Below are 72,089 nucleotides of genomic sequence, written 5' to 3' on the forward strand. Positions count from 1 at the left end.
AGCCATCCCCGTGGGGTGGCTTGGTAGATTGCCTGTTAAATTGCAGTATGATGTAATGCTATAGCATTACGTCATACTGCAGGAGCGATCAAAGCATCGCATGTTAAAGTCCCCCAGGGGGAATTCAAAGTAAAGTTTAAAAAAAATCGTAAAGTTTTTTTAATTGTGAAAAAAAAAGTCATAAAAGTTTAAATCACCCCCCTTTTGCCATATCTATAATTTAAAAATCTAAATTATAAAATAAAAATATGTATGTGATATCGCCGCGTCCGTAAAAGTCCGATCTATCAAACTAATGCATTATTTTTGCTGCACGGTGAAAAATAAAGATTTCTGCGTATCCTGGTGGCTCTGGTGATTTGGTCATCAATTGAGGTGGGATGGTAGCCCTGATTTAAACATGTCCTTTTAAGATGGTATAGATGTTCCTCTCTGTCTGTTGGGTTGGAGCAGATACAGTTGTATCTGATGGCCTGGCTGTAGACAATGGACTTTTTGATGTGTTTGAGATGGAAACTGTCCCATCTGAGGTATGTGGGTCAATCAATCGGTTTTTGGTATTAGAATGTCTATATTGAGTTGTTTGAAACTTTTATGGTGGTGTCCAAAAGGTTGATTTCGGTATATGAGTAGCTTAATGTGAGGTTTATGATGGGGTGGGATGCATTGAATCTCTTATGGAATTTTATTAGTTCTTGATCAATGTTTTTCCAGATGATTATGATGTCATCAATTTAGCCGCAGTAGGCCAATGGTTTGCTGGGGCAGGAGACCAGAAAGTCACTCTACAGTTTTGCCATGAAAAGGCTGGCATATCGCAGTGCCATTTTACTGCCCATGGTGGTTCCGGTGAGTTACAGGAATATATCTTTTCCAGATGAGAAATAATTGTGTGTGAGGATGAATCTCGGAAGTTGTAACACTGATTCAAAGGCCCCTGAGTTGTAAAGAAAAGGACAATGTTCTCATCATGTGCCCCTAGACTTCTTTTGATGCACCGCAGGATCCTATTTGCCTTGAAAGCAGCTGCCTGACACTGGTTGCTCCAGTTAAGCCTCATGATGATGGTAATGATTTATCCGTTCAGTTGTTGCTAACTTTCAGTCACCCTGGTGGATCAGCATACACCATGCTTTCCTGTCTTTGGCCACTTCCTTCAGATTTTTCACAGCTATGTTCATGTCAACCTTAAGTGTGTCTAGCCAGCGTGTTCTTGGCGTCCTCTTCTTCTGGACCGATTGACTGGGCTGAGCATTAATGCTGTTTCTAAAGAATTGGCTCATATGACATGACTAAAGTATGAAAGCCATTGTTTGGTGATGTTGCTTTCTAGTGATACTTTTGGTCTGGCATGAACTAGGATCGCCTTATTTATGACTATCTCTGACCATGGTATGCGCAATTAAGCTTACAGTTTACTAAAACCCCCAAGTCCTTTTCCATGTCAGTGTTACCCAGTGGTTTCCCATTTAGTGTGTAATGGTGACATGTATTTCCTCTGCCCTTGTGCATAATGTTACATTTATCAGTGTTAAATCTCATTTACCAATTTTCTACCCAAGCCTCCAACTTATCCAGGTCCTCTTGCAACCACTTTGTGTCCTCTCTTCTGTTAATTTTTTACATACTTTTTGTATCATCTGCAAATATTGCTATTTTACTGTGCAATCCTTCTACCTGACCCTTAAAGGGGTTGTCTCGCGCCGAAACGTTTTTTTTTTTTCCATAGGCCCCCCGTTCGGCGCAGGACAACCCCAAGGGATGTGTTAAAAAAAAACAAACATATTACTTACCCGAATCCCCGCTCTGCGATGTCTTCCTTTTTCCTTCTTCTTCCTTCACCAAGATGACCGCCGGGATCTTCACCCACGATGCACCACGGGTCCTTTCCCATGGTGCACCGTGGGCTCTGTGCGGTCCATTGCCGATTCCAGCTTCCTGATTGGCTGGAATCGGCACACGTGACGGGGCGGATCTACGATGACCAGCTCTCCGGCACGAGCGGCCCCATTCACAAGGAGGAAGACTGCACAGCGCAAGCGTGTCTAAAAAAGCAAGAAGGCATCAGAATTAGACGGATCCATGGCGACGGGGACGCTAGCAACGGAGCAGGTAAGTGAATAACTTATGTATGGCTCATATTTAATGCACGATGTACATTACAAAGTCTGCCACGAGACAACCCCTTTAATACCGGTAAATATATTAAAAACAATGGGACTCAATACTGCCCCCTGTGGTACCAATCAAAATATGTACAAATAACCCCTTAAAGGGGTTGTCCCGCGCCGAAACGGGTTTTTTTTTTTTCAACCCCCCCCCCCCCCCCCCCCCGGTCGGCGCGAGACAACCCCGATGCAGGGAGGTAAAGGAAGCTTACCGGAGCGCTTACCTTAATCCCCGCGCTCCGGTGACTTCAATACTTACCGCTGAAGATGGCCGCCGGGATCCTCTGTCTCCGTGGACCGCAGCTCTTCTGTGCGGTCCATTGCCGATTCCAGCCTCCTGATTGGCTGGAATCGGCACGTGACGGGGCGGAGCTACACGGAGCCTGCATTCTGCACGAGCGGCTCCATAGAAGATTGCAGAAGACCCGGACTGCGCAAGCGCGGCTAATTTGGCCATCGGAGGGCGAAAATTAGTCGGCACCATGGAGACGAGGACGCCAGCAACGGAGCAGGTAAGTAAAAAACTTTTTATAACTTCTGTATGGCTCATAATTAATGCACAATGTATATTACAAAGTGCATTATTATGGCCATACAGAAGTGTATAGACCCACTTGCTGCCGCGGGACAACCCCTTTAAGGACCAGGCACTTTTTAGAGATTTTACCCATGTGGTGGTTTTACTACCCTATTCTTTTTCTTCAGCTGTGAAAATTATTTTTGCTCCTTTTTTTCCCCCTGTGACATGTAGGGCTATATTTTTACAATTTTTTTTCACTGACTTTTTTTCACTTTTTAGTTTCATTAGGGGTAAAAATAAAAAAATAATGTTCTTTTAACATTAATAGTTGCTTTTTTTTAATTAATAAATTATGCTAAACTAGAGAATGGTTTTGGGTTTCTCATTTTGTTTTGAACATTTTGATATATAATATGCATAGTTTGGGATTACAAAGTGCATATGGCGATGGTTTTGGTTGGCATCAATTTTGGGTCATTTTCTTTTTTCGGTATATATTTTTTTTATTCTGTATTTGTTTAACTTATTTTTGTAACTATTTTTTTACCATCTATGACCCCCATGATGTTATATAAGACCTCTGGGGGTCATTCACGTGGACTTTTTTTTTTCTAATTTCATATTTTTCCACTGTAGCTGGGGCATCCGTGCAAGCGGCACCCATAGGAACCCCAGTTACAGTGGAAAACATCCCCCTGTAGTGACAGTAGTCACTAACACAGCTGATCAGGGTCTGCTAGCTCTCAAACATTTTACCCACAGTGGAAGTAAGACTTACTGGCCTGTAGTTTCCAGGTTCACTTTTTTGATTGACATTATCTAACAGCAAACAGAGAAACAGATGCCAGCAGCACAACCCTGTAAACTGTCTCCAGCAGGGTAATAACAATGCAAAGTCACACTAGAACCTGAATCCTAGGTCCGGAGTATAGGCAAAAATAGAGAAATGTGACAGCATCGATGGTGCATGACGAACAGACAGCAACGTTTCGACTGAAGAAGTCTTTATCAAGCGTAAAAGCATGTGTATCATGCAAACAATTATAGTCAAATGTACAAAATAAACACTAATCCCAGCAGGGTGGCAAACAGGGTACACCCATTTAAAACCCCTCCCACCCAACAGGTGATCTTACTTCATAGCAACAAACATATCCAGCATGGTTCCTCACATAAGTCTGTGATGTCCAGGCACTCATTTAAATTAGAATAGACGTCCCCTATATCAGGGGCATATATCCAGAGACTCCCCAGCATCAATATTGCCGGCACCAGCGTCCAAGGGCAAAATTGTGCGCACACATCCCCATGCACGACATCGCGAGAACATAGAGCTAAAACGTGCGGTATCAGCATTTAAGAACAGCCTTGAGTATATAATCTTGCGTAAACATAAAGTGACCAGACGTCCCGATTTAGGTGGGACAGTCCTGCTTTGAGACTATTATGGCTTGGACTTCTGTGCGGGGGTCACTATTACTGCAGGGGATACTGTGAGGTATCACTAATATTGTTGGGGATACTGTGGGGGGTCACTCTTATTGCTGGGGATACTATGGGGTATCACTATTTTTACTGGGGATACTGTGGAGGGGGGGCACTCTTATTGCTGGGGCTTCTGTGGGGGGGTCACTATTATTGCTGGGACTGGTGTAGGGGAGTGCTAATACTACTGGGTGACTCTGGGGGTCACTTATTGCTGGGGCTAATATAGGGGAGCGCTAATACTACTGGGTCCACTATGGGGGTCACTACTATTGCTGGGGCTGGTATAAGGGGGAACTAATTCTATTGGGGGTATTGTGGGGGTCATTATTATTGCTGGGGCTTCTGTGGGGGGGTCACTATTACTGCTGGGGATACTGTGGGGTATCCCTATTTTTTCTGCAGATACTGTGCGGTCTTTATTATTGCTAGAGATACTGTGGGGTGTCACTATTTTTGCTGGGAATACTATGCGGTGCCACTATTATTGCTGGGGCTTCTGTAAGGGGGTCACTATTATTGCTGGGGCTTCTGTAAGGGGGTCACTATTATTGCTGAGGATACCATGGGGTGTCACTTTTATTGCTGGGGATACTGTGAGGGGTCACTATTATTGCTGGGGGTGGTATAGGGGAGCGCTAATACTACTGGGGCCACTGTGGGGGTCACTATTATTGCTGGGGCTGGTATAGGGGGCACTAATTCTACTGGGACTACTGTGGGAGTCACTATTATTGCTGGGGCTTGTATCGGGCACACTATTACTACTGAGGCCGCTCTGCACATGGCAGTGTATCTCAAGCTGACTAGGGTGTGTTTACACATGGCGGAAATGCTGCGGAATGACTGCAGTGTAAATTTCCACAGCTAAAAAAACAGTCAAAATCTGTGCCATTGGTAAAAATCAGCTGCAGATACACAGCGGTGCTCCACCTCACCTCCTTCGAGGGCTTCTCACAGTCAGTGCTCCCCAGCTACTGATTCCCAGCAGCCTATTCAGCTGCAACACCACTTGTCAGGTGATGCGGCTACAGGCCGCTGGGAAAAGGAATTTGGGGAGCACTGACAGCAGGAAACCCTCGAGGGAGGTGAGGGGGAGCGCCACATAGTATGCAATCAGCTGCGGATATGCAGCTGATTTCCAGTCAAAATCCGCAGCAATAGTACATATTTTAGCTGTTTTTTGGAAGCAGAAATGCTGCAGGATTTGCTCCCTGTTTTTTTCTTTTAAACGGCCCTGTACTTTTTGTAACAACGAGGGTCATAGACCTATATCCTGCCACGTGAATCAATCGGTTTGGTTGGCATGTCGAGTGAGATGTCAGAGCGCCGACTGCACCATGACTTCTGGGTGCCTGGTACACGTCTGGGGTGACGTCACTACGTCAGCCCCAGACTATGTGATGCGCTGAGTGGCCCATGTGCAGTGTCATTCTGTTCTGGACACTGAGGCAATAGCATCTCCATCTAGTTCTAGCACTGATAGGCTGGTTGTATTATCTTTCAGCTCAGTCAGCCTATCGGTTGCCATGTAAGGGTATTTAAACCAGCCCCTTGGTGCAAGGGTTGCTGGTTATACATTCAGTGTACTGACCGTCACGTTGTGCTATTGTGTTCTGTGACTTAGTGCTCAGTGGTTCGGCATTCAGCACTCTAGTTAACTTTGCACTTTGTTTCCAAATGTCTCCATGGTTTAGTGTTAGTTGTCACCTGTGTGCTTCAGACTAGTACTCAGCTTCTCTCACACAGTGGAGTCACTTTTAATGGGGTGGGTAATGCACTTGAAGGACCAGTCCAGTTTGGGCGGTTCTGGTAAACTTGATACCATTTTCACAGCTCCTCCTTGCATTTCACTAACACATTTAAGTTATTCCGGATAGTTGCAAATTACCTGTCCACTAGTTTGTGTTGCAGCAGGTTGCTAGCACTATTTTGGAATTTACTCTCAGCTTTCTCTAGCACTGGTGGGAGTGTTTATGGAAATGCTCTGCTACCTGTTGCACATGCTTAACAATTAGGGAGGGCTTTTATTCCTGTCTGGGGTGAAGACCTGTGCTGATTATTCTCAGTCTTCATCTGATGGTTGTTGGAGTCAAAGCTGGATCTTGGTCTCCTGTGTTTCCCTGCTCATCTCAAGCTAAGTACTATGGTTATTGGTGGAAGTTGTATTCCTATTTAGTAACATAGTATGTTAGGCTGAATGAAAACAATGTCCATCTAGTTCAGCCTGTTTTAACCTCTCCCTGGTTGGTCCAGAGGAAGGCAAAAGAAAAAAAACAGCGAGCCAATTAGATCCTATGAAGAAGAAACATTTCTTCCTAACTCCATAATAGCAGCCAGAGTAATCCCTGGATTAACATTTGAGATCAACAACCCCACTGGTCACCTAATGTTCATATCCTGTAATATTGTAGCACTCTAGAAAGACATCTAGTCTCCTCTTAAACTCCTCTATGGATTTTGCCATCACCATGTCCTCAGGCAGAGAGTTTCACAGTCTCACTGCTCTTACAATAAAGAACCCCCTTCTATGTTGGTGATGGAACTGTCGCAGTCCTGGGTATAAATAGGTCATGGGAGAGATCCTTGTATTGTCCCCTAATGTATTTAGACATAGTTATTTGATCGCCCCTTTCCAGGGTAAATAATCCCAATTTTGATAGCCTCTCTGGGTATTCCAGTCCTCCTATTCCGTTTATTAATTAGGTACCCTTCTTTGAACCCCCTCGAGCACTGCAACATCTTTCCTGAGCGCCGGTGTCCAGAACTGTAGACAGTATTCCACGTGAGGCCTGACAAGTGCCTTATATAGTGGAAGAATAATGCTCTCGGCCCTCGCCCCTATATCTCTTTTAATGCACCCTAATACTTTATTTGCTTTTGCAGCAGCTGATTGGCACTGATTGCTCCGGTTAAGTTTACAGTCAACTAGAACCCCCAGGTCTTTTTCCATATCACTTTTCCTTAGCAGTACCCCATTTAGTGTATATTGGTGACATCCGTTTCTCCTGCCCATGTGCATAACGTTACATTTATCAATATTGAACTTCATTTGCCATTTTTCTACCCAAGCCCCCAGTTTATCTAGATCCTTTTGTAGCTGTACATTGTCTTCCATTGTATTAATTATATTGTATAATTTTGAATCATCTGCAAAACTTGATATTTTACTGTGCAGTCCCTCTATTAGGTCGTTGATAAATATATTGAACTATTTATTACAACCCTCTGCTTTCTATCTCTGAGCCAGTTCTTTACCCAGATACACACGTTTTCACCCAATCCGAGCTGTTTCATTTTATATATCAGCCTATTATGCAGCACGGAGTCAAATGCTTTAGAGAAATCCAGATATACGAGATCAATCGACTCTCCCAGGTCCAGCCTAGAACTTACTTCATTGTAGAAGCTGATCAAATTGGTCCGACATGATCGACCCCTCATGAACACATGCTAATGAGGAGTTATTCCGTTGTTTTCCTTGAGGTATTCTAGGATGGCATCTATCAGAAAAATCTTGAATATTTTTCCAATTATTGAAGTGAGACTTATGGCCTATATTTTACTTTTGTCTCTGATAGGGACAGTGAGTGGCCGAGGATCGTGAGTCGGGTGCGTTCTTCTCAGGACGGGACATCTTCAAAAGGCAGGTATGGTCTCTCAGTCTGAGTCATATAGGGAAAGTTCCTCTCTCCACATTTCCTGTGGTGGTTTATGTTCCTTGTTCCACTGTGTACAGGAACCATAAAGGGGACCTGTTTCAGTACATCCAGATCAGACGTGACAGTTTCGACTTTGTGTTCGGACCCACAACTTGTCACCTAACTAGTCGTATCAGATGTCATATAGGAAATATGGAAACAGGTTTCAAGACAACCCTTTTAATGAGCACTGCCACTGGATAAGGTCAGCAGAGCCGGCTACGCGCCTCTATCACCATTTTTTTTCATACTCATCTCACTTCACCAGACAGACACTTCTTAGTTCCAACTTCTGGTGTGTCAAGTGGGCGGTTCCCAACACTCACTGTCAATGGTGACATCAGAATTGATTGACATTCTGACTACATACATTGACAGTGACCGGTCAGGAATGCCCACTCGACATGTTAGCAGCACTAAGAGTTAGCCCTGTTGACTTTATCCCATAACAGGTTCTCTTTAACTAGAAATGTGACTGTTTTATTTTTGTGACATTTCTATATTGTAAAGCCGACCCTTTCCATTATCTTCTTTTTTCCACAATACCACTAGATAATTTCATATCATTTTAGATACTCATATCATTTACCAGTAGGTGCATCTTATCCTTGATATTACCTGATTTTCACTTTTTAGCATTGGCATGTTATTTAATCTTTTTAATTGGTACTGTAATTTTAAAATCACATATGCAAACAGTTTTATAATTAGCTCGTGACATTTTAATAGCAAGATCTGCCTCGCATTCTTGGCTGAAAAGTCAAAAAGTTATTATGCCCTTTTCAAAAATGCCAATTAATGCAACGCAAAATCCCACCGGCAGGATATTCTTCGTGATTAGTGAAGTATAAAGGAGAAAGTAATACAAATAAAATGTCAGTTTATATTTATATTTGGGTTGTGCCGAGTCACTTCACCAGATCTGGATATCCGCTGACAGATTGTATTCAGGACAATTACGGTTTGATCTTACATCTTCAGAGGTGACAGGCAAGAAACAAAATTACCAGTGATCTGACATGAAAGATTTCTTCATTGAATCATTTTTATTTTCGTTTCAGAATTTTCATACTTTGTTCTTCTTGTTCTTTCTTACTTTTAGCAAGACGTCAGTCAGGGATGACACGACAAAACTTGGTGATCTTAAAGGAGATGTCTCAAGACAGGAGTGGATTTTTTTTTGCCCAGTCCCCCTAATTAAGCACACATTACTAAGCCCCCCTGTAAATGACGTTTCTAGCTGGTCTGTACTTACCGTTCCAGCGTTTCAGCAACTTATAAAAATTTTCCCAAGATGGCCACCAGCTCTTTTCCCTTCGCTTGCTGCAGCCCGACGTGCGCGCTCCCGAGACTCTACCAGCTGTGTCTCCATGACAACCAGACGCCCTGCAGCCGCCGACCGGACCCCTGGAGTGAACACGGCCGACCAGTCACCCACCGCCAGGCAGCAGGTAACCGGCGCAGCCCCCCCCCCCCCCCCCCGGCACAGCGGCAGCCCCCCCATCCCCCCATCGCAGCGGCAGCCCCCCCCCCCCCCGGCGCAGCAGCAGGCCCCCCCCGGCGCAGCCCGCCCCCGGCGCAGCGGCAGCCCCCCCGGCCCATCACTTACCAGGACGGCGGGACTGCTGGACGGCGGGACAGCTGGGCGGCGGGACAGCTGGGTGGCTTCTCCGGACAGCTCGGCAGCTCTGCACCTTCCTCTAACAGAGGATGGTACAGAATGGCCGCTCCAGCGCGCTCCCGAGCAGTGACAGCTCGTCTGCGCATGCGCAGAAGAGCTGTAGCGGGGAGCACACTGAAGCGGCTCGTGCTGAAAGGAGAAGACCGGACTGCGCAAGCGCGTCTAAAAAAGCAAGCTGCCAGCGAATTTAGACAGAACCATGGAGACGAGGACGCTAGCAACGGAGCAGGTAAGTGAATAACTTCTGTATGGCTCATATTTAATGCACGATGTATATTACAAAGTGCATTAATATGGCCATACAGAAGTGTATAACCCCACTTGCTTTCGCGAGACAACCCCTTTAATACATGAACTCTGGGCCCTGGCACTGGTAAGACGTACGGAGAACGGCCTTTTCACACTAGCGTGTAGCTTCCCATTGGCTGATTCATCATGGGAACAGCAAAACACAGACATTTTTTTTGTTTTCAAGCCCATAGAAATAGATTCCAATGTGGCTAAGTAATTAGTAGAGACGAGTGAGCATACTCACTAAGGGCAATTACTCGAGCGAGCATTGTCCTTAGCGAGTACCTGCCTGCTAGGAAAAAAAGGTTCAGGTGCTGGCGCGGGTGAGCGGTGAGTTGCGGGAGTGAGCGGGGGGGGGGGGGAAAGATCTCTCCTTCGTTCCCCCCTGATCTCCCCCGCAACTCCCCGCCCCCCACCGGCACCCGAACATTTTCTTCCGAGCGGGCAGGTACTCGCTAAGAAGAATGCTCGCTCGAGCAATTGTCCTTAGCGAGTATGCTGGCTCATCTCTAGTGGTTAGCACTGTTGCCTTGTAATGCTGGGGTCAAAGACTGAAATGTTATCAAGGGTAACATCAGATTTGAAAAATTTCATACGGACATCATCCTTGGTCAAATCTTTCCCTACAATTCCAGCACTGCAAGGCAGGATTGCTAACAACTGAGCCACCCACACCTTCTAACACTGGGGTCCTAGGTTCACATTTGACTATGGACAACATCTTCAAAAAAAAAAAAGAAGACCGTACAGCCTGTAGCGGAATCTAACTCTGTGCCCAGCCTGCGACCCTGCATACGTGTCATTTTTCTTCATTATCTGTACCGCAGATAGCTGTGGTGAGCTGCGGTCAGACATGCGCAGGGTTTTTTCAAATGTGTGTTTTTTGCGGGTCAGACAGCTTCCATTGACTTCAATGGGAGCCGTCCGCATGGAATCTAGACAAAAATAGAACATGCTGTGATTTTTTTTCATGTGAGTGGACATGCGAATGTGCTTTTCTTGTTAATGGACGCGGAATGCCGTGGATCGTCCACGTGGGTGATGATCAAGAATTCCGCAATCCAAATCCAGTCATGTGCCACCGGCCTAAATAATTTATCTTGTTAGATAGATAGATAGATAGATAGATAGATAGATAGATAGATAGATAGATAGATAGATAGATAGATAGACTGATTTAAAATGTTAGGTGATGCCATAACAGAGATTGCCTGTTGATATTTATCCTTAGGGTGACTACCCACTACTTTTAGGGGTATTCTGGACAATGATCAAAATTTTCAAAACTTCCCCATTGTTTTCATTTATTGTCATCATTCTAAACGTCCATCTAAATCGTCAAATTGAACTCTAGTATTTCTGTTTTCTGACATGCACCACCCTTATTTTCCAGCCAGCTTCCGATTTTCACATTGTTATTTAAAATGGCCGCCAGAAAGTGTAAAAACTACATCTCCCACAATGCCTCATTGTCAGTTACTGATGAATGCTCATTCACAACTGTACAAACTGTGTCATCATTACAAAATTTGAAGGCACTGAGCATGCCAGACCAGTAAAACAGCGGAGCCTACAAGTCATAACCATTGGATACCAATGGAGAACTTAACGCAGGGAAAAACAGGTCTCTGCCCCCAAGCAGAGCCTTCAACACAGATATTTAATAAGGCCTTACTTCAATATACAGCATAGTGACTTCCATATCAGTGTGTCCATGCCTGGTTCCTTTGAATTGGCTAAGATACAGTCCCAGATATATATCTACACTTCTTTATTTATTGCTGAAGTTGGAGCCACCCAAGGGGTAAGAGCAAGTTGTAAGACTAAGCCGTGGAGTACCTGCTAAAGGAGCAGCCAAGCATCTGCTGCCTTAGCAATCCGAGGACTCAGCTGATGTGCCAGAAAAGCTCTCCGATCACATCCATACGAAGAAGACATTGGATGCCACATGATACTTCTTACCTTTATCAACGTGAACAGTCTTAATGGTCACTGGTACAGACATTGATATGTCTCGCCGCTTTCCAGATCTGTGCATTGGGCAAGAAGGAAACCTCGCAAGAGGGCAGTGACAAAGTTCATGCAAGCTTCTCCTCTGTTAAATATCCAGCTTTGAGCCTTCATGGTTCACAAGATCCCGTAGGGACTTCACGAAGCCTAAACTGTATCCCCATTCCCAGCACTCCTCCTACCGCCATCAACGTCCTACTCTACATTGCACAAATGTATGCATGCGCCAATGCACGTATAAAGCATGTTCCTCTCGCAAGATCTCATCTCTGCAGTGCCTGAGCTTACACAAAGTGACATATATTTCAAAATAACCCATCAGTAACATGTAAGCCCTTCACATTGCAGTGCTAGGTACTGCAGTGTAGGAGCTATGGTGATCCAGCGAACCCAGCCACCCTTTTCTCTACTGATCAGTTACACAAATTGATGGTCTATCCTAAGGAAAATCCCAAAGTGTCCTTTATTAATAATCACAATGATATCACTCAGTTAGAAGTTTCCTCTTACTTACCAGTTGTCCACAGTTGATAATTAAGTCTTTCTTCTAGTCAGGACATAAAGAAGATGATAAGGTATTCAGCGTGTGCACAATGTTTAAAGGCCGGATTGACCATAAAGCCTTAATAATCTCCCCTAGATCCTGCTTTGCTCCACATTCATGTTCCAGAGCAGTGTGATCACTTAATCATGCCCTATAGGGGCTAAACATTAGGCATATTACCATTTCTGCAAGCATATTATCTCAGCAGCTCCAGCAATAATGATGCATCTCACCTATCAGTGTGAGCCGTAATTGAAGCCTTGACACTTCACAGTCAGGATTTATTCCTCCAGCTTAAGGAAAGGATCGATCAGTAGGAAACATTCTTTGATTTACGAATCTTTGATCTAAATTGTTTAACTGAGGTTTATCAAATGGTCAAAGTGTTACGGTACCGGAGGGAGAAGTAGAACTAAGAATTAAGAACTTCTAACACTTTTCACTTACTTTTTTATTTTGAGCTGTTGCATTCTTAGAAGGTACGGATCTAACAAACATTAACTTGACACGAAGCACCAGTCATGTTAACCGCTGCTACTGTTTGTATGTGCAGATGCAAGAAGAGGTCAATCGCATCAGGAGTATGATCAACTTTTTTATATAGGTTGTTGTAATCTTTGCAAAAGATGTCTAATTACATGCAGTGAACTTCACTCCTTGACACTTATGGGAGTACATGTATGCCTTCCGGCTTCGGGGTTTGTAAGGAGCAAATCCCACTCCCTACACAGTGGGTACCAGATGGGTCTTTGATCCATCCAAAGGGAATTATCAGGTAGAACAGAATCACTAATAAATATGATACTGGCTAACGAATATATATTGTGGGGATGGTTACATAATGAATAGGGAAAAAAAGTTCACTGCAGTGGCCCTTTAATTTCTACTCAATGCTAGGAAATGTGAAACCCTATTGGTAATTTGCTTATGAGTATGGAACATGTTAGGAGCGTTTTCCTCCTTCTATTACCACTTAAATACAATATAAGTGTCAATTACTTTTAACCCTCTCAGACAGTTTTAGCTTTAAAAGTAATACCATCAGAAAATTATATTATATAAGTCAATTTTTCTATATTAAACATATTTTTAAACATTTTGGGGATTTTTTTTTTTATATTTGATGTCACAAGTTATATTTTAGGAAAATAAAGAACATAGAATCCCGCAGTTCTCACACTGACCACTAGGCCTAATAAGTCTGACACATCCTGTTCTGTCTAGAAAACTTTTGAGCTGTCATTTTATTATCATTACAGGCAAGATTACAATGAAAGGTCACACCTATATATAGATAACACAGGATCTACCATTCACAATAGGTGATAATCACAGCTTACCTCCTCCCCCTCCTTGTACAGGTCACAGAGCATGCTCACAACCCTCTCCGTTAGAAGTCAATGAGTGATGGTCACAGCTCACCTCCTCCTTCTCCCCACATAGGTAACCCAGCATGCTCAAAACACAATTTTTCACTATTTGGTTTACAAATTTCAAATTAAAATAACTTAAAGTTCTGCATTATATGTGACAGTGAATAACGTTGTAGAATCCTTTTGAAGAGGACCTGTCCGCTCTCATGATGTCTGTTTTAGTAAATACTTGTATTCCCATAGTATAATAATTCTGGAGCATTTTTTCTTATAACTGGGTCTTACCAGTTTGGTGGTTTGTTCCTTCAGAGACTGAAACTGTTCAATCAGTGTTGTTTAGGGACACACCCTCTATGACAAGGAGAATGGTACCACCCAGTTGCTAATTTATCCATACATTTCTAGGAGGAACAGAAGAACAATGGTACAAAATAGCTAAAAAAAAGTTGCTCCAGATTTTTTGTTTCATGGGCAAGTCAAGTATTTTCTAAAACAGACGTATCATGAGAGGTAACGGGTTCTCTTTAAAGTTATCTGAAAATGTTTAGAATTGAAATTGATTTCTGTGTCCCTGTTTCTTCGCAGAATGGATGTGAACATTGTCTTACACTGCCTAATATTCTCATTTCCTACCTATTTAACCATGCATCTTCAGCCATAATGAAGTCATTAGTGCTCATTAATCAGACAGCAGCGGGCATGAGATCATAGCACATTCTGGTAGTAATGCTGGGACTTAAACTGAAGACAAGATTGATTCTTGATGTTGAGCAAATATCAGCTGCTGCTTAGATCTCAAGAAATGCAGAATGAGGATGAGGCAGTGACTGCGTCCATAGCCATACACAGTGCCTTGCAGAAGTATTCAGACACATGTAAGAGACTGCAAACAGCAGGTTTGGCGCTTTCAAAGTATGTCAATGTCAGCCATGGGGCCCAGGAGTCATTATTGCTGAACAAACAACGCTTTATTAAAGGGGTTGTCTCGCGCCAAAACGTTTTATTTTTTTTCAATAGGCCCCCCGTTCGGCGCGAGACAAACCCAAAGGATGGGTTAAAAAAAATATATATATATTACTTACCTGAATCCCTGCTCTGCGACTACTTCTTTCTTCCTTCTCCAAGATGGCCGCCGGGATCTTCACCCACGATGCACCGCGGGTCTTCTCCCATGGTGCACCGTGGGCTCTGTGCGGTCCATTGCCGATTCCAGCCTCCTGATTGGCTGGAATCGGCACACGTGACGGGGCGGAGCTATGATGACGTCGCGGGACCAGCTCTCTGGCACGAGCGGCCCCATTCACAAGGCAGAAGACCGGACGGACTGCGCAAGTGCGTCTAAAAACGCCAGAAGACAGCGAATTTAGACGGATCCATGGCGACGGGGATGCTGGCAACGGAGCAGGTAAGTGAATAACTTCTGTATGGCTCATAATTAATGCACGATGTATATTACAAAGTGCATTAATATGGCCATACAGAAGTGTATAGACCCACTTGCTGCCGCAAGACAACCCCTTTAACTGTAAAACAGAAAAATGGAAAATCGCGACCCGGTGGTTCAGTGTATCTCAGTCTTGAGCCCATATGAACGGTTGATAATCAGAGTCCTAGCCTGGTTGACCGGGATCAGCAGTAAATGATAATTGTCTCACTAAACAGCCTTTAGGTCCATTAGCATGGAATACTTGTAACAACTCGATGTTCAGATGATTGGGGATGACCCTCTTTCACGCCTGCTGGCACAAGTTCAGCATTGTCGGAAGGGAGGAAACGGAGATACCACTTAGCAGTGACTTCATTATTCAGCACTCCTTTCCTGTTCAAGAAAACTGCCTGTAGGACAATTGCTGCAGCCCTGTAGAACAAACCAAGAGAGACTCCCTTCTTTCTCTGTCTACACCTTAGCTGCCCTTACACACTCTACAAGCTTCTCAATGGCTGTATCTATTAATGATAGTCAGCTTCAATCTTACTGGTGCAGAGCTCAAGGGCTGGAAAGCTATCTCACAAGTCCCTATGCAGGAGGGGGAGGAGTCTAGAAAGGGAACTGGAAGTGGTGATAAAAGAAAGAGGAAGTGAGCAGTTAGAGGGAGTTGTAGTCAGGCGTTGGAGGAGAGAGGTCTTGTCAGAGCGGAGGAGGTACTCATTGTAGATAGAGAGAAAGACAGTTATTTTCCCATCCTTCCCAGGGTAGAGCGTGGTTGCATTCCAATCCCCTGGGGATCTACAGCAGACCGGAGAAGGATCTTTCTGAAGTCGGTGTTCTTCCAAAACAGTGAGTCTGAAAACTACCCAGGGAATTAAAAACCGGGATTAGTTCAACTTCTACCTCACACTCTGCTTTATCTACATCTTAAATCAGTTCACTCATCCATGCAGTTAGAACCACTAGTGGGGAATTGTCTTATCTAAATCAAGTTCAGTCCAGTGTCAATGAAATAGTAAAGGAAAGGAGAGAGTGTTGAAGTCAGCTTCTACACAACTAAATAGTACTGCATTCTACAACGTGTTCAGCCTTCATACTGCTGTATATTTCTGAATTGTTATCAAAAACTGTATTGGAGATTTTACACTGTTCAACTGTTATGAAAACTTCTGCTTAGTAAATCTGCACACTCCCAGATTACTACTACAAGCTACTGTACTGGTCTCATTTATTTCTTTGGCATTACATCCCGAGAGTCCCGGTTGGAGTGCTGGCATCACCGTGACAAAAACAAGCCTTCCTGTAAGTGTACTACAGTACTGGGTTGCTGCACAACCCCCAATCATAGCACCTTTGGCGTCACTGTCTGGAGGGACCATAGAGCCACCTGTGACAACCCTTCTGGAGCCCTTGTAGTCTCCCTCACTTTGGCATGCTATGCTTGACCGTTGCAATACAAAAACTAAAACTGATTGGCTGGTCGGGATGCACACTGCCCATCAAACCAACCAGTCCATAAAGAAGCACAGAAGGGTTTCTGTCGGCATCCAGTGTTAAAATGTCAGTGACCATGTGCCAGTGTGAGGATTATGTGGGCTGGGGCTGATGCCATGACATCATCCTAGTCCCGATAGACATTCGTGGCCAGTGAGCTGTGACAATACAATTGAGTTTGTTGCTAGTGCCTGGTGAGACTAATGTGTGTGACCCCAAAGTCTCCAACTATATTTCACCATCAATTTTGAGGGTAAACATTTTAATGTTGGAATAGCTTAATCACAGCCCAGACATCAATCCAATGGAGAATCTGTGGAAAGACTTGAAGACTGCTGGACACCAACACATCCATCTAATTAGAAGGATTTGGAGTAGATTTGCCTGGAAGAATAGATAAAAATGCAAGTGTCTAGATATGCCAAGTTCATAGAGACAGACCCGAAAGACTTACATCGGTAATTGCAACAAATGGTGGATCCACCAAGTATTGACTTTCAGGGGTTGAATACTTATGCACATTAAAGTTCTTAATTTTATCTTAATTATTATTTGTATCACAGTAAAAAAATATTTATCACATTCAATGTGATCAGCATGTTTCCAGGTTGTGATACAGCAAAGCAGGAAAAACGCCAAGGGAGTGAAAATATTCACAGTGTACTGTTAGGTTTCAGCAGACAACATATGTACATTATACGTATTGCATAATGCAGTGCTATATTAAGTTGTGTCAAGTCTCCTAGGTCTTGTTCCTTAGCAAGCCTAAAAAGAAATTTGACTGACGTTTTTAAAGAGCACCTCTCATGTGCTCATGTTAACGGTGCCGATTCCATAGCTTTGCAGCAATGGCCTTACTAATGCCAATTATATGCATCTTTCATTCATACTCATTCAACTTCCCTTATATGGGCTCTTCCCAGATTTGATTCCTCTGAATATGTCAAGTGGGCAGTCACCATCGCTCACTATTAATCAAGCTTATCGTCACCCATTGACAGTGAGTGGTGAGAACTACCTATTTGAGACATTCACAGCGTCGGAATCCAAACCTAAGAAAAGCCAGACCAGCTAACATGAGGATATGACAGGTCTTTTAAAGTGCATATACAGTATACACTGACAAGCCAAAAGTCATGAGGCAAGAACTCATATTGTATAGGATCCCCTCTAGCCTTGCAAAGTGCAGCAACTTTTCGTGGCATCAAATCCACAAGTGGACGGAAGACGTATGGAGGGATGTTGAGCAATCTGGATAACCACCCACAGCTCTGTGGTATTTGTAGCTGCAAGAGCTCAGGTGCAAATAGACTTCTCCACCATAACCCATAAATACTCAATTGGGCTTATTTGGGCAAATGCGTAGGAGCACTCCAGAATGCTCCTTGAACGAATTCTGGGCAACTTGGTCTTAATGTCAAGGTGCATTAGCCTGTTGGAAGATCTCATCATTGTGAGGTACATGAAGTCCACGAAGGGCTGCAAAAGGTCACCAAATAGAGAAACATTGTGAGTGCTGGTCAATTACGTGTTTAGGTGGACCAGTGGATCCAACCCATGCCATGAGCACACATCCCAAACCAGTATGGAACCACAACCAGTCTGCACAGTGCCTTGTTGATAATTGGGGTCCATGGCTTCATGGGGTCTGCGACAAACACAAACCCTACCATCAGCCTCAAAAAAATGGTGACATGACTCATTGGACCATGTTAAATGTTGCCAGTCCTCTTGAGTCCAGTGTTGTCAGAAAACTCTTGCACACTGATGATGGTCAAACACCATGAAACTGCTGTCTGTGTATGGATTCTGGCTGGGCCTTTAATTCCCAGTCATTGTTACAAGGCTTGTATAAAGAGTCTAACATTGGCTTGTAAGAATGCTGCCTTCCAATAGGTGGCGCTGCAGAGGTATTATTCCATTTCCCTTATTTGCATATTAACCAGAGGAGCATGAATGGCCTTATAAGTCTCCTCAGTCACTCACCTTCTTGTTGCTCTCCCATAGGAGAAAAGATAGCTTTCCTGACCGACATCACAGGCCTCTCGTTAGCCAAGCCAGAAATCTACTGCACACTGATGAGGGGTAAACACCCTGAAACAGCTGTCTGTGTATGGATTCTGACTTGGTTTTCAATTCCCAATCACTGTTACAAGGCTTGTATAAAGAGTGTAACACTGACTTGCAGGCATGCTACAGAGGTATTATTCCATCTCTGTTATTAGTGTATATGCCATGTTAATGAAAGGTGGAACTTTATGTCAAGGCGTCAACTTCTGATTATTACAAGAAAATGTTTCTGCATAAGATAATTTTTAGGTATGTCACATTTTTCTTGATCAAATGTTTGTTTCCAATGTAATCACAATCCAAACATTGTTGGCCTGGGCACAGAGGGATGACACATGCATTCTTTTAAGTCTGAGCTCAGAGAAGGAGAGAAACCAGACATTTCTTGGGTGGGGATGGCAATATGTGTGGAAACATGAGACGATTTATGAAACGTCTTCTACCCTTTTGCTAGGAACATTGTGCAGGAGAACTATGCAAATCAGGAAGTCTTGCTCCACAAAACGTACTTTAGGCTTATCAATGGAGTAGTCATAGAATGAGTTATTCATAGTGCTGAGAAAGACTTCACCCTACAGGTAGATATTGTTTTTGTGGTGTAATAGTATCATAAAGATTGGTTGCAATTTTTAACATTCAACTATAGGTATGGAAAGAGCATGCAAAGATGCCCACAAAACACATTCACATTCACATCCAAAATGTGAATCCAGTGTCATGGGGTGGTCTAGCTAGTCCATTCAAAAAGGCCTCTGTGGTCGGACTTGTAATTGTCCACTTTACCCAGTATGGTCCGTGTTCTTCACCCTTGCCATCCTCATGGAGGGTTGGACTTGGCTGCAAGGGGCCTCATGGTTACATCTACAAAGCAATTACTGCCCAACTGGGAAGATGGAAGAGCAGGATAGCCATATCAGCCAAAATGTAAGGCTGAAACCCAACTCAGAAACAAGCCAAATGTCAGGCAGGCAGGCAGATGTTGATCCACAGACCACTTTGGGCTATCTGTGGAGGCAGCACATGGGGAATCCCACTTTTCACTCTTGACCCCTACGTGCAGAATGAACTCTTTGCTGCAGGGTCTCCAAACCATTACTCACACAGATAGTCCACGTTATGTGGCTGCTGATGTGGCCATAGGCTGAGGCACAGTAACTGAGGGACTGAACAAGATTGTAGCAGAAAGACAGGCTGCAGTCAAGGCTGGCAGCATAGGTGCAGTAACAAGGTTCAGGCTGTAGGTCAGGGCAGGCAGCAGACAATAATGAAGTCCAGAGTACAGAGCCAAGGTCAGGGAGCACATAAGTCAGAGTAGTTAATAAGTCAGGCAAGGGTCAGAACCAGAATAAATGCAAATAGGGGCTTTATCATAAATAGCAGTAGGAGAGCAATTGCTTGGCATCCTCCCTTGGGTGTGTATGCCCAGTATAGGCAGTGCAAGGACAGGGTTAAATGGGTGCAATTAATGGGGAGGATGCCCAATGTAGCAGAAAGTGGCTGGTGGGGCCAGTGGACATGATTAGAGCATGTCCACTGGCCCTTTGAGGGCCCTTTTACATATAACGAGTGTCAGGCAAACGATGTCTGACACTTGTTCCTGTGATGCTCGTTCTGCACAGGAGTGAGCATCGCTGGATCGCTCACAGAGCGGCCAGCAGGGATGCCGGGCGGCTGGAGGTGAGTGCTCCCCCTCTCTCCATTTATTTAAGCAGCAGCCGTTCAGTACTGAACGGCCACTGTTTATACCGAATGATGTGTTGTTCAGATTTTAAGCTGCTTAAAAGTGAACAACTGAATGAGTCTCGTCCAGTCGTTCAGTTTCAGCATGTGTGAAAGGGCCTTTAGAAGATGGGCAGCAGTATGCATATGCTCTATGGGTGGAAAGTTAGAAGTAAGCAGGGAAAGTATAGTGTGGAGCAGAGCTCGGCATGCAAGACATAGAGAATAATGGTGCCTGACCGCAGCCCGACTGAAAAGTGAAACATGGTGGCGCACCTTGACGCCAAGGTCAGAATACAGGAGAGGAACTTTAGGTTACAGCATGGTGTGTAGTGGTAGGTCAGGTGGTCTAGGGTCAAGTATCAAGTAAACTTAGAGAGAGTAAGTCCAGAGGAGAGTCAGAGGGGTGGCCAAGTAAAGAGTCCAATAAAACGATCCAGTTTATCACCAGAGTAACACATTGAAGGGTCGCTTAGCAGATTCAAGATGCAAACAGAACAGCAGAGCTAAATAGATCACCCGGATCAAATGGTTAAACAACCCACAATTGTCACCTGCACCGGCTAGTACGGTGGCTAGTGTTAGGAACATGGCGAGGTGGATTAGTTACATCCAGCTTTGGAGAAGAATAAAACCATCTGTTCCCAAAAACAAAGTTCACAGGAACCCAGATCATAGTACTGTAAGAAATCATTTGTATAGGCTTCCAAGTTTATTGCATAAGGCTCATGTACAAGGCAATGCTTCTAGGAAGAATAAATCCTTACATTCAGAGAATGCCATCATATTTACATGCTAGATTTGTACTCTGTATGTCTTGACATGTAACTATATGACCCGTGTACATGAGCCCTAAAACTGGTACGATCAGCAGAAGTGCTACTGTTGTATCGTCATCTCCTGTCTTCTACTGTAGTTTGTTGTTGAGGCAGTTAATATATAACTGACCCACAGCTGACCACACGCTCAGGCTGGTCTGAAGAGGTGTGCCTGATTGGTTAGTATTTCTTTAAATCTGCTTGGCTTTTGCAGTGCGCTGCTGGTTACAGTGTACGTTATGTGCTTTTAAATCTAGTATTCTTTGTATACTTCTACCATCTTGTTCCTAATCTAGCTTTGTTTATTGTAAGTGTAGTCTTGTTCCTGTTCTTCTTTCCAGTCCAGTCCTTGTTTCTTAGCCTCACAGCTTTAGCCTCTAGGTTGTTGTTTGCTTCTACCCTGTCTTATTAGTTCAGCTCTGATCAGTTTGGTTTATTGTCTCTGGGCTCAGTTCCCTTTCATTGTTTGTCAGGGATAGTATTTCAGATAGGGTTCGCATTAGGGATATAATTAGGGATACTCAAGGACAGTGGTGTCTGAGGTTAGGGTGTTTTATCTGTTCAACATCATCCATAAGCCCCATTATCTGACTATTATAACATTATTTGTTTGCTCCATCATGTGATTACCATTCTGTTCCTGTCATTTATTGGTGAGTTTCTATTTTTGCATCTATGGTCCCTACTAGTGTTGATATATGCTTCATATTATTGCTCATTTGACTGTCCAGTCACATAGTTTAGCACTACTAGAAGTCCCGGGGGCATCTGAGTACTGGGAGACACTGTTAGTGCCTGAGAAAGATGACTGCTATAGGTGGAGTCTAGTTCTCCCATCTTGTGTTCAGCCAGCATTGTTACAAATATAGATGAGGGTATAAATATAGGTTGTTGAAGCAATTGTTTCAGCTACAAGTTGCATTCAAGTTCTAAAGTCTCCTAATTTTTTTTCTCAGAAATAGAAGATGACAGAAACATGGGACACATATTAGAAGACGTGGCATTCTTTGGGAAAGACTAAGACAGATGGCAGCATCATTCAGTGCACAGAACCTATGTGACAGCATCTGGAGTTAGAAGCGGTTTCAATACTTAAAGTTACGATGTTCACTTTTTAAGAATAGCGTGTAATGATCTGCTTTCTTTGTTTGTGTGGAATGAAAGCCATTGACATCCATTGTTAATTGAGTGAGACATGCCGTGAAGGTATCATGGGCATGAAAAATATGCATTTGTGGGTGTGACAGTACAAAGAAGGAGAGAACAAACCAAAGGAGCCTCAAACACACATCAGCCCATCCAACATCTTGATTGTATGAGTTGAGCAAGCTGTTATGGAGGTCCGCCGATTGACTGTGGAAGAGATTGTCTGCAAATTTGGCAGTTCTGTTGGATCTGTGCACACCATCCTGCATGAAGACTTCAAGATGCAACAAGTTTCCTCCAGGTTGATGCCACGAACGTTGCCCAATGACCACAAGGCTGCATGTGTTAGGTGATCTTGACATATGATGATGGCATGAATGGTGCCTTCATTTCATCAATTGTCAGAATGGATGAGACGTGGATGAAATACAGCCTCTGTGGTTGCACGTTTTGCAGTCGGGCTGCTCTTGCATCAGTAATTTTTCCAGTCGGTGTTGGAGAACATATGATTGTGAAGCAAGGCCGACTCCATCTTTATATTTCTTTATATGATGAAAATTATATGTGTAGCTTTAAGAAAGTGACTGTCAGGACTCAAAACCGGGACCTCTTGTACTCCAGCCGGCAGCTCTCTCTGCTGATCCATCCAGGCCTTTGGAGAAATTCCTCTGCATACCCTAGCCTTGTTTCATGATCCTGTTTACTGAGTTCCTGCCTCCCTGTTTTAGCTCCGACCTGCTCCTGCTTAAGCCCCTGTATAAACCTGTCCCTTCATACATTGCATGATTATTCTGCTCCACAGCATGACTGATGAAGCTCCATTTCCGCCTGCTCCTCTGTTATTACAAGACCTCCTGATACCGAATCCTGGCTTTCCATCTGACTACATTACCTGCCTCATCCATTGTACTGCAAATCGATACTCCTATTGTTGATCCCTGGCTTTCTATCTGACTACATTACCTACCTCATCCATTTGTGCTGCAAATCGAGACTTCCTGTTGCTGACTCCTGGCTCTTCCTAAACTACTGTCCAGACCGGCGGCTGCTACACCTGAGGCTCCACCCTAGTGCCTGAACCGCTACAGCTACAGACAGACATTTTATATTAAGTAGTTTGCTTCAAAACAAGACATGGGTATAGTCTAGCATAACTACTTTGGACATCTATCTAGATGACACAGCCAGACGTTGTGAAAAATGGCTACATCAAGAGGGAGTTATGTTGAGAAGTAACAAAACTTTCAGCTTTCTTGGGTAAGTATTTTTTTAGAAAAACATGACACCTTATAACTTGAATGCACCTCATAAGTAACAAACTAGATGAGTTCATGCAATAGCCAATAGGGGTTACAAGAGGTTTCCTTCTCTGATTATATTGAGGTTGAACTTCCATTATGTGCAGATATCTTTTTGACAGTATGTACACACACAGATGCCATAGAACTACGAACCACCTGAAGCCTATGTTATATCTACAATGCTATAAAACATAATAAAAGATTAATCTAGATAGGCAATCAATAAGTTCTCAAGTGCTAATAAGCGCTGCTATGTTCTGTGATATGTTGAGCCATTTATCATATTTAACCACACAAAGATTTATAGAAAATCCATTGTTCAAACTAAAGGATGAGGTAATGCTGCACTTAGTGAATGAGGTGCAATTAAAATTTATGTCTGATATCACACATTGCAAAGATCTGGTGAATTCACTAATTATCTTTATGACACAAACTAAAGATACATATCCCAATACAGGGAATCTCTGTGCATGAGAAGGTGCTGAGCCGAGAGCCACTACTGATTGTTATACCAGGCGATGGGATTAATGATGCTTTTTCCCTACGTCACTGAGGTTTAATAGAAATATCTGGAGTAACAGTAGAACTCAATTCGTCAGCTTGATAGATAGCTTGATTGTCACCATGACTGACTTAATGGCTTATTAATAGTGCTTATCCAATAAGGCCCGACCTATAGGCCATCACTATTGACAATGACTTATTGTAAATTCAACCCATTCACTTGGCTGGCATGTCAATCGCTCAAGATGCAAATCAAAGTGGCTAATCATCTGTATACTTGCTTGATGTGTTGTCCCAGATGGATTAAATCCTTTTTCTTGTCTACAAGGAACGAGGCCATTAAAGAGAAAGTAAATGCGTATAGAAGATAGTTCCCAAGAGGGGTGGATACAGAGTGCTGAAGGCCCATGCGCAAAGGCTCCCCCCCAAAAAAAATGTATATATATAGTTCTAAATGCATGGACATTCCCCTCCCACCTCAAGCATAAACATTTACTAGGCTCCTGTAAAAGTTCAGGTAAGGACTTCTTTTCCGTTCGACTCGTGCATAACAAACAAAAAACAACTAAGCCACTAGTGTGCCCTTAGCCTTACAGGGTACAAGCAATGATATGTTACCCCAGACCAGAATGACCAATAATAACACCATATAAGGACCAAATAATAACATCTAGCTATGATCACATATTACCACCACACAGTGACGGAATACCACTATTCTATTATAAGAAAAAACAGGATACAAAGACCAATATTACTCCATACATTAACTATATATAACATATGGTAGATACCAGCTCACCCGGGACATTCTGCAGACTGTATAAGTGATTAATGTGCAGCTACCTTCAGTGATCATAGGCGACTTCCTGTCTGAATGAAGTCATTGACTTTTTACTTTCTTCTCATTTGACCCAGACTACCATGATATCTTGTCCCAGTCACACATTGTCTCTGCAGAATGACACACAGACATTTTTGGCTCTTCGTTTTTCCAGTATTCTCCCTACTCTTTCCATGCTTCTACACAATCTCCCTGTCTGCATTGCCCCAGATAGTAATAATGCCAGTCATGATGCCCCACACAGTAACAGTATCCCATGTTTTTGTGCCCCCCTATAAAGACCATATAGTAAGTGCTGCTTATTGTGCTTACTCCCAGACAGTAAAAGTGCCCCCACTTAGTAATTATGCCTTTTTATGCCCCACTGAGTAATAATACCCCTTTTTTCCCCATTCAGCAATAATCCACACTTTTGCCTCTAGTCAGTAAAAATTACCCCTTTTGTCTCCACAAACAATACTCCCTTCTGCTTCCAGTCAGTAATATTGCCCCTTATACCCCCAGTTAGTAATAATACCCTATTCTGCCCACAGTCAGTAATCATACTGTCTTATGCTTCCTTTTTGAAATAATGCTCCTTTTATAAATTATGCCTCCTTTTGCCCCCTTTAGATACAATGCCAACTTGTGTCCCTTTTGGATATAATGCCACCTTTTGACCCTTTATAAATAATGCTATCTCTTGCTCTTTTCAGATATAATGCCAGTATTCACTATTTTAAAAAATGCCACCTTTTGCCCCTTTTTCCATATACAGGCCACTTTTTACCCCTTTTACTTAAAACATGCAACTTTTTAAAATCCCTTTTACATTTATATGCCATGTTTTACGCCTTTAACATAAATATGCCACCTTTGTGTCCCCTTAACTATCCCCTTATAAATATGTGATTAAAAAAAGTCCATACTCACCTGCTCTGTCGCTCCCTGGCAGCTGTAGTTGGCACCACTGTACCCCCACTAACGTCTTGGTTGTGCAATCATGTGACAAACACATGACCACTGTAGTCAATCTCCGGTTTCAGTGTTAGTGAGGCTGGGAATGTCAGCAGCGGTCAAGCGTTTGTCACAACTCAGAAGTCAGTGGGGAACAGTGGTACCAACTACAGCAGCCGAGGAGTGACGGAAGAGGTGAGTATAGCCTGTTTATTTATTTTATTGCACACACTTTAAAAAAATGTAATTCAGCTCAGCCAACTGCTGTGCCTGTAACCTGGGTCTCCTCCACGAGAACATTTTAAAAAATCTATATATTGTACATACTGTGTTTCCTCAAAAATAAGACCTACCCCAAAAATGAACCCTAGCTTGATTTTTCAGGATTTTGGGGGGAAGACTTGAAATACAAGCCCTACTTCAAAAATAAGCCCTAGCTATATTCCTTAAAAAAATTAAAAATAGAAATACACTACCAGCAGGTGCGGTCTAGGTCCCTCCTGCTGCTCTCCAGAGCTTTGGCGGGGTTCCCGTAGTCCTTGGCCACCCACACAAGATCCCTTCCTGGTTGTGGGATTCACAAATTCACAAAACGATGTCTGTGATTGGTTCATCAAGCGCCGGGGCTCAGCCAATCAATGCAGCGCTTGAAGAACCAATCTACCATCGTGGAGGCGGGGGTTTATAAATCGGGTGAGCTGCAGCTCAGCCAATTCATAAATCCCGCCTCCACAAATTGATGGCTGTGATTGTTTCATCAAGCGCCGCATTGATTGTCTGAGCAGCGCTTGAAGAACCATCGCTTCATGGAGATGGGATTTATGAATCCTGTAACCAGGAAGTGATCCTGTGTGGGCAGCCGAGGACTGCCGAGTCTACTAGGTAAGTAAAATAAGGCATGCCCTGAAAATAAGCCCTAGCACCTCTTTGGGGGCAAAAGTTAATATAAGACAGTGTCAGTGTTCAATCTGCAGTATTAGGTGAATTTTGTTAAGCCCCGCCCCTTGGCTAAGCACTGTCCATTCATTTATATACCAAAATGGAACAGACCAGCAGGAAATTAACAGCTGGGTTCTCTGTGGGATTTCTATAAAGTCGGGTTCTCATATATCAGTTGTGTCTGGCCAGTGGTTGGTTTTGTGTTAGAGCTGGACACGACTGATCTCATTTTGTAACGCTTGGTGCACTATCCAACATCTATAGCTGGGCAGTAAAATGCTACTTTTTTCTTTGTGGCGCAGAGCCCTCTGGCAGCAAAGTGCTGTGAAGAATCTTGTAAGTCTACAGGATCACTTCTGGCATCAGTTTCCTCCTAGAAAAACAGTGAAAGAAAAAAACGTACCAAAAAAAAAAGCCAGAGGGCTGTATATGTGGGAAGCCTAAGGGCCAGTTCACACTGGTGTAAGCGCATTTCGGTGGCATAAACACACTGCATATTTACGTGACCGAAAATCTCTTATTTCACCTGCACCAGCGTGTTTTGTTTGTGCAAATACATTGCACACGTAAAAAAAAACACAGATGGGCCAATTGATATGCTGCACAAGTAGGCAGTGAGTATGCACCAAAATAGGACATGCACGTATTTTTTTGCGTGATCACACATTGAAATCAATAGGTTCTATTGACTAAGTAGTGTGCGTGCGAAATGCGTGGTTAAAATATGCTTATATGAACGAGCCCTAAGACTGTTTGTTCTGGGTGTATGCAGAAAATTCTGCAGACTGACAAACACTCTGGACAGGTTTATCTTCTCTTTACGTTTATCATTCATGTTTAGGTTTAGTGATCCTTGAAAGCTTTTCCACCTCTATTTGGAGATATTTTTGGTCTCTACAATAGAAGTAACTTTAAACTTGGTTTTGTCTCTTTTCTAGAAAGATCTGCTTTTTACACTTGTTTTTATGCTGTTAGGCATATGGCATGTGAGGGCAGTACCAAAAACCTAAAAGCCTCAGAGTGTTCCTATGGGGGCACTGTCACGGCCCACCATCCGTGTCAGACCGAGGTGATGTCACGGCATCAACCCCAGTCCACGTGATCCACATACAGGTGCATGCTCAATGTAGCTCTGGTGTTGGACACCAATATGAGCACTTTTCTGCTGGTGAGTGCATGGATTGGTCAGCTAGGAAGCATGTGTTCCAGCCGGCCGCTTGTTTGAACATATTTATTTTGGCTCCTCCTCATTGAGGACTTCGGTTATACTTCTAGTTTGAAGGTGTTTTTGGTTAAGTTAGTGGCTCCTGTCCCATTCGTCAGAGAATTCTGTTTGGAATTAAGTGGTGTCGTAACATCTATCTCCGGACTAATTGCTGTTTCTACATTGGTAGTTCATTTGGTTAATTGCATCTTTGTGTAAAAGCTATACCATATTTATTGTCATTTATTATAGCAAATACTATCTCTGCTTCCCACTGAGGAGAGTCAGGGTCGCCCTCATCATGGTGAGTACTCTGCTTTTAGTTAGGGTTTCATTGCATTATGTTAAGGTCAGATATCTCATACCTCCGCTTTTTGGTTTTGTTATAAATATTTTGTGTTCTCCACTTTAGTATATTGTGTGTATATCTGTCTGTTTAGGTCACAAATTATATCCGATCCAGACAAGGTTGTTTGCATCCAGCTTGGATGTAGCAGGCTTATTCTAGCCACTTGCCAATTCTGAAAGAAACTGCAAAGCCAGTACAGTGATACCTAGGGTTAAGAGTGCCTCAGCTTACAAGCTTTTTGACTTGAGAGCAGGTTCTCTCCCGAATTTCTGCTCTGATTTAACAGCAAAAACTTGGGTTACAAGCCTTGCTCTCAATGGGGCTGCTGCTGCTGCCAGTGGCCCCATTGAAAGCAATGGCCTACCGGCAACCCCTGCAGTGATTTCCGGGAGGGGTTTTAAATATAAGCCCTTCGGGTGAGGCTTACCAATGGCGGGATAAGTTGCTCTGTGGATCATCTCACGCGCCGTTTAAGCTTTCCATATACCAGGCAGCAATTCCAGAGAAGCAGGCACCTAACTTTCCACGATGGGGAAGAGGAGGAACCAGCCCCGCACTCCAGCTCCAGCGGAGAGGGACCCGAGCGGTATAAACCGCTTCTTCAGCCCAGCGGCCCCCGCCGACGGAGTGGTGATGGTCATGGAGGGACACCTGCCTGAGGCTGCGCCCGCATTTCCACCAGCAGAGGTACAGCCCACACACCATGGCAGAGAGAGCAGCGTTTCCGCATCCGGAGCGGCTCCGGAGGAGAAAGGTGAGAGGGGGGCGGAAGAGGACCCGGTTACCGCCGGAACCCCGATACAGTCAGCCATGCAGGAGATGTGGGCGTATTTCTCCACCATAGTGTCCCCGGATTCCCCAACTGACGGAGCCCCAAGGCTTACCAGGTACATCCTGCAGAAGGAGGGGAGGAGGAGACAGGGAAGAGAGGAGCAGATCGGGGCTCTGGATGGTAGCGGCGCCCAACACGCTAGACAGAGAGGCTGTCCACAAGATGGCGGTGACACAGTCTTCCCCAACACGTAGAGCTGGCAGTGCACCTAGGAAAGGGAAGCCTGCACCATACTCCAGCAGCCAGCTCTGAAGACAGTACAAACACCAGAGGCTCACACCCAATTCCTCTATCCACTTTACATTCGAGTCCCCCACATAAAGATGGGGTCACCAGCTCACCTTCATGGCATTCCACCCCCCCCCCTCAGAACTCCAGGCGGGACTGAGCTCCATGCTCCCTCTCCTTAAGTATACACACAGAGGACAGTGACTGGGACTGGAAGGCACACCTCAAGGCTCTCCCTACCAAAGCTTAAATCAATTCCTCTTTTTCCCATCTTGAGCAATCACACAGACAAGCGGTGAACCAGATACAGAAAGATATACAGCAGATCGGGCACAGAGTACAAGCAATTGAAGAGACTCAAGAACAAACCTATACAGTACTTGAATCTCACAGACAAGTCATTATGACTCACTCCACCCAGATCTCCAACATCCTCGCGCATATCGATGATCTAGAAAATAGACACAGAAGGAACAACATTCGTGTGAGGGGTCTCCCAGAGGACTTCACCAATACACAGCTGGAGCAGTGGGCACAGGATTTCTTCGGATTCAGAGGCCACGAGACAAACCTATTGAAATTGACTGCATACATAGAGCACTCGGCCCCAAGACCCTCGACCCAAGATGCCCATGGGATGTCATTTGCCGTATCCACTTTTATAAAGTTAAAGAGGATATTCTAAAACGAGCCAGGAGCGCAGGAAATCTGTCTTACCAAGATGAGCCCATTCTCCTACTGCCAGATCTAGCCAGAAGAATACTGCAACTTCGCAAAGCATTAAAACCACTGTTGGAGGCCCTTAGAGGAAAGGACATTCCATGTAGATGGGGATACCCGTTCCAGCTGGCGGCCTGGAAGAACGGCAAATCCGCCACTTTCCGCTTTCTGGGAGACCTCCCTAACTTCCTGGGGACTTTTGAACTCCCGATGGTGTCCCTCCCAGATTGGCCAGCTCTGCCTTCTTTACCAGCCCAAGCAGCATCGGAGACCTGGCACACTGTTGAACCAACGCGCAGAAGGAATGGCCGCAGATCTAGGCCTCCACCGACCTGAAGAAATCACCACCATACATGGGTCCTCTGTGACCCGATCGGACTGGGCGGAGGTCCCGCCGCTCTTTGCCTCTGGAGGCCCCGAGGGGATTCCTCGACACAGCTGGGCCTGGCACGTGGAAAGGCCCCCCCTTCCTTTCTCTTCTTCTAGTTTCCTCCTTCCTCTTCATGTTACCAGTTAACACTTGCTGGTTCTATGTACCTACACCCATTTACAGGCTATCTGTCTTACTTGCTCTTCACTAGAATAGGCTATCTAGGCTGGGCAACCTCGAGTTTGCCAATAAGAGTACCCCCTCTGAGATGCTCAGGGCAGATATCTCAGACACTAGGGGTAGGATTCTCTCTATCTTAGACCAGCAATCATTATGTGCCAGAGATAGATGGCGCTGTAGTTTCTATGAGCATGGGAACAAGTGTGGTCGGATGTTGGCCAGGGCTCTCCATCTCAGGACATCCACCCCCTACATACCTTCACTAAACTCTCCCTCCAAAGGAATAATCCACTCCGATAGGGACATTTTGGATTGCTTTAAACAACAATATTACCAGAAACTGTACGATCTGCGGGGCGACCGGGATAGTGAACAGATCCAGCACTCATCAGCAATTAACGATTACCTGGATAGGTTTGCCCCGGGAGCACTCCCGGAGGAGGAGGTGGCTGGTTTAGAGAATAACATTACAGAGGAGGAGATAAAAGAGGCAATCCAAAATTTAAAATCGGGCAAATGCCCGGGCCCAGATGGGTTTACCCCGCACTTCTACAAGGCGTTTGGGGACCTCATAACCCCTTCACTATCACTGACACTTTCAATTCCATCTCTAGAACATGTTCTTTCCCTCCTCAGGTCTTGCAGGCAATAATCACAATTATTCCAAAACAGGGGAAGGACCATACACTCTGCTCTAACTATTGACCCATCTCCCTTCTAAACATTGACACTAAAAATGTTTTCAAAGATTCTGGCATCACGTCTGGGGCCCCTTATACCGTCCCTGATCAATCATGAACAGTCAGGTTGGCCATGAGGTAAGGGACAACACTATTAGAACGATTTCACTGATTTCGCGGGCTCGCTTCTCAGCGACCCCCTTGTGCTTACTGTCAGTGGATACTGAAAAAGCATTCGATAGGGTGCATTGGGGGTTTCTGGAGGCAACCCTGAGGAAGATCGGGTTGGGACCCAGATTTATTGACTGGATCATGGCCTTATACCGAGACCCCTCAGCTAGAGTCAGAGTGAATGGTGCCCTATCTGTGCTGTTTAAAATAAAAAACGGAACAAGACAGGGATGCCCTCTTTCCCCCTTCCTGTATGTCCTGGTGATGGAGTCCCTGGCCAACTCCCTAAGGAACAACTCCAACATACGATGGGTCCAATCAGCCACTTCTAAAGATAAACTTTCCCTTTTTTCAGACGACCTTTTAATATACATCACAAATCCCCGGATAGCTCTCCCAGTAGCCCTGGAAGAATTTGAGAGATTTGGCACCGTCAGTAATTTTAAAGTCAACATAAGTAGTTTCTGCAGTCAGCAAATTTACCGTTATGAAATGGAAGAACGATCACATTAAATACTTAGGTATCAACATCACCAGTGACCCTAAAGCCCTTTTGACGCAAATTTTAAACCAATGAGCGATAGCTTTGGAAGAGATCTTAAAAATGGAGACCCCTCACGTTGTCTTGGTTTGGGAGAATAAACGCATTAAAGAAGGACGCCTTGCCCAAACACTTGTACCTCTTCCAAACTCTACCAATAAAAATTCCAAAAACATACTTGACTAGGCTCTGCCAGAACTCCTTGGAGTTTGTCTGGGGAGGAACAAGACCGAGGGTCAAATATAAGATCCTTATCAGAAGGGAGGGGGATGGAGTAAGTTTACCCAGTTTCTCTACTTACTACAGGGCGTCCATATGTAGGTGTGTCCTAGATATTATCCACAACAGTCCTGCCAAACTTTGAGCGTGAGGAACTCTCTGCCCTTGTGACGGGCTCTTTCTGGCTTCCACCACCAGTAGCTGGCGGGACTCCTTTACTCTCTCCACTGCTGAAACAGATCTTGGAGGCATGGAATGGCTTTGCCTCACACTTTGGTTTGGTCTCTCGCCCTGGCCCTCTTACACCGGTGACTGGCAACCCCGACCTACCAGCCCTCTTGAAGGGTTCTCCCCTCTTGTTGGAGAGGGACCTCACGGCTCTTAAGGCCAGGGATGTGGTGTCGACTCTCGGAGTCCGACCAATGAACGAAATCCTGGGTGGAGGGGGCCCCCGGACCGGAGCGTGGTTCCAGTACCTGCAGATTAGACACTCCGTCCTGTCCCTGGGCTCTTTAGCTTCCCTTCAAGCTCCCCTCTCCCAGTTTGAACAACTCTGTGCTTCGCCTACTTCGGGTACAGTAAGGGTCTCTACTATACAGTCTTCTACTGGATATGGAGACTCGAGATGACCCTTCGGGATTTGTTGTGGGCTGGGAGAGAGAGCTGGGGAGGTCCTTCCATGGAGATGTATGAAGGAAAGCCTTTACATTAACTCACTCATTGGCGACCTTCTCTAAATTCCAGGAAACTAATTACAAGATCCTGTCCAAGTGGTACAGGACCCTGGCTCAGCTAGCCAGGATGTTCCCCCAAAACCCGGACGCCTGGTGGAGGTGCCATAGTGGGAGAGGCAACTTTCTACACATATGGTGGTCTTGCCCCCTGGTCCTACCTGTGTGGCAAGATATCATCAACCTCTACAACGCGGTCTACAAAGACAATATGGTCCTCTCACCGGGGGTAGCTCTGCTGTCCATGTTCCCGGGACCCCTTTCCAAAACTAAAAAAAGTAGCCTCAGATTCTTTCTCATTGCTATGAGACAGACAATCCCTATGTTCTGGAGGTCTTCTTCTCCTCCCCCGAGGATCCTGTGGCTGGAAGCCCTTGACAATATAAATCATATGTAGGACCTTGGCGCAACAGATAAAGGGAACACCCAAAAGTACTTTACCACATGGACGGTGTGGATCCTGTTCAGGACCCCCATGAAATTAAAGGCCTGGCTCCAAACAGGTACAATACCCCCTTAAGCCTAACTAATGTGTCCCTTGTTATGAAACTTAGTTCTGAGTACCCGACCGCTGACAATTGTCCCCCCCCCCCCATCTTTCCTTTCCTTACCCTCCCCCCCCATCCTCCTTTTTCACGTCTGGTTAATATACTTGGGACTCCGACTCTGGAACATATGTTTTGTTTCTATAGGCTACACCATTGTCTTTTGAACAGTTACTGTTAAGATGCTGCAGTATGCTTTATTATGTTCTTTATTGGAAAATCAATAAAATAAAATAATTTGAACCATAAATATAAGCCCTTCCCTGAAAATCATCCCCAGCTATAGTAAAAAATATATACTCACCTGTCCGCTGCTTCCGGGGCTCAGGCGTGTCTAGCCGCTGCATGCTCTCCCTGCAATTTTAATACCCACCAGCTATAAAGCTTCAGAGCAATGCAGGAGAACAAGCAGCACCTAGACACGCCTGAGCCCCGGCAGACAGGTGAGTATATATTGTATTTAAAGCCTTTCCCCGAAAATCCCTGCAGGGGTGTCGGCGTCCTATTGCTTTCAATGGGGCAACGCCATCCCCATTGAAATCAGTGGGAGAGCTTCACGATCCAGAACGGATTAATGGCTTTTCCATTCATTTCAATGGGGAAAATTGATTTGACTTATAAGTGTTTTGGGTTAAGAGCTCTGTCACAGAACAAATTAAACTCTTAACCCAAGGCACCACTGTATTTATTAATGGCCAGTAAAAAAATTACCTGGTGTGAGCACCTCTGGCTGGGCAGCAACTCTGTCATTAAGCGCTGTAACTCACTCTGAAGCTCCGGTCAGGACAGAACACCACTTCAGAGCTCTGAGAAGATTATCACTTCTCCCCCACTGTCTATGTTCCTGCATGTACTGTATGTAATGCAGATTTCGGGAGGGGTGAGGGTCTTCTATGAGCATTGAAACAGCATCCTGTCCCAGCTAGCGCTTCAGAGTGAGTTAAGGATGGTTTAGACACAACTAGAGATGAGCGAGCGTACTCGGAGAAGCACTACTCGCTCGAGTAATTGGCTTTATCCGAGTATCGCTGTGCTCGGGTCTAAAGATTCGGGTGCCGCTGCGGCTGACAGGTGAGTCGCAGCGGGGAGTAGGGGAGAGCGGGCGGGAGAGAAGGAGAGAAAGATCTTACCTCCGTTCCTCCCCGCTCTCCCCTGCAGCTCCCCGCTCCGTGCCGGCACCCGAATCTTTAGACCCGAGCACAGCGATATTTGGATAAAGCCAATTACTCGAGCGAGTAGTGCTTATCCGAGTACGCTCGCTCATCTCTAGACACAACGATTATTGCTTAAAAAATCTTTTGAGCGATTTTTAAATGATAATTCTTGTGTTCTTTAGCGCAAGGTGATCGCTCAAACGCTGAGCGATCACCTTGCGCTCCAAGCGGAGGATGCAGAAGACAAGCAGGGCGTCCCCGCTTGTCTTCTGCATCCAGCTGTTCTCTGCTTGGAGCGCCCGGCTGTTATACAGCTGAGCGCTCCGATCAGGGTATGGAGAACACAGCTGGACCACTCTGTTCTCCATACCCAGCCTGTCTTCGGGGAGCGGGATACAGCTGAAACAATAGTATCAGCTGTGTCCTGCTGTGAATTCCTGATAAGCAATCTGAGAGTGCTTAACAATGTCAGTGCAGTTAGACACATTATCGCTCAAAAGATGGCTTTGAGTGATTTTTGAGCAAAAATCGTTGTGTCTAAAAGGGCCTTTACAGAACTTGATAAGGGTTGCTGTTCAGCCAGAGCTTCGAGGTAGGGTAGTGACCAAGAGGATGCACTATTATTTTTGGGACCACTAAAGGAGGTACTACTATTATGGAGGCACTAAAGGGGGCACCATTACTAATAATGCTGCTAAAGGGAGCATTATTATTGTTAGGGCACTGAGAGAGGTCACTTTTACTATCGGAACCACTGAGAGTGGACACTATTACTATTAGGTCACTGAGACAGGGCATTATTACTATCAAGGCCACTGAGAGCAGGCACTATTACTATTGGAGCCACTAGGAGGGAGCACTAATACAACTGAGACCACTGAGGGGGGCACTATTACTACTAGAACCAATGAAATAACGAAGGTAAAAACCGACATGATAATAAGCCATGCTAACTACAACCCAAACCACTACCCCTTTTACGTTAGCCAGTATCTTTTTGTGACAAAGGTGCCCACCTTACCCCACAAAGAAAACATCATCATCTGACATGTTTCAATGACATTGCAATACATTTGCAATTTTTCCAGACTTTGCTGTACTATAAAACTAGACTAGACACACCTATACAATATTTTGTTATCGCTGACCTCTCCAAACTCCTCCCACTGCCTACAATTAAAAAGCCACATCAAATACATAAGTGACGTTCACATCTTACTGGCTCAAGCTTCTGAAGATAAAAAGTAGCTTATCGTGCCGTACAACTTCAGTAAGAACCTCGTCGGCTGCAGGAATTTCAATCTGCAGATAGTAGCATTATGAAATAAAAGATCAGGTTTGCTTAGTCTGTTTATCCACGTTGACAGGAAGATTAATTGTTCAAGTCATTGTGAAAGGGGGCTGTCACGATAATGCGTCACCGCTTACTGAGAAGGGACGTGACAAGACGCAACAAAGTAAAGACATTCCTGCAAAACGGAATTCTTTGCTGATGCTAATGCGCTCATCAACAAATGAGTTCTCCGCAGCCGCATTACACCGAAGGGAATGTTATTTGGTTTAAGTAAATAAAGGGAAGTTATATTGTTACAATTTGCGGCGCAACTCATTTCGGTGGAAACTCTGGATTTACAGAGTAACTGCTGGTTAATATGTTTATTCAGTGAACTAAGGGGGAATCCAAACAACGGGAACAAAGCGCTTTCATTGTCCCCTGTTAGCACATCATTTAGAGAAGACGTGTTTACAAACAGCTTTTGTCGTTTAACGCTAATGTCCCCCTTATTGTTTAATTGATTGTATTAGGATCCAAGGTAGGACCTTTTAAGGCCCAAAGCTGCAACTCGATCTGAACGTTTGTATTGCAGGTCGTTGTAAAAACACCTATGTAAATTTCCTGTCTTACACTTTTTGTTAAAAGCTAACTGCTGATTCAACATGAGTCAGTGTTTGAAGTCCCAATTGCAATAGAGGAGGATTACTGGAAGATTTCGCTATTTTAAACAAAACACCTGGTTCTTTAAATCTCCTACTTTTCTCGCTGCACTTAGGACAGAAGCCATGGGAGGTACTTAAGTCCATATCGATTGATCTTGAGAATTGAATAAAGCAGAATTGGAAATATGATTATTGCTTAGCCACTATTTTAATGGGTTGTACCACGTTTTTCACGTTGAGAGAAAGAGCTGCGCAATTCAATTGAAATGAGTCGAATAATTAACATTTTGCTGAGGCGCGATTTTAACTTTAGTCAGAATTGTGAAATCAAGATTAGCCTTGCCCCCTTTTGGGTGGGGCTCATATCAGGGTCAGGGGAAGTGGGGTGTGCCAGGATGACGGGTAACAGGACTGTGATGACAGGGTGGAGGAAAGTATATGGGAGCTGTGATAGGGGGGCAGTATATGGAAACTGTAATGGGTATGTGCATTAGTACATAGGGGTGCTGGGATGCCTGCGGAGTGTATGCATAGGACATGGGGGTGCTGGGATGCCTGTGAGGTGTGAGAGTTGTATATAGGAATTCTGGGATGATTGTGGAGTGCACGCATACTACATAGGGATGCTGGGAAGACTGCAAGCTGTATGCATAGTACATGGGAGTGCCAGGGTGGCTGTGTTGTGTGCAAATAGTATAATAGGGATTCTGGGATGACTATGAAGTGTGTGCATAGTACATGGGGTGCTGGGATGACTGTGAGGTGTATGCATAGTACATAGGGGTGCTGAGATGGCTGCAGGATGTGTGCATAGTATATGGGGTACTGGAGTGAATGGGGGTCAAAGCGGGACTAAGGGGTGTGGTCAGGGGCGGGGCTTATTACTACGTATGATTTTACCTCCGTTGTTATAAAAAATACAGGGGCGGTTCAAAAAAGGCAGGGAGCAAATTTCACTGCATTTCTGCATCCAAAAAACTGTCAAAATCTGTACCATTAGTGCAGATTTTGACTGGAAATCAGCCGCGTATATATGCAGCTGATTTCATACTATGCATAGCTCCCCCTCACCTCCTCTGAAGGCTTCCCCACTGTCAGCGATCCCCGGGTTCCAGTTTCCAGCAGCCTGGGCAGATGCATCGCCACAGAGCAGGTGATGCTGGCCAGGTGAGGCTACTACAGGCTGCTGGGAACCGAAAGCTAGGAAGTGCTGACTGCGGGAAGCCCTCAGAGGAGGTCAGGAGGATCGCCGCATAGTATGAAGTTAGCTGCGGAAACGTGGCTGATTTCCAGTCAAAATCTGAACCAATGGTATGGATTTTGACAGTTTTTTTAGATGCAGAATTTGCTGCGGAAATTTCCACTGTGGACATTCCGCAGCATTTCCGCCATGTGTAAGCATACCCTAAGTCAGCTTGAGGTAGGCTGCCACATGCATAGTGATCTCAGTAGTAATAGTTCTCCCTATACCAGCCCCAGCAATAACAGTCACCGCCATAGTACCCCAGTGGTATTAGAGTTCCCCTATACCAGCCCCAGCAATAATAGTCACCCCCACAGTACCCCAGTAGTATTAGTGCTCCCCTATATCATCCCTAGCAATAATAGTGATCCTCACAGTGGTCCAGTAGTATTAGTGCTCCCCTATACCAGCCCCAGCAATAATAGTAACCCCCACAGTACCCCAGTAGTATTAGCACTCCCCTATACCAGCCCAAGCAATAATACTTACCCCCACAGTAGCCCCAATAGTATTAGCACTCCCCTATAGCAGCCCCAGCAATAATAGTGACTCCCATAGTAGCCCCAATAGTATTAACTCCCCTCTATACTAGCCCCAACAATAATAATGACCCCCCACAGTAGCCCTAATTGTATTAGCACTCCCCTAAGATCCATATACTTACCCCTTCCTGGTCTTCACAGTGCTGCTGCTCCTCTCAGCGCTGCTGCCGGTGTAAGTGTGTGCGCCCGCAGCACCGCCTCCTTCCCCTCCTCTCCTCTTGTGGAACCAAAGAGAAGAGGTGAGGGGAGGAGGAAATGAAGAGCCCGGATGCACACACTGCTGTCAGTGTGTGCATCTGGCCATGGCACAATGGAATGATTACTGGCTGGGGAGCTGTGGCACCCCGGACGGTAATCACTATAATGCATAGTACACGGGGTTGTTGGGATGACTGAGGAGTGTGTGCATAGTACATGGGGGTGTTGGGATGACTGAGGGGTGTATGCATAGTACATATGGGTGCTGCGATGACTCGGGATGTGTGCATAGTACATGGGGTGTTATGATGACTGAGGGGTATATGTATAGTTCATGGGGTGCTGGGATAACTGGGCGCATGTGCATAGAACACGGTGGTGCTGGGATGACTGCAGGGAATATGCACAGTACATGGGAGTGGTGGAATGACTGTGGAGTGTGTGCATAGTACATGGGGGTGCTAGGATGACTGGGGTGTGTGTACAGTACATGGGGTGTTGGAATGACTACAGGGTATATGGATATTACATGAGTGCTGGGATGACTGCAGGGTGTATAAAAGGAACATAGGGGTGCTATTGTAACGACCGAGACACAAGGCCCACACTGAGGAGCTGGCGGGATAGAGATGGCACTTGTCACGGTGGCTCTACCAGACTCCTCCCTGGAGGGATGCATAGAACCTAAGCCAAGGCACCGCCAAGCCTCTTCCAGGCAACACTGGGTAGTGGTTACCTGTATAGGTGTGTAGTGGGCTGTAGAAGTTGTCACTCGTGACGCCACCGTTCCTTCTCACCAATGACTCTTCAGTGGTAGAACTAAAGAGAGTCCACATATGGTTAAACTTGAGAACGTCAATCACTGGAAACGGGCAGTGACCGGCAAACTTTACTTCAGACTTTTGCAGAATACAGCTTACTTGCTTGTGCAGGTAAAAGACAGTTTAGCTGATGGTTAGGGAGGAGGACTCAGGATGATATCTGGCCTACAGTCCTATAATCTGTAAAGCTCCGCTCCTAGAGACACACACTTCGGGATGATACTAACACCAGAGGGGAATACAACACTCTGCAGACATTAAAGGCCCATTTACACTGGATGATTATCGCTAAAAAAAAATAAAAAAATTTAAATTGCTAATCGGCGATTGTTTTAGCGATAATCGGTGCGTGTAAATGTGCACCCATCGTCCGCTTTTCGGGCACTGCTAGCTGATCGTTAAAATCAGTCCAACATAAAAATCATCACACATTTTTATCAGTAGTTCTCCACAAGAAGCGCTGATAGCATTGTTTCCCCATGGAGAACAAAGGATCTGAACGCAGATAATAGCCTTGGGCTATTAGCTGTGTTCAGGGAAGGCTTCATTTGCATAAATAATTGGTATTTAAGTAGCTGAGTAGCTACTTAAATACCAATAAATATTTTTGCAAAATGATCGCTCAAAATGTCGTTTGAGCGATCTTTGAGCGATTATCTGCTCGTGTAAATGGGCCTTAACTTGAAGCTTAGCGGGTAAATTGCTGCACGGCGGACTCTTGCTCCTCTTTCTCTCTCACTCACTTCACAGGCGGTTCCTGGGATTTAGAACGTCAGGATACCTTTCTTCCCATCACTTTACCACATGAGGGCTGAAGGTACCCCCATGTGGCCAGCACTCTCACTCCTCTCACAACCGTTGAAACAGATAGAAGACCCCACCTAACTCTCAATCACTCATATTTATAGCATTCAATCATCATGCGACTAGACAAACTTGTTACTTTTTCCAGACATGTCCCAGCCACTTTCAGACATTAACCTCTTGCATGCTGCAGTTGTGCAATACACCTAACAGAAGACAAGACACTTTGCACAGTGCATCCACATAAAAGACATGACATGTATGACAAGTATGGAAGGGCCAAATAATTGGTGTTTCAGGCAACTACTATTATGGCTGCAGGGTGTGTGCATAGTACATGGGGTTGCTGTGATGACTGTGGAATGATGGGATGACTGAGGGATGTGGAACCCCATGCATATATCCTTCTTAAACACCAACTCTACTCAAACTAACCTAAACAACCAATCACCGTGAATCAGGCAACCCAAATAACCAATCACCGTGAATGAGTAAATCCAAACAACCAATCAGGTTGCGAATGGTGTGGAGGTGGGGTGTAAAAAGCTACTATGCGAACCCCATGCCTCATGTGTATATAACTAAAGTTTATACCCCGTTCTTTTAAAAAGTAATGATATCAGATTTGTTTAATCACAGCCATTCATCAAGTGCTGGCTGTGATTGGCCAGCGCTTCCAGAAGGGGGGGATTTTTCAATCCCCGTTCAGAACAGAAGAAGAAGATCAGTGCCGGGACCCGGGGAGAAGATGCGGGGCTGCCAGCGCGTCTCAGGTGATGTATGTTTTTTTTTCTCTTCTTCAGCTACAGTTTATTTTTGGGGTAGGGCTTATATTTCAAGCCTCCCCCGAAAATTGTCGCATGTGATGCTACAAACTCTCGATACTTTGTAGCGTCACATGCGACTTTGTAGCGCTTCAAAATCTCGGTATTGCTGCGAGAAGACCCAGCAATATCGCACAGACCAGCGATGCGATATCGCTGTGATTTTCTTGCAGCGACGCCGTGTCGCCTGTGTGAACGAGGCCGTATATCCAGGTATCAGTCAATCAATTTTCCACTTCGTCTCTATGACAACTTTTCAACCCTTGTAGGCGGGTCCCTTACATATGCAAAAAAGTGGGAGGCCAACTGCGTTCAGCCATTTTTATACAATTGTGATACAAATTATTATCCATAACAATTTTATGGACATTCTGTTCAAAGTGTAAACGTAAAATTTCCCAAATTTTAGAAAACGGTAAGAAAAACCCCCTGTAATCCGCAAATGTACTAAATTTACATTGTTGTCCATCATAAGGCTGGAAAATCTACAAAACCAAATTACACACAATGCTGTAAAAGTCTTCTCCTTTATTGTCATAATAAAAAATACATTAAAGTAATAGCAATTTCAGGCTAATGGCGCCATAAAATAGTTGCTGATGAAGCAATATTGCTTCACTAAATTACTTTTTTTCTCTAAATTACTGAAAAATTATCTATAGGCAGCAATGAGGGTGAATGTGAAGCAGTTTATGAATGATCTGTGAAGAAAGGTGAGAACGCTGCTAATCTCTATATGCTGAGTCAAGGCAGAGGATATATGAAGAGTTATATAAACTTAAAGGGGTTGTCTGCTTACAAAATCACTTTTCCAGCGTTGCACCCCCGCAGCCCTCCTAGTCTGTGTTGACAGCGGAAGTCAGGTGACTGTTGCCTGCCAATCAGAGGCTGCAGTGTCACTGTTCTGAACTGCTGGCATCATGGCATTCAGGATATGAGCGCTAATGCCAGGAGAATGGGCGGTGACGTTGTAGCCTCTGATTGGCTGCAGCAGTCACTTGACTTCTGCTGTCAAAACAGCCCGGGAGGACCATGGGGCTGCAACGCTGGACTGTCTGGGTGGAGGACGGGTAAGTACCATTTGTCTTAAGTAATTTGGTACTAATTTTAAAAAGTAATTTTGTGATCAGACAACCAGGGTCTAAAAATCTTCATTGGAGAAAATTTTTACCTAAAATTTGAAAAATGTTTTTACTATACTATTAAAGGGGATTTAGGGATTTGACTAGTCATCGATCAGCGGAGGTTCCACCAGGTCAGTGTCTGAGGGCGGCTTCACAAGGGCGAATTTGCAGAAAATAAGTGCGCACGCCATACGCAACAGGATGTGCGAAACACAGGGCAAAACCACGGGGAAAAGAACACATCTGGACCTCATTGGGCTAAATAACCTTTTAAATCAGGGTGCAGGTATGTCCTGCGCCCATGTGAAGAGGCATGTGCAAAAAAGTACAGTAAAATGCACCGATACGTGGGCATCAAATGGATTGCAATTAGGCACGTGCAAAAATGTATACACCCGTGTGAAGGAGCCCTGAGTATATGGAGCTGTTTTGCTGCTGGAGGTACACAGTTCTGTACATTGTTCAGTAGCCCAATTGGTATTGCCGGCCAGGTTCATTTGAAGTGAATAGGAAACAAGGCTGCCTTGCAAGTTCCTACATTAACATTACTAAGGTGACCAGATTTTCCCATTGTCAAAGCGGGATAGAGGGGTGTGGTCAGGGGCGGGGCTTATCACAGCATATAATTTTACCTCCATCGTTATAAAATATACAGAGCCCTTTCAAAAAAGACAGGAAGGAAATTCTGCAGCATTTATGAAACCCCCAAACTGTCAAAATCTATACCACTGGTGCAAATTTTGAGTGGAAATCAGCTGCGTATCTGCAGCCTTATTTATATTATGCGGCGTTCCCCCTTTCCTCCTCCGAAGGCTTCCCGCTGTCAGCGGCTTGACGTGGCCTCACCTGACCAACATCACTTGCCAGCGGCGCCACAGGGGACCAGGCTGCTGGGAACTGGAAGCCGGGGAGCGCTGATAGCAGGAAGACTTTGGAGGAGGTGAGGGCAGCGCCGCATAGTATGAAAGCAGCTGTGGGTACGTGGCTGATTTTCAGTCAAAATTAGCACCAATTACTGTATATGGATTTTGACTGTTTTTGAATGCAGAAATGCTGTGGAACTTTCTGCCGTGGACCTCCCATAGTATTTCCACGATGTGTAAACATGCCCTAGGTCAGCTAGGGGTACGCTGCCACATGCAGAGTGCCCTCAGTAGTAATACTGACCCCCACAGTGACCTTAGTGGTAATACTATTACTACTGTGGTTGATATAGGGGACACTATTACTAATAGCGTCCCCTATATCAACCCCAGTAGTAACAGTGACCCCCACACTGACCTCAGTACTAATAGAGCCCACCTCTCCCCCCTGAAACCCATATACTTACTCTCCTCCTGGTCTTCTGAGTGCCGCTACTTCTCTTTTCAGTGTTGCTGTGGGTGGAAGTGTGTGCGCCCTCGCCAGCACCTCCTCCCTTTTCCTGTTGTGGAATCAAGGAGGAGAGGTCAGGGGAGGAGGATCCCGGATGCACACACCGCCGTCAGTGTGTGCCTCCGGCAGTGGCGCTGCAGAGTGATTACCAGCCGGGAAGTCGCAGTCCCTCAGCTGGTAATCACTGTAATGGTAACCCCGCGCCCTAAAAGCGGGACAGATGTCCCAAAAGTGGGACAAATGTCTGTCCCACTTGGGACCCTAGGGAAAGCGAGGCACAGGATCCCAAAGTGGGGCTGTCCCACCCAATTCGAGACGTATGGTCACCTTAATATTACAAAACAATATGGGCCCATGCGGACAGGCGAGTGTATCACCTTTGCTGTGAAGAAATTTCTATTTGGGGAAGTGCTGACTTCTTTCTTCCTTTTTTAATTAGTAGAAAGTACGGCACAGAGAACATCTCATGTCATTAGGACCAAAGGAGCCCCACTAAGTATTAACATTTGTAAAAAATAGTACTTTTGATTTTTTTCTTTGGTGTCCAATACTTTTAGTAGAATAGTGTAAATGAAACAAGCCAATCCTCCACAATGACCTGATGGAGTGGAGCCCATTATCACATCAGCATACCACTCCTCATCACACTTCGAGGTGCGATGTAAAAGTCACAGAAGAAGTTCTGAAAATTAAAGTGTGATCCTAGTCTTCAGCAGGACAACCTGTGTCACGACCATCGATAAAACAGCCGATCTACCATCTTGAGATGCACATTTGTCAGTAAATCAAAGACCTTCACGCATTATGTGCACGGCCGGCCACCTTACCATTACAAGATCCATACACCTTTCCTACTGTTATGACAACACCGCAGGCCGAATGTTCTCATCCCTGAAAATGTGATGAAAATATGTGATGAGATTTTGAAACCAAAGACCAAACCACTTATGTTTCTGAAGACGCTACCTTTGATGCCAGAATTAAACGAGCAGAATGCATCTCAATTAAGAAACATTTGGAGGATCACTTAACCCCCTGTCAGGGTGACCTGATCCACAATACAGGCAGATGATGTTGTCTTTGATATTTTCAGCAGGAGGTCAGTGACATCACCAGGAATGTCTACTCAGCGCGTCGCCGTTCATACCTATATGCTGTATATGAAGCATTCTCTTATGGAAATAAGGACTGTAGCTACAAACGTATCACTAGAGCTGGCAGGCTGTGGATCTGATGCAGAATTTGCATTGGAATCAGCCCCGATTCCATGCAGATTTCACACCAAATCCACAGCAAAACCTGCATTGAATAGAATCCCATTGATTTTGATGGGCATCCACGCCATAGTCTATAGTCCTTTTTTTCCTGTGCTGGAAAGCTTTAAAAATTTCTAAGTAGGAAGAAATTGGAAAAAAATGAAATTGTGCAATTTTTGGGGGGAGGTTTGCTTTTAAGGCTACTCTCACACGCGTTCCTAAAATGCTGCGCTCTAAATCGCAGCATTTTACCGCGATTTAAAGCTGCGTTTTTGATCACATGCTACAGCATTTGAGACAGCGTTTTTTTTAACCCCTTCCATCACTTGCGAAAACGCACAAAAATTGTACAGGCAGCGCTTGCAAATCGCGGTGTTAAAATCGTGACTGCAGGTCTGCGAGGCCCAATTGAAATCAATCAATCAATTTGAGCGTTCTACTGCAATAAAAAGCGTCCGGTGTGAGACGTTCACGGTGCGGTAAAAATGATGTGTCTCCTTTATTCTATATGTCAGTATGATTACAGCAATACCAAATTTATATATGTTTTTAATGTGGCATGACTTTAAAAAAAGTATATATATATATTTTATTTTTTTTCTTTCTGTCACTATCTTCTGACCCCCATATCTTTTTTATCGATCGTGTTGTGTGTGGGCCATTTTGGGCTACATCTGACCTTTGAATTGCTTTTTACTTTTTTTTTTTCCTTGAATATGGGTATTTTTTTTTAAAAAGCGAAATTCTGGAATTGCATTTATTGCATTTTTTTACAGCATTCACCTTGCGGGACCAAAGAAGACTGGGGAAAGTTTTTTTAAGATTTTGCTACCTTTTGTTTTTTCTAATAATACTAAAACTTTTTTTAACTTATTTTTAAGTTTTTTGTCCCCACAGGGAACTTTAACTTGCCATTGTTTGATTGTTCATACAGTTTAATGCGATACCATAGTATTGTATTATCCTGCGTCTTGGCAGGTAGTCTATCATGATTTGTGACTAGAGATGAGCGAGCGTACTCGCTAAGGGCAAATACTCAAGCGAGTATTGCCTTTTGCGAGTACCTACCCGCTCGTATCAAAAGATTTGGGTGTCGGCTGGGGTCGGGGAGTGGCGGGGGAGAGCGGGGAGGAACGGGAGGGAGATCTCTCTCTCCCCCCTGCTCACTCCCGCAACTCACCGCTCACCCCCGCTGGCACCCGAATCTTTTGAGACGAGCGGGCAGGTATTCGCAAAAGGCAATACTTGCTCGAGTATTTGCCCCTAGCGAGTACGCTTGCTCATCTCTATTCGTGACAGGTACTTCTTGATAGGCAGTCATTCATGCAGCCCTGGCAGCCTTCAGGCTGCCACTAAAAATAAACAGTATTCCCTAATCACATTGTGGCCAGTTACGTTTTGGAGCCCTGAACGCTGATCAGGGCATTAAAATGGTAATGTCAGAGTTGACAGCCGCATTTAAAAGGTTACACTCTCAATCAGCGTGAATGCGGATCTTGGTTGTTGCCAGCCTGCGTTAGCTGTCAAAGATGCCTGACACCCGCTGTGTATGTAACGGGCTAGGCTCCTGCACCATAATCAGACAGCCGATGTGCGCTGTTCATGTACGGTACACGTCGGGAAGGGGTTAATCCACGTCACAGGTTTCCAAATCCACGTCACAAAAAAAAATTGTCGCTTATGTCACTTCTTGACACGGATTCCGTGTCGGGATATCTACAGGTGGATTTTCTCCATTGCAATAGGCTAAATCTACTGTATATGCAGATCTGCAGATACTACACGTGCAAAACTGTGACAGCTGAGCTGCGGATTTTGAGGCAGTATTTGCATGGAAAAATTTGTTACGGATTTTGGTTGTATGAACATAGCCTATAGCTGCTGAGGATTTTGGTGTGAGAACGCTGTGGATTTGCTGCAGTTTTCAGCCTTTGCATTGCGGAGGGTGAAATTCACAGTGAAAATCCACAGCATGTATAAGGATGCAGCAGATATAAAATCCGCACCATAAGTCAATTTTACATGTAGATTTTGTGTCAGTGTTTGCCTGTTGTGTGTGGATGAGATTTTGAAAATCTCCACCTCTCTGCTACTACTGTGAGCCGCAGACTCTATGTGCAAACATTCTGCATAGAAAATCCACAGCAAATCTGCCCTTTGTGAACATGGTCTCAAATTTTTCAGCATTTCCACATCTGAAAAACAGTCAAAATTTGCACCATTAGTGTGGATTTGGACTGGAAATCGTCCAAGTATCCGCAGCTGATTTCATGCTATGCAGCGCTCCCCTCACCTCCTTCGTAGGCTTCTGGTTCGCAGCAGCCTGTAGTCGCATCACTTGATTAGCAACATCGCACCTGACAAGGCCACTGGGAACCGGAAGCTGGGGAGCACTGAGAGCGGGAAGCTTTCGAAGGAGGTGAGTGGGGGCGCCGCATAGTATAAAATCAGCTGCGGATACTCGGACGATTTCTAGTCAAGATCCACAACAATGGTGCATCGTTTGACTGTTTTTGGGATGCGGAATTGCTGCATAATTTTATGTGGAAATTTACGCTGCGGACGATTCGCAGTATTTCCGCCATGTGTAAACATACTCTAAGTCAGCTTGAAGTACACTGACATGTCCAGAGTGGCTTCAGTACTAATATTGTGCCCCACAGTGGCCTTAGTAGTTACAGTTTTCCCTATATTAGACCCAATAGTAATAGTGACCACTATATTAGCCCCAATAGTGATAATGACCCCCCACATTAGCCTCAGTAGTAATAGTATTACTACTAGGGCTGATATAGGGGACACTATTACTAATAAAATCCTCTATATCAGACCCTGCATTAATAGTGACCCCCACTATAGCCCCCCTGAGACCGTTATACTTACCTCCTCCTGGTCTTCAAATGCAGCTGCTCCTTTTCTAGGCGCTGCTGCAGAGGGAGGTATATGCACCTGGACCCCTCCTCCCTTCTCCTATGGAACAAAGGAGGAGAGGTCAGGAGATGAGGATTCCAGGTGCACAGACTGACGTCAGTGTGTGCATCCTGGAGCACCGCCGCTGAGTGATTACCAGTTGGGAAACTGCGGTACCCCAGCTGATAATCACCTTTATCATGAGCAGACATCCCAAAAGCGGGACAAAAGTGAGACAGATGTCCTAAAAGCAGGACAAAAGGTTGTTCCACTTAGGACTCTCGGAAAAGGGGACACAGAGTCCCTAAGTGGTACTGTCTCCGCCTAAATCAGGATTTCTGGTCACCTTACATAAGGACCAAGATACCCACCCTGTCACTTATGTCACTTCTTGATGTGGATATCTACAGGTGCATTTTCTCCATTGTAAGATGGTTCTCTAAATCACTCTACAGATGGTTCAGTACATCATTCTACAGATGGTTCTCTACATTGCTCTACTGATGGTTCTCTACATCACTCTACAGATGGTTCTCTTCATCAGCCTACAGATGATTCCGTCCATCACTCTATAGATGGTTACCTACATCAATCTACAGATGGTTCTCTACATCACTCTACAGATGGTTTCCTGCATCACTCTACAGATGGTTCTGCACACCACTCTACGGATAATACCATACATCACTCGATAGGTAATATTGTATATCACTATACGGATAGTACTGTACTTAACTGATGTTTCCATACATCACTCTGCAGATGGTTCTCTACATTACTCAAAAGTTAGCATTGTACATCACTCTACAGATGATATCATACATCACTATTAGAGATGAGCGAACGTGTTCTTCCGAGCTTGATATTCGTGCGAATATTAGGGTGTTCGGGATGTTCGTTATTCGTAACGAACACCATGCGGTGTTCTGGTTATTTTCACTTCCTTCCCTGAGACGTTAGCGCGCTTTTCTGGCCAATTGAAAGACAGGGAAGGCATTACAACTTCCCCCTGTGACGTTCAAGCCCTATACCACCCCCCTGCTGTGAGTGGCTGGGAAGATCAGGTGTCACCCGAACATAAAAGTCGGCCCCTCCCGCGGTTCGCCTCAGATGCGGTGTGAGTTAGATGAGGGACAGTGCTGTTTGTACCGGAGCTGCTGTAGGGAAAGAATTGGTAGTTAGTGTAGGCTTCAAGACCCCCCAAAGGTCCTTATTAGGGCCACTGATAGCTGTGTGTTGGCTGCTGTTAGCAGTGGCATTTTTTTTTTCTCAAAATCGGCTCTGCAGACCGTTGCACCTGGCATTAGGGACAGAAGTGCTGCATAGGCAGGGAGAGTGTTAGGAGTGAGTGTAGCCTTCAAGAACCTCAACGGTCCTTTCTAGGGCCATATTTATCCGTGTGCAGTACTGTCCAGGCTGCTGTTAGCTGTGCTGCATTTTTTTTTGCTTCTCAAAATCGCCTCTGCAGACCATTGCACCCTCCATTGATACTGCAGGGAAAGAATTGTATAGGCAGGGCGACAACACAGTTGTTATTCATTGAATATACGCAGTGCTGCCTTTTGGTGCCAAAAAACTGAAAACAAATCTATTTGTCCAGCCTCTGTCCGTCCTAAGGGCTGTGGACACGTGTGAGCTGCGTGAACAACATTGCTAAATCAGACGCACCCAGCTACGCTTTACTGCTGGCTTCGCCATTTGCTTTCCTTAATTGGGAAAAAAATACCTGCTCTCCAAGAGTTATAATAACTCTGCTACCCTCACGTTCTGTGACACATAAGCAGGGACACAGCACAGTTATTAAACGTCTCATGTTCATTGAATATACGCAGTGCTGCCTTTTGGTGGAAAAAAACTGAAAACAAATCTATTTGTCCAGCCTCTGTCCGTCCTAAGGGCGGTGGACACGTGTGAGCTGCGTGAACAACATTGCTAAATCAGACGCACCCAGCTACGCTTTACTGCTGGCGTCGCCATTTGCTTTCCTTAATTGGGAAAAAAATACCTGCTCTCCAAGAGTTATAATAACTCTGCTACCTTCACGTTCTGTGACACATTAGCAGGGACACAGCACAGTTATTAAACTTAGATAATTCATTCACTAGAGGCAGTGGGGCCTTTCGTTTTCCAAAAAGGGCAAAAATTATATTTGGCCTGCAGTCTTGCGCCAATTTATTTCCTGCCTGTGAAATCAAATCACTGGTAATACAGCATGCTGAGGGGTAGGGGTAGGCCTAGAGGACGTGGACGCGGCCGAGGACGCGGAGGGCCAAGTCAGGGTGTGGGCACAGGCCGAGCTCCTGATCCCGGTGTGTCGCAGCCGACTGCTGCGCGATTAGGAGAGAGGCACGTTTCTGGCGTCCCCACATTCATCGCCCAATTAATGGGTAAACGCGGGAGACGGTTATTAGAAAATGAGCAGTGTGAGCAGGTCCTGTCCTGGATGGCAGAAAGTGCTTCGAGCAACCTATCGTCTACCCGCAGTTCTGCGCCGTCCACTGCTGCCAATCCGAATCCTCTGTCTGCTGCTCCTCCTTCCTCCCAGCCTCCTCACTCCACTACAATAACACCTGCTCAGGAGCGGGAACACTCCCAGGAACTGTTCTCGGGCCCCTGCTTAGATTGGGCAGCAGCGGTTCCTCTCCCACCAGAGGAGTTTATCGTCACTGATGCCCAACCATTCGAAAGTTCCCGGGGTCCGGGGGAAGAGGCTGGGGACTTCCGCCAACTGTCTCAACAACTTTCTGTGGGTGAGGAGGACGATGACGATCAGACACAGTTGTCTTGCAGTGAGGTAGTAGTAAGGGCAGTAAGTCCGAGGGAGCAGCGCACAGAGGATTCGGAGGAAGAGCAGCAGGACGATGAGGTGACTGACCCCACCTGGTGTGCAACGCTTACTCAGGAGGACAGGTCTTCAGAGGGGGAGTCAAGGGCATCAGCAGGGCAGGTTGCAAGAGGCAGTGCGGTGGCCAGGGGTAGAGGCAGGGCCAGACCGAATAATCCACCAAGTGTTTCCCAAAGCGCCCCCTCGCGCCATGCCACCCTGCAGAGGCCGAGGTGCTCTAAGGTCTGGCAGTTTTTCACAGAGACGCCTGACGACCGACGAACAGTGGTGTGCAACCTTTGTCGCGCAAAGCTCAGCCGGGGAGCCAACACCAACAGCCTCACCACCACCACCATGCGCAGACATATGATGGCCAAGCACCCCGCAAGGTGGGGCGAAGGCCGTTCAGCGCCTCCGGTTTGCACCCCTGCCTCTCCCCCTGTGCCCCAACCTGCCACTGAGATGCAACCCCCCTCTCAGGACACAGGCACTACCGTCTCCTGGCCTGCACCCACACCCTCACCTCCGCTGTCCTCGGCCCCATCCAGCAGTGTAGTTCAGCGCACCGTCCAGCCGTCGCTTGCGCAACTGTTGGAGCGCAAGCGCAAGTACGCCGCCACGCACCCGCACGCTCAAACGTTAACCGTCCGCATAGCAAAATTCATCAGCCTTGAGATGCTGCCGTATAGGGTTGTGGAAACGGAGTCCTTCAAAAGTATCATGGAGGCGGCGGCCCCGCGCTACTCAGTTCCCAGTCGCCACTACTTTTCCCGATGTGCCGTCCCAGCCCTGCACGACCACGTCTCCCGCAACATTGTGCGCGCCCTCACCAACGCGGTTACTGCCACGGTCCACTTAACTACGGACACGTGGACAAGCACAGGCGGGCAGGGCCACTACATATCCCTGACGGCACATTGGGTGAATTTAGTGGAGGCTGGGACAGAGTCAGAGCCTGGGACCGCTCACGTCCTACCCACCCCCAGAATTGCGGGCCCCAGCTCGGTGCTGGTATCTGCGGAGGTGTATGCTTCCTCCACTAAAGCACCCTCCTCCTCCTCCTCCTCTGTCTCGCAATCAAGATGTGTTAGCAGCAGCATGTCGCCAGCAGTCGGTGTCGCGCGGTGTGGCAGCACAGCGGTGGGCAAGCGTCAGCAAGCCGTGCTGAAACTACTCAGCTTAGGCGATAAGAGGCACACGGCCCACGAACTGCTGCAGGGTCTGACACAGCAGACCGACCGCTGGCTTGCGCCGCTGAGCCTCCAACCGGGCATGGTCGTGTGTGACAACGGGCGTAACCTGGTGGCGGCTCTGCAGCTCGGCAGCCTCACGCACGTGCCATGCCTGGCCCACGTCTTTAATTTGGTGGTTCAGCGGTTTCTGAAAAGCTACCCACGCTTGTCAGACCTGCTCGTAAAGGCGCGCCGGCTCTGCGCACATTTCCGCAAGTCCCACACGGACGCTGCCACCCTGCGCACCCTGCAACATCACTTTAAGCTGCCAGTGCACCGACTGCTGTGCGACGTGCCCACACGGTGGAACTCTACGCTCCACATGTTGGCCAGGCTCTATGAACAACGGAGAGCTATAGTCGAATACCAACTCCAACATGGGCGGCGCAGTGGGAGTCAGCCTCCTCAATTCCTTTCAGAACAGTGCGCCTGGTTGGCAGACATCTGCCATGTCCTTGGTAATTTTGAGGAGTCTACCCAGGTGGTGAGCGGCGATGCTACAATCATTAGCGTCACCATTCCTCTGCTATGCATCTTGAGAAATTCCCTGCAAACCATAAAGGCAGCTGCTTTGCGCTCGGAAACGGGGGCGGGGGAAGACAGTATGCCGCTGGATAGTCAGGGCACCCTCCTGTCTATTTCTCAGCGCGTACAGGAGGAGGAGGAGGAGCATGAGGAGGATGAGGAGGAGGGGGAAGAGACAGCTGGGGCCGCTGCTGATGGTACACCGGCTGATTGCCTGTCATCCTTTCAGCGTGTATGGCCTGAGGAGGAGGAGGAGGAGGAGGAGGATCCCGGCAGTGATCTTCTTAGTGAAGACAGCCATGTGTTGCGTACAGGTACCCTGGCACACATGGCTGACTTCATGTTAGGATGCCTTTCTCGTGACCCTCGCGTTGCACGCATTCTGGCCACGACGGATTACTGGGTGTACACACTGCTCGATCCACGGTATAAGGAGAACCTGCCCACTCTGATTCCCGAAGAGGAAAGGGGTTCGAGAGTGTTGCTATACCACAGGACCCTTGCGGACAAGCTGATGGTAAAATTCCCAGCCGACAGCGCTAGTGGCAGAAGGCGCAGTACCGAGGGCAAGGTAGCAGGGGATGTGCGTAGATCGAGCAGCATGTACATCCCAGGCAGTGCAACAGTCTTTAAGGGCCTGGCAGGCTTTATGGCTCCCCACCAAGACTGTGTCACCGCTCCCCAGTCAAGGCTGAGTCGGCGGGAGCACTGTAAAAGGATGGTGAGGGAGTACGTAGCGGATCGCACGACCATCCTTGGTGACGCCTCTGCCCCCTACAACTACTGGGTGTCGAAGCTGGACACGTGGCCTGAACTAGCGCTGTATGCCCTGGAGGTGCTTGCTTGTCCTGCGGCTAGCGTCTTGTCGGAGAGGGTGTTTAGTGCGGCTGGGGGAATCATCACAGATAAGCGTAGCCGCTTGTCAACCGACAGTGCCGACAGGCTAACACTCATTAAGATGAACAAAGGCTGGATTTCCCCAGACTTCTGTTCTCCACCAGCGGACAGCAGCGATACGTAAGCAATACGTAGGCTGCACCCGCGGATGGAAGCTACGTTCTCTCTCACCATCCAAAACGGGGACATTTCTGTTTCATCAATCTGTGTCTAATATTCCTCCTCCTCCTCCTCCTGCTCCTCCTCCTGAAACCTCACGTAATCACGCTGAACGGGCAATTTTTCTTAGGGCCACAAGGCTCACTCAAATAATTTTTCAGAACAATTTTTATAAGTTTCAATGCGCTTAAAAGCGTTGGAACTTTAACTTGAACCAATTTTTCGTTACACTGGGCTGCCTCCAGGCCTAGTTACCACTTAAGCCACATTAACCAAAGCGATTCACCTGCCATCTTGGTTGGGCATGGCCAATTTTTACTGAGGTACATTAGTACTGTTGGTACACCAATTTTTTGGGGCCCTCACCTACAGTGTAATCATAGTAATTTCTATGTTCTTCGCCTGCACTCATGGTACAGAAAGGTGTGTGGGGTTGGCCTACAGTTTAGCTACATAAATGTAACTTGTGCCTTGGCTATACTAAGGCTACTGAAATGGAACGAAGACTGCGCTCCCGCTATACTGCTGCTTCAGAATTGTTAATGGGGCCTGTCCTGAGTGCTACTATTGCTTACATGGAACAAAGACTGCGCTCCCGCTATACTGCTGCTTCAGAATTGTTAATGGGGCCTGTCCTGAGTGCTACTATTGCTTACATGGAACGAAGACTGCGCTCCCGCTATACTGCTGCTTCAGAATTGTTAATGGGGCCTGTCCTGAGTGCTACTATTGCTTACATGGAACGAAGACTGCGCTCCCGCTATACTGCTGCTTCAGAATTGTTAATGGGGCCTGTCCTGAGTGCTACTATTGCTGACATGGAACGGACACGTGGAGAGGACACGTAGTGCCTCAAAAACATCCCCCTCCAACAGGGAAAACATTGTTGGCAAATGCCTTTGCATTGGTTCGTCTGGTGGCAGTCCAAGAATTTCACCTTTACCGACACAACAAGAGAGCCCCCACACCATCCCCCCGCCACGGCCCACTTAATCCTGGCCACATTCCGAAAACCAACAAAATACAACCGTGCTACTAGGTCCGCAGTCACCACCACATTACCACCAACGCGGTTACTGTTAAGGTGCATATAACCACGGACACGTGGAGAGGACACGTAGTGCCTCAAAAACATCCCCCTCCAACAGGGAAAACATTGTTGGCAAATGCCTTTGCATTGGTTCGTCTGGTGGCAGTCCAAGAATTTCACCTTTACCGACACAACAAGAGAGCCCCCACACCATCCCCCCGCCACGGCCCACTTAATCCTGGCCACATTCCGAAAACCAACAAAATACAACCGTGCTACTAGGTCCGCAGTCACCACCACATTACCACCAACGCGGTTACTGTTAAGGTGCATATAACCACGGACACGTGGAGAGGACACGTAGTGCCTCAAAAACATCCCCCTCCAACAGGGAAAACATTGTTGGCAAATGCCTTTGCATTGGTTCGTCTGGTGGCAGTCCAAGAATTTCACCTTTACCGACACAACAAGAGAGCCCCCACACCATCCCCCCGCCACGGCCCACTTAATCCTGGCCACATTCCGAAAACCAACAAAATACAACCGTGCTACTAGGTCCGCAGTCACCACCACATTACCACCAACGCGGTTACTGTTAAGGTGCATATAACCACGGACACGTGGAGAGGACACGTAGTGCCTCAAAAACATCCCCCTTCAACAGGGAAAACATTGTTGGCAAATGCCTTTGCATTGGTTCGTCTGGTGGCAGTCCAAGAATTTCACCTTTACCGACACAACAAGAGAGCCCCCACACCATCCCCCCGCCACGGCCCACTTAATCCTGGCCACATTCCGAAAACCAACAAAATACAACCGTGCTACTAGGTCCGCAGTCACCACCACATTACCACCAATGCGGTTACTGTTAAGGTGCATATAACCAGTCTGACTGGGGCATGCAGACACCTTGACAGAATGAATAGTGTGTGGCACATAGCTTCCCCATTGCTATGCCCACGTGTGCAGCTCCTGATGGCGGTGGCACAGGATTCTATTTCTCATTGCTTCTGTACAGCATTGTGGGCTATCGCCCCGCCCCTATTAAAGAGGGTCGCTGCCTAGCCGTGCCAACCCTCTGCAGTGTGTGCCTGCGGTTTCTCCTCATGGCAGACGCACTTCTAAATAGACATGAGTGTGGCGTGGCATGAGGGCAGCTGAAGGCTGCGCAGGGACACTTTGGTGTGCGCTGTGGGGGGGAGGGGGGGCGGTTGGGCAGCATGTAACCCAGGAGAAGTGGCAGCGGAGTGTCATCCAGGCAGTGATTGTGCTTTGTTGTAGCTAGTGTGGTGCTTGGCAAAGGTATGCCATGCTAATGAGGGCTTTTCAGAAGTAAAAGTTGTTGGGGGGGGGGGGGGGGCACTCTTGCCGGTATTGTGGCTTAATAGTGGGACCTGTGAACTTGAGATGCAGCCCAACATGTAGCCCCTCGCCTGCCCTATCCGTTTCTGTGTCATTCCCATCACTTTGTTGAATTGCCCAGATTTTCACACATGAAAACCTTAGCGAGCATCGGCGAAATACAAAAATGCTCTGGTCGCCCATTGACTTCAATGGGGTTCGTTGTTCGAAACGAACCCTCGAGCATCGCGGGAAGTTCGTTCCGAATAACGAACACCCGAACATTTTGGTGTTCGCTCATCTCTAATCACTATGGTTCTGTAATGGTTCTGTACGTCACTCTGTACGGATGGCACTGTACTTAACTGATGATCCCATACATCACTCTACAGATGGTTCTCAATATGACTCTACAGATGGTTCTCAACATCACTCTAAAGATGGTTCCCTACATCACTCTACAGATGGTTCTCAACATCACTCTAAAGATTGTTCCCTACATCATTCTACAGATGGTTCTCAACATCACTCTAAAGATGGTTCTGTACATCAATCTAGAGATAGTTCCATACATGACTCTACAGATGGTTCTCTACGTTACTCTAAAGATAGAACAGTTACATAACTCTACGGATGGTTCTCTACATCACTCTAAAGATAGTACAGTACATCACTCTACATATTATTCTTTATATCACTCTACAGATGGTACTGTATTTCACTCTACTGATGGTTCCATACATCACTCTACAGATGTTACCATAGATTATTCTAAAGATAGTACAGTACATCACTTTACAGATGATACCATACATCACTCTACAGATAATACTGTATATCACTCTGCAGATAATACTGTATATCACTATATGGGTGGGACTGTACTTCAATTAACTGATGGTTCCATACATTACTGTAAGGATAGTACAGTATATCACAGATGATACAATACAACATTTTACAGATAATACTGTTTATAAGTCTATGAATGGTAAATCTTGTTAAATAGAATAAATCTTGTTATTTGTATAGTGCCAACCTCAGAAGGATGGAAGGCTGAGTCAACCTTGAGCCGGCTACCTGAACCATGTGGGGATTGAACTCGCAACATTCAGGTCGTGAGCAAGAGCTTAGGACTGCACTTTTGCTGCCTTAGAACTTTGTGCCACACGGGGCTCACCAAACATCACTCTACGGATAGTTCTCTGCATCACTCTAAAGATAGCACAGTACATCCCTCTATGGATGGTACTAAATGTTTTCGTATAGTGTTTCCACATGGGCACCCTAAGTGTTCTTTCTATTTCAATGTGAGCTCTATATTGAGTTCTCGTAACCTGGGCCCCATTCATCAGTTGTGTCCTGCCAGTGGCTTCATGCCAGAGCTGAAAAGAACTGTGTGCTCCACTCCAGTATCCGTAACCAGACAGAGTAGCGCCACATGCAGCACTTTCCTGTCTAGCGTAGATAGGCATGACAAATCAAAACTGATGCGCTAGATGAACATGAACGATGTCATAAAAAACTATAAGATCAGTTCTAGCATTAGTTTCCCTCTGGCGTTTCACTACAATGAGAGAGTAGCTAAAAGCCAGAGGGGCGGAAATATGGGAACCTGGCCTTAGAGATACCATATGAAGTCCTATGTAATTCCTACTTCAGTTTAAGGGAGAAAATAAGTACCGGTATGAAGGTTTCTACATGATTCCGTATGTGCAGATGCAGAGGCGTAACTTGAAGCTTCTGGGCCCCAATGCAAAACCTGTAACAGGGCCCCCAACTATAATGCTTTATTCATAGTACTGGGCTCCCTATATGGAGAAGAGGGACCTTATGGGCCCCCTAAGGCTCCAGGGCCTGGGTGCAACCGCATCCCCTGCACCCTCTATAGTTACGCCCATGTGCAGATGCGATTATTAAATATCCGTTGACTACTATAGAGTACATTATCCAATGCTGCCTCTCACGATGAGGGGAAGTTATCAAATGATTTGGCATAGAAAAGTCACAAATTTAGGCACATGCCTTGTGTGCACTAAAATGTGAAACTTTTTACTTTCACCACTTTTTCAAGCTGGCCAGAAAAGTAGGCAAGGTTAGCGGGGGGGGGGGGGGGGGGGGGGAGACCCCACCCCCCCGGTCTGATGGGTTTATTATAATTTATTAGCAGGCTTAGATTTCAATGTCTGGCACAGGGTAAGCCAAAGATGCTCCACATTTATTACAAGGCCTATGCCTCTTTATTTACATTTTGCTCAAAGGTACTTTGCCGTAAGACTGATGTTTGAAGCGTCACTTCTAGTAAATTTCCCCCAACTTTTTTTCATATGATGACACAGAAAAACCATTCAAAAATACCTCTAATACCTGACATGGACGTATGGAAATCTCCATAGGATAATATTGCTGCCATATGACAGTTCTGCACCACTTGGAACTTATTATACACCTTTCGTCCGCAAAAAACATTGCAGCATGCACCAACTTGGCGCATATTATGCGTGCATACATGCCAATATAGTGCATGGGGATTGTTGGCACGCAGCACGCAGGCAGTGCATTACATACTGCTGTATGATCCTGCGGCGAGCAGGTAAGGAAACGCTTGTGTGTGCCCTTATTGAGACATATTAAAATCGGAACGGACATATAATGACGTGTCACTGATACGTTTCGAGCTGTCACAGCAGCTTAGTCATAGCATAAGAACATGGCGCACTCGCTCAGTTTAAAAAGGAACATACAACCGACAAACAAGCAAAAAAGTAATCATGTGACTAAGCAGAAAAAAGGAGAGAGAAAAGGGAGCTAGAACACCTGGCAAATAACCATTAGTAGTACAAAATCAGGTCAGACCTCTTGTATAAACTAAAGGGGCACTGGTTTTAACCCGAAAAATCCAGTATGTTTCTCTATTAAGTAATATTTGATGGTGCTCAACTACCCTTATGTCCCCCTGCACACAGCAGTGGCTCCCACACGTACCTGCTCACTTTAATTTCCCTCTGTGCTGCGGATGGCCCGCACAGCGTGCTGTCGGACATCCGCAGTACACATTTTTTTCCTGCTTTTCCCGCACCATCACTTAGCGATGACTCGGAATCCGATCCACGACCTTTCCGCAATGTGATTGCGTAAGGGACGTGTATTGGATGGCTTCCTTTGACTTCAACGGAAACCGTCAGTGCAGAATCCGCACAAACATGGAGCATGCTGCGATTTTTTTCCCACCGCTTACGGAAACCACAATTGGTTTCCCAAGGTGTGCAAGAAAAATCGATTTCCCATAGCATGCTATGGGTGTTATTTGCTGCGGATCCGCTGTGTAGATGCCTGCCGCAGATTCCGCAGTACATATCCGTCTGTGGGCAGGAGCCCTGACCCGTTCAATACCCGCAGCGTGCATAGATGAAAAATTACCACATATATGTTGAAAAAATACGCAGAAACTGCACAAACATCCCTGAATGCCCCATTTGGTATGTTAGACATAAGACGTCTGATACGTGTTTTAAAGCTGCAAGTCGTGCAGCCGACATACTGAAGATGGAACTTATTGGATGCCATAATACGGTCCCGTGCATGAGCCCTAAGTCAGAACATTTAAAATGACGCATTGCCATGGATAGAGTTTCGAGACTCACCATCTCTCTTTAGTTGGCTAGCAAGTGGCATTGTACAGTAAGGCCTCATGTCTACGGGAAAAAGAACAATTAAAATCCGCAGCGGATCACCCGCAGGCGGATGTGCACCCCATAGGGATGCATTGACCACCCGCGGGTAGATAAATACCCGCGGATGGTCAATAAAAGTGAATTTAAAAACTTCTGGAGCATGAAAAAAAATGGACATGCTCCATTTAGGTGCGGGTCTCCCACGGGGACGGCTCCCGCAGGCTTCTATTGAAGCCTAAGGAAGCCGTCCAGATCCGCAGGAGACCCGCGCCTGATTTAAACTCACCTGCTCCGGGCGATGCAGATCTCTTCTTTCTTCGACCCGGCGGATGTGCCCGGCGTGCCGAGCACATCCGCCTGGCCGAAGAAAGAAGATCCGGCCTCGAAGAAGGGAAGACATGCACGGTCCGCAGCAGGTGAGTTTATTCTTATTTTCAGCGCTCATGTCCGCGGGGCAGGAGGGACCCGCTGCGGATTCTCCATGGAGAATCCACGGCGGGCCTGATTTTCCCCGTGGACATGAGGCCTAAGAGGGGCTACTCCATCTATACAGCTATTCAAACACCCAATAGACTATCCCTGTTCGTGGCTCGCATCTTCAGAGCTTCTTCTTTTCTTTCTCCTCATTTTTCCATCATTCTTTTCTGCTTCGCTAGTTTTCATTTTCCCTGTTCCTAGGTACCCCGCTATATTACTCCCCCTATTTTTTTTTGCTTTATCTGAGTGTTTGGATTGGATGCAATTTAAGCAACGGGAGAATAACACAATATGTGGATCCCTTTCCGGTTATCATAACCAGGGCCTCAGGTATATTCATATGAGAGAGGGATATACAGAGAGATGGCGTATGTCACCAGAAAAATCACTCCCTCTAAGTCTATATGAAAATTGTGTCAATTGTTATAAGGCAAAAGACAATTCGGCAAGTTACACAATTTATTTTATTACAAAATATTCGTTATATCTTTGATGTTTTATTGCATTCGTGTTTCTTCTAATACCCTAAAAGTGTCAATAAAAATCTTTTGAACATTGATATTAGGCATTGCTGAAATAAACATGAAGGCTACAGTAAGTCTACACGCGGGTTACAGTATCATAATAGATTTTATTATTGTCACCTGAAATAATTAGTCGTGACGTGACCTCAAAAGAAAAACGAAGAAATCCTGAAGTAGCAGTAAACTCTCAGAGCTCCCCCTGGTGGTACACTGATGGAATGGAGATAAGTACCAGAACACAATCACGTTTGTACTTTCCTCCTAACTGTGCTTTGCCTGCTAAATGTAGTACACTTATTTCACTGCATCCTCCTTTCCCAACTGAAATAAACAAACATGGTTATGGGGTAGTCAGTATTTTACCTCTTAGACAAATGGTGATTAGATTATTGATTGTGTTCTAGACTTGGGTTACACATTGACTTCTTTTGGGAAATAAATTTACATTTAACTCTCATGAGATATATATATCGTATTCTGAATGACCTCTTTATTAGAGCCCCCGATCCTCTCACGATTGGTCCTTCCCTGTATGGAAATTATACCCGTGACCCCGGAGTGCAGCATAAAGTCACACAAGTTTTCCGTCGATCAGTTTCATTGTGAATCTACATTAGATGAGAAAATCCAGCGATCTGAGCGACTTCCAACAAGGCCGGGTCATCGGTATTAGATCAGGGCCTGGATGTCACTGCCAACCTTGTGGGATTCTCTTGTGTAATGTTGTGAAGAGTATACAGAGAATGGCGTGATCGAAAAAAAACATGCAATGAAGGGGGATCCTGCGGATGGAAACAACTCAACATCAAAAGGGGTCAGAGGAGGATGTCAGGAATCATTCTGACCAACAGACACTGCACAGTCAAGAGCAGCCAAATACAATACTAGTGCTCCAATTAACGTGTCCGACACACAACTCATTGCTCCTTATCACAGATGGGCTATAGCTAGAGATGAGTGAACACGCTCGGATAAGCCAGTTTGCTCGGACAAGAATGCAGTTACTCAAGAAGAGCGAGGCTCGCTCGAATAACTGGCCAATCCGAGCCTGCTCGCTCATCTCTAGCTATAACAGCAGATGTCCGGTTCCAACGCCATTGCTGTCTAAGAGGTACAGAAAGGCGAAACTTGAATGGGAAAAGAGCACAAAAATTGCATCACTGTGCATTGGAAAACCTAAACTGGTCAGCTGAATCCAGATTTCTGTTGTATCATGCTGATGGGAGGTCAGAATTTGGCACAAGCAGCTTGAATTGATGACCCCTTCCTGTCAGCTGGTCATATGATATCAGTACTTTAATCTAATTTGTGACAACTACAAGAACCTTCTTGTCCGCAAGAGACAATAATCCTACAGGCTGATTCCATCACCTAGTGGGATCTACGTTATGACAAACTACTCTAAGGCCTTATTCACACGGGCTACAAAATCTCTAAGTTTTGCAGCCTGTAAGAACCCATTGGAAATACATGGGGTTTTGTAGCCCGTGTGAATAAGGCCAAAGGAGGTCCAATGTTCTACTAGATGGGGGTCTTTAATAAAGTGGCCATCTTTTTTTTATTGACAAGAGATTTCCCAATAAAATGTATTGTTTTATTCTCTTTATAGATCAGGTGCTCCAGGACGGCCTTCCCGGGCTTGGGACTGTATTCATTCCTTGAGAATGCAGAAAAGCTCCGGATCTCTTTTGCTGCAGACAACACAATTAGCGTTAAAAACACGGGATTCTTTCCGTGGGCCGATGAAAGTACTTTGTGTTTGCTGTGTGAAACAAAGCATGCTATTTGTCACATTGCGGTTTGTCTATCTTCATGCTTTGATCTGAGTGAAGATAGACTCGGTAGCGCAGATGGTGGAGGTAACATGCCAGTGATGTACATTGTCACTCAGGAAACTCTAAGTCAACAAATACTAAGAATTACAAGGAGGGAGCCACGTTGCTTTGAGGAGACTTGTACATTCTTGTGAGAGAACGTAGAACCTTCTCCTTTTTTTTTTCGGTTTAGACAAAGGTGTGGAACAATTTATTAGTAGCATATTCAGGGCTTTGTGAGCAATCAAAAGGCTGCCTCTTCAAGTCCAAATTCTGGCCTTTGCTTGGTATTTTTAGGTAAACAATCGCATGTACTAGACGGCACTCAGCCCCGTATAATAGAGCTTTATTTCAACTGTCATCGGAATAGATTCTGAACGTGCTCGCAATACACACAGGGTTCACCGCTGTTTTTTAATAAAATGCTTTATAAATAGCTTTTATCTACTCGCCGGGCCCAGAACAGATACATCAGTCATTCCAGTTTTGTATTCTCCTTCTAAAACTCCGCTAAATGCATTGTTGATTAATTAATAGCCGACCTCTTTGTACACAATAGGAGTTATCTGGGGAGATCTCTGTAGTGCTTAACATAACAGGCACTTTTAAAGGCGCAGTATAGGGTAAGAACGGCGGGAGACGTTCATGTCAAACTATAGTCAAATAAGAAAATACATGCGTGTAAACCACTGTATGGATAGTAGTAATTGATTTAATTGCCAATGCCGGTTTTGGGCACAGTTTTGGGATACAGACCAAATAATACCACCATACAGAACTCAGATAATACTACTAGAGGACTATAAAAGTCATTAAATAGGTATATCACACAGAACCCAAGTATAATGGCATATAGAGCTCAGATAATACTGCCATGAGACCATAAAGGTCATTAAATAGCAATACTACACGGAGCCCAAATAATAGTGCCATACGGAGCTCAGATAATACTACCAGAGGACTATAAAAGTCATTAAATAGGTATATCACACAGAACCCAAGTAATAGTGCCATATAGAGTTCAGATAATACTGCCATGAGACCAGTCATTAAATAGCAATACTACACAGAGCCCAAATAATAGTGCCGTACGGAGCTCAGATAATACTGCTACATCGTAAAAGTAATTTAAGGGGTTTTTAAGTGCATGAAATAAGTTATAAGGGCTTAAAATAAAGAAAATTGAATACTCACCTATTCCAGGGGATCCCTATGTAGTGCTGCTGTCCTGATGCCCACTGCGTGGATCCTGAAACAAGCAGTGAGTGATCTTGTGCCATTCATTGTGCATGTGACCCCTCAGTCACTTACAGGAGCGGCGTCCGGGCGGAGGACGGCTGTTGCGGGTGAGACCACAGGGTTCTCAAAGATGGTTGTCATAGGTGGCTCTGTGATCTCTCCCCAACAAAGGCGCAACGTGGCCCAGCTTGGTCGTGTGCAATGCAAAAGAACAGGTAGATGTACACGATAGTACTTAGTCTTAATGGTGCTGTCACGTGACACCAGTACCTCTTTTCAAGCAAATCGGTTGCTCGATGTCAAATAAGAGTCCACAAACAAAGTGTTTGTTTTTAAACTGGAGGTACACGGTTTCCTTTACTCACAGAATCCAGCTTTGATTTTCCAAGTATACAACAAGATGAATGTCTCAGTCACAACACTTTTGGTAGGCTTTCTCCTTCTTTCACTCTGTTACTCACACACACGTTCCTCTAGAAGCCACTTTCCTCCTCGTAATCAAGGTGTCCTCCGTCCAAGTTATCTGTAAAACGATTTCCGGGGGTATACTCCTGACACGGTGAGTTAACACACAACTCTAGCCTTTCCTTGCTGGCTAATTACTTCTCCTGATTTGTCATAGCAGGAACTGTTACTCTAAACCTCAGTCGTTGGAGAGGTGAAAATATCCCACAATAAATCATACAAACCCATGGCTCTGTGCAGGCAGAAGCTAAAGCGAGCTTCAGCCTCCCACTGACACATCCTCCTCCACCGACTACATCTCTACACTCCTCACTACACAGTCCCTTCTAGGCTCCGCCCCCTAACTTCTCCTCAACTACTACACTGCCACACACAACAAACAAGTTAGGTAAGACAGACTTGCCACAACAAGGCTTGTTAAGCCTGGGTTCACACGGGGTGGATTCCCGTCGGAAATCTCGCGGTTTGGCCGCAGCAAAAAATGCGAGATTCCGGCGGGAGAATGAAAAAAAGAATGGACATGCTGCATATTCTGAAACCGCGGCTGCAGCCGCCGCAGCCGTGGTTCCAGCCGGACTTACCGCAGTGGATTGGCCGCCCCGTGTGGACGAGATTTCTGAGAAATCTTGTCCACATAGCTGGCTAATCCCGAGATTAGCGGCCGCGGGCAGATTTGCCGCGGCTAAATTCCGCGGCAAATCCGCCCTGTGTGAACCCAGCCTAACACTTACATGGAACACAAATACACACAAGAAAATTAACACAAAACAGACTTACATCTACCTTAAAGACACTCCAACTTTGGGCCACTGCACAGGCTTAACACACTGCTGCAAAATATTAAATGATAACTTTGTTCTACGGGTCAGTACAATTGTTGTTGTTATCCGTTTAGTCATTCATGATCCTAATGTTGAGCTCCCTCCATGTTTTTCGGTTTGGCACTGCTTCTTTCAGTTGTGTGATATCCATGCCAGTATCAGCCATCGTGTCCTTTGGCGGCCAGGTCTTCTTTTGCCACTGATCTGTTCAAGCATTATAGATTTTACTAGCGACTCTGCTCGAATTGGATGGCTAAAATATGTAAGTCTAAGTCTGGTCATCCTGCCCTCCAGTGATATAATGGATCTTATATAATTCATGACTTCTCTATTTCTCACTCTCGCTGTACAGGGTATACACAGAAGCTTTCGCCAGCACCACAGCTCAAACGCATCAATCCTCCTTCTATCAGCTTTTTTTGCAGTCCAGCTTTCACATCCATACATGGCTATGGGGAAAACGGTGGTTTGTACTATCCTGGATTTAGTTGAGCGCTTTGCCCCAATGCTATCCTACCTTTTATCTCTGGCATAGATTCTCCATCCTGGTCAATTTTTGAGCCAAGGAAGATGAAGTCTTGCACTCATTCTATGACCTCATTTTGATTTGAATTTGGCCATTTTTTGCAGTCGTCATAATTTTAGTCTTCTTTAAATTCAGGTAGAGGCCCATCTGATCAATTTCAGTTTTAAACTTACATATCAGCTGCTTCAGACCGGCTTCTGTTTCTAAAAACAGAGTTGCGTCATCTGCATAACGGAGATTGTTGATGTTTCTTCCACCTATTTTCACCCCGATTTCAAATTCGTCTAGGTCCATTTTCTGCATGATCACTTCCTCGTATAGGTTAAACAAGAAGGGTGAGAGGATGCAGCTCTGTCGGACGCCTTTGCTGATCCCAAACCAATCTGTGTCCTCAATACTGTGTTCTTACAATGGCTTCTTGATTGGTATAAAGTGATTTTATCAGCTTGACTAGATGTGCTGATATGCCCAGCTCTTGTGGGGCGTGCCATAGCTTGTCATGGTCGACGCAGTCAAAGGCCTTGATGTAGTCGATGAAGCACATGTAGATATTCTTTTGGTATTCTTGAGCTTTTTCCATGGTCCATCGCAGGTTTGCAATATGGTCGCGGGTGCTGCGTCCTCGCTGGAGTCCTGCCTGTATATCAGGGAGCGCCGCTTCAACTACTGATCTCAGTCTTTCCTGTATAATTTTGAGAAGGATCTTGTTTGCATGCGGAATGAGGGCTATTGCTCGGTAGTTGGAGTAAATCTGGGAGTTGCCTTTCCTTGGTAGACGGACGAAGACAAATGTTTTCCAGTCCTGTGGGCATTATGTGGATGCCCATACTGCCTGGCACAGCGCAGTGATCAGGGGCGTGACTAAAGGCTCAGGGGCCATGATGCAAAACGTGATCCGGGGCCCCCCCTCTATCTGTATCTGTACCTGTACCCATACCTAAACCATGCTGCACAGAGACATAACTTGAAGCTTCTGGGACCCAATGCAAAACCTGTAACAGGGCCCCAACTATAATGCTAATGAGGAAACCATTGAAGATTTTTATCCCGACATCCAAAAAACTCTAAACGAAGTGGCAAAGAAGGACATAATTTACATTCGGCAGCCAGCCAGAAGCAACCATCACAGGAAGATTTGGACTTGGTGAAAGAAATGAAGCTGGTGATCGCTCACATGGACATCTCCCGATGGCCTCCTTCGAAATCAGATTGGTTACATTCTGTTAAATCATCGTTGTCAAAGTTTAGTCGTTGCAATGAAAACCTTTCGTAGGACCGACAGCAGCACCGTTTATGAACTCTTTGCAGTTAAGATCAAGATCAAATTCCTTAGCATTAAGAAAGGTGCTCCATTGAGAAAATTCACCTCTAAAATCCCCAAATAATACTGATTGAGGTAGCAAACCGATTTCAGCTGCTTGACAAATCAGAAAAGCATCCAGAGGAACTATGGCACAATATATAGTCCACAGTTATGGAAACAGTCAGTAAGCATCTTCCCTATAAGAAGCAGGAAAACGATGCTATTGGTTGTCCGAGCAAACCCTCAGAATAGTCAATAAAAGAAGGGCAGCGAAGGCAGCCGGCAACAAAGATGAAGTTCGGCAACTAAATGCCGATTTTCAGCAAGAGACAAGGAAAGACAAGGAAATGGACTGGAATGAATGTTGCAAAGAACTAGAAGCAGAAGCCATGAAAGGCCATATGCGAGGCCTATTCTCACAGGTCAAGATGCCCCAAAGACCTTTCATGGCACGCAACAACACAATCAAAGACAAAATGGGAAGGAACTGAATGACCAACAGAGTATGGCCGCCTGCAGATGGGCGGAAATTCCGTGGCGGGATCTCCCGCGTAATTTCCGCCCTTGGAAGCTGCCATAGGATTGCGCGGCAAACAAACCGCAGCATGCTCTATTTCTGTGCGGGGCTCACCGGCCGCCGGCTTCGGTCTGCGCATGCGCCGGCTACCCGGCAGCCGGCACATGAAAGAATCGGAGCTGCGCAGCTCAGAGGAACTATATGCTGCAACCACATACCTGGACCACTGCATGAGGTGGAGCCTGTGGACTTGGAGACCTCCAGTACGATACCAAATTTATATTGTTTTTTTTTCTTGCTGTACTACATTTAAATAATAAAATTTCTTTGGGAAAAAATAAAATAATTTTCTATTGGTATCATTTGGAGTATATACTACTTTTTAATAGCTTTTGATTACATTTTTTCTTGGAGATGGGGTGACTAAGAAAGCGCAGTTCTGGCGTTGTGTAACTTTTTTCTGACGACGTTCGCAGTGCGGGTGAAATAATGTGTTACTTTGATAGCTCAGACTTTTGCCAAATATGTTTTGTTTTTTTTTTTATGTTTTATTTTTGGTAAAATGTTTTTTTTTTGTTAAACTTTTTCAGCGCCTTTTCTTTTTTCTAATAATTAACAAAACTTTTGAAAACTACAGGGTTCCGTTTTTCTGCTCTTTCCCATAATGGGGTCTGATGGGTTTCCATTCAGCTGTCGGGCATTTTACTGGACGCAAAAGTCCTGAATGCAGGAATTTTTCTTCCATCATTTTGCACCGGATCTGCGATGGAACCAGGAGGGTCCAGCAGTGGAAGCTGCCTTTAAGGGCTCCTTCACACAGACCTAAGCGCAATTGCACACGCCTCAAAGCAACTTTTTTGCGCTATGAGGCTTTTTTTGCGTGTGTATAAGCGTATGTTAATGTACCTTTTGCGCAGAAAGGGCATGTTCATTCACGTACAGCAAACAGACACACCGAAACTGCTAATTAGTTCCAGATGTGCTCTTTCTCCAGCGGAATTACAGTGTTTCATGCATCACCTTGCATTTTCCGCACACATTTGCGCACTGTCCATAGACTTCTATGCGGATCTTTGCTGCACAAATGTGCATAAAAATAGAGCATACTTTATCTTTTTTTGTGCAGCTGAAAATGCGCTCGTAGAATACACACATATGAATGAACCCATTGTCATCAGTGGGTTCTATTCACTTCGTATTACGCAGGGAGATTATGTGTATGCAAATACGTGCGTGTGAAGCCGGCTTAACAGGCAAAAGTTTGCTGAGAGACTTCCTCTAATGGAAAACTTTTCAAGCGTACAGATAGGCGTAGAAAAACGGAACTTGTACCTCTTTTACCATTGAAAAAGTTTGTAGGTATGATTTACACGCCAATTTAGCTTGATATCGGTTCGATTGGACAGAAATTGGACAGATATCTGTATGTGTAAGGATTAGAGATGAGCGAACGTACTCGTCCGAGCTTGATACTCATTCGAGTATTAGCGTGTTCGGGATGCTCGTTACTCGTAACAAGCACCACGCGATATTCGGGTTACTTTCACTTTCATCTCTGAGACGTTAGCACGCTTTCCTGGCCAATTGAAAGACAGGGAAGGCATTACAACTTCCCCCTGCGACGTTCAAGCCCTATACCACCCCCCTGCAGTGAGTGGCTGGGGAGATCAGGTGTCACCCAAGTATACACCACAGATGCGTTGTGAGATAGCTGAGGGACAGTGCTATTGGTGCCGGAGCTGCTATAGGGAGAGCGTTAGGAGTTAGTGTAGGCTTCAAGAACCCCAACGGTCCTTCTTAGGGCCACATCTAACCGTGTGCAGTAGTGTGGAGGCTGCTTTTAGCAGTGTTGCACTTTTTTTTTTTTTGGTATATCGGCCGTGCAGAGCATTGCGCCCTGCAGTAATACTCCAGGGACAGAATTGTGTAGGCAGGGCCAGAAGACATATATTATAGATTAAATATACGCAGTGGTCCTTTTGAAAAAAATATTGGAAAAAAATCTATTTGGCCTGCCTGTCACTGTGCTCAGTGTTCTGGGTCCGTGTCTGCTGGGGGTAGTAGTTTTCCAAATAAATACGCAGCCAGCTAAGTGTTACAGCAGGCTTGCGCCAAATTATTTCCTGGCATTCCGTAAGCGAACTCAGCCTCCAACCACAGGCCAATAAGCGGCACATTTAATTACAGCGTTGTGTTTCTGCATTCCTGGTAATACAGCATGCTGAGGGGTAGGGGTAGGCCTAGAGGACGTGGGCGCGGCCGAGGACGCGGAGGCCCTAGTCCGGGTTTGGGCACAGGCCGAGCTCCTGATCCAGGTGTATCGCAGCCGACTGCTGCGGGATTAGGAGAGAGGCACGTTTCTGGCGTCCCCACATTCATAGCACATTTAATGGGTCCACGCGGTAGACCTTTATTAGAAAATGAGCAGTGTGAGCAGGTCCTGTCGTGGATGGCAGAAAGTGCTTCCAGCAACCTATCGTCCACCCAGAGTTCTGCGCCGTCCACTGCTGCAAATCCGAATCCTCTGGCTGCTGCTCCTCCTTCCTCCAGCCTCCTCACTCCATGAAAATGAGACATTCTGAGGAGCGGGCAGACTCCCAGGAACTGTTCTCGGGCCCCTGCTCAGATTGGGCAGCAGTGGTTCCTCTCCCACCAGAGGAGTTTATCGTGACTGATGCCCAACCATTGCAAAGTTCCCGGGGTCCGGGGGATGAGGCTGGGGACTTCCGGCAACTGTCTCAAGACCTTTCAGTGGGTGAGGAGGCCGATGACGATGAGACACAGTTGTCTATCAGTGAGGTAGTAGTAAGGGCAGTAAGTCCGAGGGAGGAGCGCACCGAGGATTCTGAGGAAGAGCAGCAGGACAATGAGGTGACTGACCCCACCTGGTTTGCTACGCCTACTGAGGACAGGTCTTCAGAGGGGGAGGCAAGGGCAGCAGCAGGGCAGGTTGCAAGAGGCAGTGCGGTGGCCAGGGGTAGAGTCAGGGCCAGACCGAATAATCCACCAACTGTTTCCCAAAGCGCCCCCTCGCGCCATGCCACCCTGCAGAGGCCGAGGTGCTCAAAGGTCTGGCAGTTTTTCACTGAGAGTGCAGACGACTGACGAACAGTGGTGTGCAACCTTTGTCGCGCCAAGATCAGCCGGGGAGCCACCACCACCAGCCTCACCACCACCAGCATGCGCAGACATATGATGGCCAAGCACCCCACAAGGTGGGACGAAGGCCGTTCACCGCCTCCGGTTTGCACCACTGCCTCTCCCCCTGTGCCCCAACCTGCCACTGAGATCCAACCCCACTCTGAGGACACAGGCACTACCGTTTCCTGGCCTGCACCCACACCCTCACCTCCGCTGTCCTCGGCCCCATCCAGCAATGTCTGTCAGCGCAGCGTCCAGCCGTCGCTAGCGCAAGTGTTTGAGCGCAAGCGCAAGTACGCCGCCACGCACCCGCACGCTCAAGCGTTAAACGTGCACGTAGCAAAATTTATCAGCCTGGAGATGCTGCCGTATATGGGTGTGGAAACGGAGTCCTTCAAAAGTATGATGGCAGCGGTGGCCCCGCGCTACTCAGTTCCCAGTCGCCACTACTTTTCCCGATGTGCCGTCCCAGCCCTGCACGACCACGTCTCCCGCAACATTGTACGCGCCCTCACCAACGCGGTTACTGCCAAGGTCCACTTAACAACGGACACGTGGACAAGCACAGGCGGGCAGGGCCACTATATCTCCCTGACGGCACATTGGGTGAATTTAGTGGAGGCTGGGACAGAGTCAGAGCCTGGGACCGCTCACGTCCTACCCACCCCCAGAATTGCGGGCCACAGCTTGGTGGTGGTATCTGCGGCAGTGTATGCTTCCTCCACTAAACCACCCTCCTCCTCCTCCAACGCAACCTCTGTCTCGCAATCAAGATGTGTCTGCAGCAGCACGTCGCCAGCAGTCGGTGTCGCGCGGCGTGGCAGCACAGCGGTGGGCAAGCGTCAGCAGGCCGTGCTGAAACTACTCAGCTTAGGAGATAAGAGGCACACGGCCCACGAACTGCTGCAGGGTCTGACAGCGCAGACCGACCGTTGGCTTGCGCCGCTGAGCCTCCAACCGGGCATGGTCGTGTGTGACAACGGCCGTAACCTGGTGGCGGCTCTGCAGCTCGGCAGCCTCACGCACGTGCCATGCCTGGCCCACGTCTTTAATTTGGTGGTTCAGCGCTTTCTGAAAAGCTACCCACGCTTGTCAGACCTGCTCGGAAAGGTGCGACGGCTCTGCGCACATTTCCGCAAGTCCCACACGGACGCTGCCACCCTGCGCACCCTGCAACATCGGTTTAATCTGCCAGTGCACCGACTGCTGTGCGACGTGCCCACATGGTGGAACTCTACGCTCCACATGTTGGCCAGGCTCTATGAGCAGCGTAGAGCTATAGTGGAATACCAACTCCAACATGGGCGGCGCAGTGGGAGTCAGCCTCCTCAATTATTTTCAGAAGAGTGGGCCTGGTTGGCAGACATCCTGCCAGGTCCTTGGAAAGTTTGAGGAGTCTACCCAGGTGGTGAGCGGCAATGCTGCAATCATTAGCGTCACCATTCCTCTGCTATGCCTCTTGAGAAGTTCCCTGCAAAGCATAAAGGCAGACGCTTTGCACTCGGAAACAGAGCCGGGGGAAGACAGTATGTCGCTGGATAGTCAGAGCACCCTCCTGTCTATATCTCAGCGCGGTGAGGAGGAGGAAGATGAGGAGGAGGGGGAAGAGACAGCTTGGCCCACTGGTGAGGGTACACATGCTGCTG

The sequence above is a fragment of the Eleutherodactylus coqui genome, chromosome 12, assembly GCF_035609145.1.
Source record: "Eleutherodactylus coqui strain aEleCoq1 chromosome 12, aEleCoq1.hap1, whole genome shotgun sequence".
NCBI lineage: Eukaryota > Metazoa > Chordata > Amphibia > Anura > Eleutherodactylidae > Eleutherodactylus > Eleutherodactylus coqui.